This window comes from Oncorhynchus nerka, linkage group LG3 (assembly GCF_034236695.1).
Source record: "Oncorhynchus nerka isolate Pitt River linkage group LG3, Oner_Uvic_2.0, whole genome shotgun sequence".
In the NCBI taxonomy this organism is placed as follows: domain Eukaryota; kingdom Metazoa; phylum Chordata; class Actinopteri; order Salmoniformes; family Salmonidae; genus Oncorhynchus; species Oncorhynchus nerka.
In genome coordinates, this window is record NC_088398.1 from 22,175,755 (window position 1) to 22,247,843 (window position 72,089).

At 43.5% G+C, this 72,089-nt stretch overlaps 3 protein-coding genes and 1 pseudogene across 3 annotated transcripts; 3 read left to right on the forward strand and 1 right to left on the reverse strand.

Annotated features, from left to right (window-relative positions):
- The first annotated feature begins 848 nt into the window (after nt 1–848).
- LOC115104786 (transmembrane protein 106B-like) lies at nt 849–9,169 on the forward strand. The gene is made up of 8 exons (XM_029626129.2): nt 849–984; nt 3,125–3,341; nt 3,623–3,686; nt 3,812–3,971; nt 5,412–5,552; nt 5,930–5,979; nt 6,080–6,133; nt 7,885–9,169. Exons 2-8 carry the CDS (start codon nt 3,137–3,139, stop codon nt 8,003–8,005), a joined length of 795 nt encoding a protein of 264 aa, XP_029481989.1. The 5' UTR covers nt 849–984; nt 3,125–3,136; the 3' UTR covers nt 8,006–9,169.
- Nucleotides 9,170–21,018: 11,849 nt separating this feature from the next.
- LOC115104807 (von Willebrand factor D and EGF domain-containing protein-like) lies at nt 21,019–23,369 on the forward strand. Its single transcript, XM_029626140.2, has 5 exons — nt 21,019–21,381; nt 21,554–21,649; nt 21,902–22,006; nt 22,295–22,390; nt 23,034–23,369. Exons 1-5 carry the CDS (start codon nt 21,141–21,143, stop codon nt 23,144–23,146), a joined length of 651 nt encoding a protein of 216 aa, XP_029482000.1. The 5' UTR covers nt 21,019–21,140; the 3' UTR covers nt 23,147–23,369.
- Nucleotides 23,370–23,545: 176 nt separating this feature from the next.
- Nucleotides 23,546–48,490, reverse strand: LOC115104796 (von Willebrand factor D and EGF domain-containing protein). Its single transcript, XM_029626135.2, has 31 exons — nt 48,169–48,490; nt 43,031–43,221; nt 40,949–41,180; nt 40,287–40,352; nt 39,327–39,559; nt 38,804–38,893; nt 38,467–38,617; nt 38,024–38,241; nt 37,279–37,352; nt 36,866–37,139; nt 34,236–34,438; nt 32,999–33,864; nt 32,639–32,775; nt 32,320–32,484; nt 31,921–32,025; nt 29,952–30,066; nt 29,145–29,407; nt 28,553–28,772; nt 28,095–28,229; nt 27,673–27,852; nt 26,980–27,399; nt 26,749–26,844; nt 26,490–26,585; nt 26,147–26,242; nt 25,900–25,995; nt 25,691–25,786; nt 25,424–25,519; nt 25,133–25,228; nt 24,897–24,992; nt 24,682–24,779; nt 23,546–24,593 (listed from the first exon to the last, which is right to left on the reverse strand). The coding sequence occupies exons 1-31, from the start codon at nt 48,242–48,244 to the stop codon at nt 24,579–24,581; spliced, it is 5,295 nt and encodes a 1,764-aa protein (XP_029481995.2). The 5' UTR covers nt 48,245–48,490; the 3' UTR covers nt 23,546–24,578.
- Nucleotides 48,491–63,738: 15,248 nt separating this feature from the next.
- LOC115114652 (ADP-ribosylation factor-like protein 4A) lies at nt 63,739–66,158 on the forward strand (annotated as a pseudogene).
- The last annotated feature ends 5,931 nt before the right edge of the window (nt 66,159–72,089 follow it).

Genomic DNA, 72,089 nt, shown 5'->3' on the forward strand with positions numbered 1-72,089 from the left:
TGTGCATGATGCTTCTCCCTTTGCAATCATTTGCTTGAAAAGAATATCAAGCGTGCCTTTTATGTTTGGAAGGGAAATGCTAAACATTGAAGTTTCTAATAAGGAGAGATGTGCTGTGATCCATGGATCAGTCCAAAACCCAAGTCCAAGAAACCAACCTTTGGATTGGTTGTGACCGAGATGGGTTTAAGAAAATTATTGGAAGGCTATGGATAATCGTGGTAATATAAACCTATAGCAACATGATTTTACTTGGATACAACCTAAAAAATGTATTTGTCAGGCCAAGCGATTGAGCTGATGCATTAACCATTAGGTTAATCTAGGTCGTTAACAGGTATGCCAGTCCAGTATTATTTACACTGTGTCTTTGTCTTTGTTTACATTTGATTTCACACTGGAAGCAAACAAGGCAGTTTTTTCTCTACAAGTACATATGTATACCATGTACAGTCTATTACAGTGTATTACATTGGGGGCTATGGTGGGGGTGGAGAACGAAGTGTTGCTGGACATGTATGACACTGTCCCCCTCCAAAACTAACCATATTTGGTTAGTAGAGACCCTACTGAGTATTTTTCACTACACTTTAGCTGAGACAGGTAGAAACGTGTTCTCTTTACAGCCCAATATTCTCAACATAATATAGTGTCAACAATTATACTTTCATTATTGGTCTTAGAAAAAAAAAAAAAAAAATTCATTTGTTTTCAGAAATGACATTGCAATTTCTTGTTTGCTGAATAAAAGTGTCCATTGATTAAAATTCAATATAATTTGAATGAGTTATACACGTTGTCATTTTTTCAAATGCGGGCTTTTATTTTGAATGTTTCTTACTTTGCCATAAGAAAGTGACGTCATCGTCTGAGCTTCTGGCAAAAATACTAGTGCGTGTACTAATGTCAATACTATATTGACATAAACAGCGGCTGTTCGTGACCAAGCATATGTAAAGAAATTCTGCGTGAATATACGCAAAGGTAAGCAGTTGAATCCAATATCGAATGTTGCCAGTTTGATAATATCCGTCGTGCGTGTGTAATGCCGCACAGTGGTGCTTTGATGTTGTCAAAGGATCCGGGCAACATTTTGCAATATGGAAACATTTTGTCCATGCCAATGCCCTATGCAAGTATTCTACACAATGATTTACATCAATAACTTAACACAAAATAAAAAATACAACAGAATATCGGAGCAAATACGCAACAATGTATTCGTGAGTTTTGGATTAAAATGGCAGGCGTAACATTGTGTACCATGTAGCATAATGGTCGTCTGCACATCAGCACAGTATCTCGACCATAGGCGCAGCGCACAATGTATAGCAGGAACAGAAGACACGGTGCGATGTGTTTTTCTGGCTAGGCTACATATATATGTAGCCTAAATATTTGGGCCAGATCAAACTTTGGTCAGAACAAGTGTAGTTTAAAAAATATATGTATTTTTATTTTTATTAAGAAATATCAACAAACAAAAGAGGAATAGTCACATGAAAACAAGCTTACATACTATTTACATTGCCAGGAATCCTAAACAATATTCATATTCATTAATAATACAACACGTTTTAATTGCCTTTTTGTTTTTCATTTTAGTTAAAAGTAGTGCCATATTGTTTAAATTCATTTATAAAGTGGGAAAAAGTTAGGTTTTGAATTAAACAATTTGCATTTGTGAATTTGAAATTTACCTAGTATTATTAGCAGTTGAAATAAATATACTACATCTTTATCTATGTCAGAATTTATTTATTGGTATTTTAAACTTTTCCAGAAATTCCCCATATATGAGTAGATATCCATCCTCATTCAGTAACTGACCAACCAAAATAATGTTATTCTCAAACCAGTTACGAAAAAAAGAGACTTATTTTTAAATCGTATATCTTTGTTGTTCCATAGGCAGTATCTGAGGGGGAAAATTGTGTTTATACGCTAACATCTAAGCTAAAATTGCCTGCTTATGGAATTTGGCCAATTTTACTGGGATTTTATCAACATCAACATTATATTGAAGCAAAAAATCTAAACCACCAACAGAGTCAAATAAATACTTAGGGAAGACATTCCAAATTCTGTTCTGGTTCTTAAACTTCAGAATCCAATTTATTTTAAAAGTATTATTTAGAGTATTGAAATCTAAAACCTCAAGACCTCCTTGTATTAGTGAGAATATCTTTCCGTAGACAGTGAGGCTTGTTCCTCCAAATGAAATGATAAAGAATCTTATCTAAGTCCTTTACAATTTTAGGGGATAAGTCAAGTGATAACGAGACATAAACCGATCTGGATAACCCTTCAGCTTTGGACAATAAAAGCCGACCGTATAACAAAATATCTCTTAGCAACCAGAGGTTCAATTTCTTCTTTGTTTTCTCAATAATGGGGTTAAAGTTTAGTTCACTCCTTTGTTTTTCATCCTTGCGTATAAACATTCCAAGATAAGTAACCTTATCTTTAATTGGAATACCATATACTTCCTGTAAAACACAATCCTTGAGTGGAAATAAGACTGACTTTTTGATATAAATGTTCAAACCCGAAACGAAGGAAAAGTCTTCAATACAGGAAACTGCTTTAGAAACCTCATTCCTGTCTCTCAAAAATATGGTGGTATCATCAGCCAGTTGACATAGTTTAAATTCATTGCCAAGTGCTGAAACACCTTGAAAATTCCCTTTCTTGATATGGAAAACCATACTTTGAGTAACCAATACAAATAGAAATGGACTAATTGGGCAGCCCTGCCAAATGCCACAGCCTGAACAAGTGTCTTTTGTTTGACAGTAATTGTTTCAAACACGCATGAATTACATAAACGGTGCACACTTGATAAGAGTTTTTGGGGAGTTGGTGTAAACTGGTCTAAACAAAACAAAATAATCTATGCAAAAATGGAATAGGAGAATGGTATCCTTTATACAATCTAAAATGGCTTTAAACCTGTCATGACATGGTCATGACATAGGCAGGTACATTGTTATAGTACAGAAGTAGTATAAAGCAATTTGTGTAAACTGACCATAACTACCATGTAAATATCAAATGAATATGTGGCATAAGTTTTCACTACCAACCACACCTACTTATTAGATCTTACATGTTTTATTCACAGAAAGCTCTAGTGATGGGGAAGTCACACTCCCACTTGTCGAAGGGGAAAGACGACCGTGGCAGTCAGAGTGGCCTGACGACTGGTCCAGAGTACATAGATACACAGAGTGAAGAGGATGGAAAGAATGGAGATGTGTCTCAGTTCCCCTATGTGGAATTTACTGGCAGAGACAGTGTCACATGCCCCACATGCCAGGGCACTGGCAGAATACCACGGGGTAAGGGGATAAACACGAAACAAATACATTCCTACACAGTAATAAACATGAACCCTCACTCACTGACACAATACACATCTGTAGTAAAACTGTCCCTCGTGAGCTGCTAATAATTTAGCCTCATTGGCATTTTGACTTGATATTCAAACAAGAATGCAAAACCAGAAACGAGGCTACCTAGAAACACTGACTTCCAACTTCAATTGAAAATGGAAAAGACATAAGTTGAACCAATATCAGTTTCCTCTGTAAATGGCTTTGTCATCACGTCTCTAATGCAGGCCAAGAGAACCAGCTTGTGGCTCTGATTCCATACAGTGACCAGAGGCTCCAGCCAAGGAGAACGTAAGTCTCATCTCACTCAGCCAGACGTCTCGTTATTGAAAGCTGTGCAATTGAATGATTCAACTGTGGTTGACTGTGGTCTATATCCAAATCTTTTAATGGCGCTTCCTCCCCTTTTCTTGCAGAAAGCTTTATGTCACTGTGTCCGTGTCTCTTTGCCTTCTGCTGTCTGGCCTGGCGGTGTTTTTCCTGTTCCCTCGTTCTATCGACGTCTCCTATGTGGGCGTGAAGTCTGCATTCGTCTCCTATGACCAGGACAAACGGATTGTCTATCTCAATATCACGGTAAGCTCCTCGCTCTGGTGTTAGTTGTCCTTCTTGTGTTTCCATCTCAGGGTTGACATGGATTCAAATCAAATTGTATTTTGTCACGTGCTTCGTAAACAATGGGTAGACTAACAGTGAAATGCGTACATGCCGGCCGTTCCCAACAAAGCAGAGAGAAAAATAGAAAAATAATAAAACAACAATAACACGAGGAATAAATACACCGTGAGTAACAATAACTTGGCTATATACACGGGGTACCAGTACTGAGTGAATGTACAGAGGTATGAGGTCATTGAGGTAGATATGTACATATAGTTAGGGGTAAAGTGACTAGGATAGATAATAAACAGTAGCAGCAGCGTATGTGATGAGTCAAAAGAGAGTCCTGGTTATTATTTGATTAACAATGTAGCAGTCTCAAGGCTTGGGGGGTAGAAGCTGTTCGGGGTCCTGTTGGTTCCAGACTTGGTGCATCGGTACCGCCTGCCGTGTGGTAGCAGAGAAAACAGTCTATGACTTGGGTGGCTGGAGTCTTTTACCATTTTTATGGCCTTCTCTTACACCGCCTGGTTCGGAGGTTCTGGATGGCAGGGAGCTTGGCCCCAGTGATGTACTGGGCCGTATGCACACTACCCTCTGTAGCACCTTGCGGTCGTATGCCAAGCAGTTGCCAGACCAAGTGGTGATGCAGCCAGTCAAGATGCTTTCAATGGTACACCTGGATAACTTTTTGAGGATCTGAGGGCCCATGCCAAATCTTTCCAGCCTACTGGGGGAGAGGTGTTGTCGTGCCTTTTTCACAACTGTGTTGGTGTGTGTGGACCATGTTAATTCTTTACTGATGTGGACACAGAGGAACTTGAAGCTCTCGACCCGCTCCACTACAGCCCTGTCAATATGGATGTGGGCGTGCTCGGCACTCCGTTTCCTGTAGTCCACAATCAGCTCCTTTGTCTTGCTGACGTTGAGAGAGAGGTTGTTGTCACTTGAGGAGGAGGTGATCAGGCCTACCACCGTTGTGTTGTTAGCAAACTCAATGATGGTGTTGAGTACAGGAGGGAAATAAGCACGCAGCCCCGAGGGGCCCCGTGTTGAGGGTCAACGTGGTGGATGTGTTGTTGTCTACCCTCACCACCTGGGAAATACTTCTTTTTTTTAAACCTGGGGGTGGCCCGTCAGGAAGTCCAGGATCCAGTTACAAAGGGAGGTGTTCAGTCCCAAGGTCTTGAGCTTAGTGATGAGCTTGGAGGGCACTATGGTGTTGAACGCTGAGCTGTAGCCGATGAACAGTATTCTCGCATAGGTGTTCTTCTTGTCCAGGTGGGAGAGGGCAGTGTGGAGTGCAATAGAGATTCCGTCATCTGTGGATCTGTTGGGGCGGTATGCAAATTGAAGTGGGTTCAACGTAATGACACCCTTTCCAACAACTGTTGTGCCGTATGGCTTTTCTTCTAGAACACTCTGAACATCACCAATAACAACTACTACGCTGTATCCCTGACCAACATCACAGCCCAAGTGCAGTTCTCTAAGACGGTGATTGGGAAGGCCCGTATTAGCAATGTGATGACCATCATACCACTGGATAAGCAGCAGGTGGGTCTTTACCATGTGTATTTTAGAGTAACATGCCTTGGTGTAACGGCTTGTTATAAACATATTACAGTGTATGACGTGTGCATCAAAGTTGTGCTTTTCTATCCCTCGACACAGCAGCTCATTGTTCCACCCGCTTTGCTGCAAAATCTAGCAACAAAATCAGGCAACATTGATAATGAACCTTGTTGTTGTTGTTGAATCCACTAGAACACCTGTCCCTGTTCTGAGGGCATCAGTAGAAGCAAGGATGGAATAAGGATGGAATTTTTGGACTGTTGCCCTCAAAAGTGACTCATTACTTAGTTAGCACTCAACTGCCCTGTTCAATATGGGAGATGGATAACTTCTGCATTACAACATATTGCTTATTTCAGATTGACTACACGGTTCCCACAGTCATTGCTGATGAGATGAGTTATATGTTGTAAGTATTTATTGTGAGTGTTTCACAGCTAACTACATTTTATTGTGTGGTTGACAGTACAAATCCTGACATTTCTTTAATACATGTTTTGTGTTTGCAGCGACTATTGCACCCTGAAGTCCATAAAGGTTCACAACATTGTGGTCATGATGCAGTAAGTACAGGGTGCATTCGGAAACTATTCAGACCACTTCCCTTTTTCAACGTTTTGTTACGTTACAGCCTTATTCTGAAATGTGTCCTTACATTTTTTTTACTCATCAATCTACACACAATACCCCATAATAACAAAGTAAAAAGAAGGCTTTTAGAAATTTTCGGAAATGTATTTTAAAAAACAGCAACTGAAAAACCTTATTTACATAAGTATTCATACCCTTTGCTATGAGACTCAAAATTGAGCTCAGGTGCATCCTGTTTCCAGTGATCATCCTTGAGATGTTTCTACAACTTGATTGGAGTCTACCTGTGGTAAAAAACAATATAATTGGACATGATTTGTATAGGCACACACCTGTCTATATAAGGTTCCACAGTTGACAGTGCATGGCAGAGCAAAAACCAAGCCATGAGGTCGAAGGAATTGTCCGTAGAGCTCAAAGACAGGATTGTGTCGAGGCACAGATCTGGGAAGGATACCAAAACATTTCTGCAGCATTGACGTTCCCCAAGAACAGTTCATTCTTCAATGGAAAAAGTTTGGAACCACCAACACTCTTCCTAGAGCTTTCCACCCGGCCAAACTGAACAATCGGGGGAGATGGGCCTTGTTCAGGAAGGTGACCAAGAACCGATGGTCACTCTGACAAAGTTCCAGAGTTCCTCTGTGGAGATGGGAGAACCTTCCAAAAGGACAACCATCTCTGCAGCACTCCACCAATCAGGCCTTTATGGTAGAGTGGTCAGATTGAAGCCACTCCTCATTAAAAGGCACATGAAAGCCCACTTAGAGTTTGCCAAAAGGCACCTAAAGACTCTCAGACCATGAGAAACAAGATTCTCTGGTCTGATGAAACCCAGATTGAACTCTTTAGCCTGAATGTCAAGCGTCACATCTGGAAGAAACCTGGCACCGTCTCTACGTAAAGCATGGTGGTGGCAGCATCATGCTGTGGGGATGTTTTTCAGCAGCAGGGACTGGGAGACTAGTCAGGATCAAGGGAAAGAGAAACGGAGCAAAGTACAGAGAGATCCTTGAACGTAACCTGCTTCAGAGCGCTCAGGAACTCAGACTGGGGCAAAGATTCAACGTCCAACAGGACAATGACCCTAAGCACACAGCCAAGACAATGCACGAGTGGCTTCGGGACAAGTCTTTGAATGTCCTTGAGTGGCTCAGCCAGAGTCCGGACTTGAACCTAATCGAACATCTCTGAAGAGACCTGAAAATAGCTCTGCAGCGATGCTCCACATCCAACCTGACAAAGCTTGAGAGGATCTGCAGACAAGAATGGGAAAAACTCCCTAAATACAGGTGTGCATCATTGTAGCATCATACCCAAGAAGACTCAAGTCTGTAATCACTGACAAAGGTGCTCAAACAAAGTACTGAGTAAAGGGTCTGAATACTTATGTAAATATGATATTTCATTAGTATTATATATATATATTTGCAGAAATGTCTAAAAGCCTGTTTTTGCTTTGTCATTATGGGGAATTGTGTGTAGATTGATGAGGGGAAAAAATATTTTATACATTTTTATACGGCTGTAATGTAACAAAATGTGGAAAAAGTCAAGGGGTCTGAACATTTTCTGTATGCATTGTACCTTTTCAAATATTTCTACTAATACATTGAGTTTACACATGTTACTGTACCAACTCTATTTATTGTGTCCAACCTCACACACCCATGTGGGCAGCCATTTTGGGGAAACTGACTACTGTCTATTGACTGGTTTTCAGGGTGACTGTGACCACATCCTACTTCGGGCACTCGGAGCAGGTCTCCCAGGAGATGTACCAGTATGTGGACTGTGGGGGCAACACCACCTCGCTGCATGGACATGTGAAGATGTATCAGTAAGGCAGTAAAAACACAGACATAATGGAAGCCCGTCCATCTGAAGGTCGACAAAAGGGTTTTTACGGAGTTCCTTTGGGCACACGTCTACTGTAGAATAGGAGGAACCATGTCTCAGAGAAAGTGATGTTAGCAAGGTGCCAATATACAGTTTCATGAGGGTTTGATAATGTCGCCGGTAGAAAACCTCTCGTGGGAATTCTTCCTAATAGAATGATCCAATCCTATGTGTACAGGCATTTGAGATAAAGATGCACTCAAGCTTTGTATGGGAAATGTAATCATCAGAAAGTATTTATATGGCAGAGGTGTTGATGTAATTTAGTCTACCACTAACCATCCCAGACCACTAGGTATGGGACATGCAATACAAATAATAGGACAGCATCCATTTTGATTATTTTGATTATCAGCACCACTAATCACCCCAAACCACTTTTTGATGGCCTTTTTTTTCTCCATTCTTTTTTATACCAGCCATTTTGTTTTCTTCAAGGATTGTTTTGTACATAATGGTACTTACTTCCTGATGTGTGTCGTTACTCTTACATTTTCATTGTAATGATAGTTAGATATACATCTAATTCTGAGGTGACATATCATGTCGGGGTGATGTCAGAGTAATTATGATGACTACGGACCTTAATTAGATTGCAACATTTAGGTGTTTTAATGAGAGGAATCTTGTATTTTTATATAATTCAAATACAGTACCTATAACTATTAGATGTGTTGTTTATGATGTGAATTGCTCTTTAATTGTAAACCTCTAGGAATTGTTTGTTTTATTGGGAATGTTACGTGTTTTTTTCTAACTTGAGTAGTAGACGACTACCTATTTCGAAATATGATATTACATAAATACCCTCAATGGTGTTGTAAAATTAGGTTTTTATTTTATCTTTGAAAATTGATTTTAAGAGGTTATTTTATCTTTACATTTTTTGTTTGATGCCCTTTGCCGCTTTTAATTCGTCATAGTTTATCACTGAAATTTGCAAGTAAATTGTGATTTTTGAGTTTGTGTTAATTTCTGAGATTATTAAATGCCAGGATACTGTAAGTATCCATTTGTTATATTCCTTGAATATTTGTTATAGCTTTAAAGTATTTTGTGCATGTACAGAAGACTGAACTGAGGACAATAAAAATGGCCAATATAAAATATCAGATGCTTACATTGTTTAAATGATCTGATATACTCTATGGAGGAATTACTCTGTGGAGGAACAATCACACTATATACTGTTGGATATGTCAAAGTGACATATTATGTCCCAAATCATCCAAGAAGAAAACTTTCATCAGTTTAAAGTCCGTTCTGAATCCTCACTGAGGTACGTTGACTGTGTACTACTGTGTAATTGTGGATACTGTCCATGTAAGCCACTGCCAGTCATACAGTACATGTAACAATGTTTTTTCCTTGCATGAAACTGGGAATATTTTGAGGTTTTTGTTTGGTGCATTTATTGATAGTTTGTAGTTGGGGGAGAATTCAAAGGTTGGAGAAATGTGCAATACCAATCACTATCACAGGGTGGCGCCTAATTTAACGAAATTAAATGTAGAAATTAGTAAATGTTGGATGAAAATATAGTTTCTGTAATGACCAATGACCATATGCACAGGTTGCATAAAAACCTTACCGTACTCACTATTGAAGTCCAAGTAATTAACAACACAATGCATGGCATTCATGTGTAAAACACACCAAGTCCAATATTTAGCATCTTAAAAATAGCATGACGTTACATTTAAAGTCAAACAGAATAGACAGGTTTAGGTATGTTTGACAGGGTGCTCTAGTGAACAAATGTACTTTTATTCTAAATGGACAGTATACAGCATGTGTTTGCTGTCATACAGTATTGTGTCAATGTGGTTCTCTGTTCTACAAGATCCTAAACAGGTTTGTTTGCTGTATTGTAATGCATCTACTAATCCTGTATGACCTTGGAATTTAATTGTCGACTGTTCTGGATGTGTGTCAGTGTGTTACTTTGTTTGCTTCCAGATGCTCACCGGTGCTTGAGGTCTCCAGTGTGTACCGGTATGCTTACCTCACATCTGTTGCTGTCGTTAAAACGGCAGTTGACTTCCTCTATCCACCATTCAGGTCAGGGACTTGGATCGGTTCCTAATTAACCAGGGCCCAGTTTCCCAAAAACAGCGATACTTCACCCAAATTACACATTGGTTTCTTTACCCTGTAAGCAGTCTATGGAAAAGGTATGACAGCAATCCATGATTTAGTTTAGTTTCCCTGGCACTGTCTCCATATGCTAACGTTCTAGCATCTGTGGCACAAGTCCCATTCAAGTCATGGGACCAACATTAGCATTTTTCACGCACCATGTCCAAATCATCTGAAAGTATCTGAAATTGATTGTAAAGCTCAACAAAGTCAATTATAGATGTTTTGAACATGATGCGCAAAAATGCTAATGTCGTTCCATTGACTTCAATGGGATTTCGTGCATTAATGGTTTACCAAAACCATTGTTACTAAAGTTTCACCTGAAAACACGTTAGTTACCGACTGCCTCAGACCACTCGTAGAAAGCTAAGTGAGTCGTTAGATGCTTTTTTGCTCTTCCGCGTCACTTTATACACAGAAGATCTCCACTAAACATACAATGAGGATGTTTGTACACCTCTGTGACCACAAAGTTCAACAGAAATGCTAAATTGCCAATGGCTTTGCAATTGTTACAAGAAGCAGAGGATAAAAATATTCTTCAAATGAAAACCGAGATGACTGCATTAAATGTAAATACAGTATAGGCTTCATAGGCCTGTGTATTTCAATCATATTGAAATCAAGTTCATGTTCAATCAATTGAGTTCTATTTTGATAATCGAAGGCTACTGCCTCAATTTTGTTTTGCCTCAATATATCTGATGATGTGTAACATGTTCGTAACTCGTCAGCTTAAGTTCCATCCATAACGGGAAACCGGGTCCAGACACAGACAAAATGCAGTCACGTGCTGTGCTCACTGGCACCATTTATGACCACCAACTCTGAGGGAGATTGAGTTTTACTGTATTCAGAGTGTATTGAAACTATTGGCCAAGATTCTGAGCTATTTGTAATGGTGTGCACGCTACTGTGCTTCCTCAGCATGATACAAGACATCTGGAAAATAAAGTAGACTGTGTGAGGATGTGAATCTGGTTTCAGACTTCTGGGTTAAGCAGTTCATGCAATGTTCACAAAATTGAGTTTGTGCGGAAATATGGTTGTTCTTCAGGGAGAAAATGTGCAAATGGTGAAAGTAACATGATGCTTTTACAGCTATTGAGGAAGTACATTAACCCAGGGATGTATGGATGCCAGGGCATGGGTTCATGTTTCAGGGATGTATGGATGCCAGTGTATGGGTTCATGTTTCAGGGATGTAGCCTAGACAAACAACAAGTGTGTGAAATAATTATCTAAATACAATTGTGTTTCTACAAACAACCCTAAATATCATAGCACACCGAAAAGGACATGTAGATATCAGTGTAAGGTAGGCTAGGAAGTTAGAAAGGGGAGCAGACTAGACTAGGGTTGGTTGTGTAAATGTCATCTTAACCCCATAGATCATATATACTTTCCCTTTTCCAGATGTAAGGGAAATGACTTTTCCAGGTGCGCTGTCGATGGAATCCAACAAAACATTTATGTTCTATCTCTAGCCTATTCTCCCTTCCATGATCAAATCAAATGTTATTTGTCACATGTGCCGGATACAACAGTGTCGAGGTAAATGGTGTCGAGGTAATTGAGGTAAAATGTACATGTAGGTAGAGTTATTAAACTGACTATGTATAGATAACAGAGAGTAGCAGCAGCGTAGAATTGGGGGAGGGGGGGGGGGGTGCATGCAAATAGTCTGGGTAGCCATTTGATTAGCTGTACAGGAGTCTTATGGCTTGGGGTTAGAAGCTGTTTAGAAGCCTCTTGGATCTAGACTTGGCGCTCCGGTTCCGCTTGCCATGCGGTAGTAGAGAGAACAGTCTGACTAGGGTGGCTGGAGTCTTTGACAATTTTTAGGGCCTTCCTCTGACACCGCCTGGTATAGAGGTCCTGGATGGCAGGAAGCTTGGCCCCGGTGATGTACTAGGCCATACGCACTACCCTCTGTAGTGTCTTGCGGTCAGAGGCCGAACAGTTGCCATACCAGGCCATGATGCAGACCCGTCAGGATGCTCTCGATGGTGCAGCTGTAAAACCTTTTGAGGATCTGAGGACCCATGCCAAATATTTTCAGTCTCCAGAGGGGGAATAGGTATTGTTGTGCCCTCTTCACAACTGTCTTGTTGTGCTTGGACCATGTTAGTTTGTTGGTGATGTAGACACAAAGGAACTTGAAGCTCTCAACCTGCTCCACTACAGCCCCGTCGATGAGAATGGGGACGTGCTCGGTCCTCCTTTTCCTGTAGTCCACAATCATCTCCTTTGTCTTGATCACGTTGAGGGAGAAGTTGTTGTCCTTGCACCACACGGTCAGGTCTCTGACCTCCTCCCTATAGGCTGTCTTATCGTTGTTGTGATCAGGCCTATCACTGTTGTGTGCATCAGCGTGGCGGATGTGTTGTTACCTACCCTTACCACCTGGGGTTGGCCCGTCAGGAAGTCCAGGATCCAGTTGCAGAGGGAGGTGTTTAGTTTCAGGGTACTTAGCTTAGTGATGAGCTTTGAGGGCACTATGGTGTTGAACGCTGAGCTGTAATCAATGAATAGCATTCTCACATAGGTGTTCCTTTTGTCCAGATGTGAGAGGGCAGTGTGGAGTGCAATAGAGATTTCATCATCTGTGGATCTGTTGGTGCGGTATGCAAATTGGAGTGGGTCTAGGGTTTCTGGGATAATGGTGTTGATATGAGCCATAATCTGCCTTTCAAAGCATTTCATGGCTACAGATGTGAGTGCTACAGGTCGGTAGTCATTTAGGTAGGCTACCTTAGTGTTCTTGGACACAGGGACTATGGTGGTCTGCTTGAAACATGTTGGTATTACAGACTCAGATAGGGAGAGGTTGAATATGTCAGTGAAGACACTTGTCAGCTGGTCAGCGCATGGAGAAATATAGTTACCTAGTACAACCTAAAAGGGTTCTTCGGCTCTTTGAATAACCCTTTTTGGTTCCAGGTATAACCCTATTGCGTTCCATGTAGAACCCTTTTACCAGAGGGTACTAAATTTGAACCAAAAGAGTTCTACTTGGAACTAAAAAGGGTTCTTCCTGGAACCAAAAGTGTTCTCCTATGGGGAACCGATTTTTCTAAGAGTGTACCTACCATTGTGAATTAGGTCTACTTCAAGCTCAGCAGACTATAGCCTACATTAGGCCTACATTCTGACTAATAACTATCACATCATGCATAGAACATAATAATGAAGCATTGATAACTTGTATTTTTTCAATTGATTTTTTATTTCACCTTTATTTATCCAGGTAGGCTAGTTGAGAACAAGTTCTCATTTACAACTTGTCAGGATTTGGCCAGGGTTGTTCCGGTTTTGGTCACTAGATGCCTCCATTGTGCTTTTTGACCCTTTTGTTTTCCCTTGTTCCCAGTTATTATTTGCACCTGTGCCTCGTTTCCCTTGATTGTATTTAACCCCTTAGTTTTCCTCAGTTCTTTGCTCTGTGTTTGAATGTTAGCACCCAGCCCCAGCGATGCTGTGAACATTTGTTGCTCCAGTTGGACTCTCTTGTGGTACTCTGTTTTTGTTCTTGTTTATTTATTTTTGATTATCTTTTGAGGCTTTTTCTGCTGTACCTACCACCTTGTGGATTTACCCTTTTGACTTGGAGGATTACCTTTGTTCTCTTGGAATTACTTTTGCCGACTATTCGTGGCTCAGTTTGCTAAGTGACTGTTTCTCACATCAGAGACCCAGGTTCGTAACCGGGTCCTGACAGAAACACAGAGCCAAAATGAACCCAGAGGCAGCCAGTTCCCAGGACTGTCCAATTTTTGCCACGCTGTCCCACCACGAGGGGACTGTCCAATGCCACAAAGCCACTCTGGTTCAGCAAGAGGCCTTAATGGCTAGACATTCTCATCTTCTGTCGGAGATGCTGACTTCCATAAAGCAGATATCTGATCGACTTCCCCCGGCAACAGCTCCCGCCCCAGTACCTCAGATTCACGTGCCCCTGGCAGTTAACCCCCTGGCTGAACCTCGTCTTCCACCTCCCCAACGGTTCTCAGGTGATCCGAGTGCTTATAAGGGGTTTTTCACCCAATGTTCTCTCTCCTTCGAGCTGCAACCCTCGCTGTTTCCCACCGACCGGTCCAAGATCGCATATATCATCATCCTGCTGTCGGAAAAAGCCCTGGCTTGGGCTACTGCTGTGTGGGATACCCAAAGTCCCTGCTGTGCCAGCTACTCTGCCTTTGCTGAGGAATTCAAGCGAGTGTTTCAAGGCCCTACCAGCGGCCCTCACTCAGCCAAACAGCTCCTGACTCTCCACCAAGGTCGACGCAGCGTGACGGACTATGCTATCCAGTTCCGCGCGGTGACACCAGCGAGTGGCTGGAATGACGAGGCGCTCACGGTGTGCTTTCTGAAGGGTCTTTCCGACACTATCCAAGATGAACTGGCCACTCGGGAACCACCGGACAATCTCGAGTCCCTGATCAAGTTGGCCTTGCGCATTGACCAGCGTCTGAGAGAGAGAACTCAACCGTAGACCTCTCGCCCTAGCCCCTATCAGTCCCAGCTCAGAGTCCCCACCTTTATCCTCGCTGGCTCCACCGGAACCCATGCAGATTGGACGCATCTCCCAGGCTGAAAGAGACCGCCGGATGAGGGAGCGATGCTGTCTATATTGCGGCAAACCGGGCCATTTCCGCTCCACGTGTCCCGGGCTCCAGGGAAACGCTCTGTCCCGTGCAGACCTAGGGGGACTGTAACGGGAGACATAACCTCCTCCTTCAATCAGTGTAGATGAAGAGGCGGAGACAGTTTTTTTTATGAAGGATTTTTATGCCTTGAGACAATTGAGGCATTGATTGTGTATGTGTGCAATTCAGAGGGTGAATGGGCAAGACAAAAGATGTAAGTGCCTTTGAAAGCGGTATGGTAATAGGTGCCAGGCCAACCGGTTTGAGTGTGTCAAGAACTGCAATGCTGCTGGGTCAACAGTTTCGCATGTGTATCAAGAATGGTCCACCACCCAACAGACATCCATCCAACTTGACACAACTGTGGGAAGCATTGGAGTCAACATGGGCCAGCATCCCCGTGGAACGCTTTCGACATCTTGTACAGTCCACGCCCCGACTAATTGAGGCTGTTCTGCGGGCATAAGTGGATGCAACTCAACATTATGAAGGTGTTCCTAATGTTTTGTACACTCAGCGTATTGGGACACACATTGGGCTAGACTACTGGTTCAAGAGTTATAAGAGGAATAGAGAGAGGATGGATGTAAGAGAGGCCAGTGGAGATGCCAGCGGAGATGCATGAATTGCACAATAATATTTTTGGCTGGCACACGTTTTGTGCCAATGAACTGAAGTTGAACATCACCAAATGCGTTAGTTTAATTAAATGTGCAATAAAAAAAGTATAATGCCTAGGCCTATTTAATTAAACCCTGGCTGTTTATGTAGGAACCTGACAGGAGTGTCAAGGAGTGGAATGTAAGCTAAAAAGACTGGTAGCCAGACTATGAGCACGTGACATAGTAGCTATAAGTATTCAAATGTTTGTGTGAACTGGAAAAGGACCGCTACTGGGTTTCTCTAACATCAAGGAAGTCCCTTGTTGACCTTTCACATTAGCTGGAAAAGTCCAGACAGAGTTCAGAGACAGCTGTCAATAAATCACTTCAAAACAGTGAGTGACTTCTGTGCAATGGTAATTTCGGTTAACCCAGAACTAAAGTCTCAAGTAATTTGTCAGCTGCCCACCCACGAGAGATTAGTGCAATGGTAAATCATTTGTAAATGTTCAGTGATCAGGCTATCTCAATTCTCTAAATCAACAAGTCTTCACTTTGAATGGCAGGCATTCCTCTCTGCAGAACGACTTAGCCCAGAGAGACTGGGAGGAAATTGAGGCCACCTTCAAACTCCCCAATCCCATCCTGCCCTCACCAATGTGAAGCTTGCCACAATAACTATTAGCCACAATGATGGAATTTGCAAGTTGCCTTCAAAAGAAAAGTCCCGCATTGAAAGTGACGCAAACGGATACAAAGAGTGGAACTATGCCATATTTGGACTAGATAATGCTAAACAAGCATGGCTTGTGGTAATATAATATATATATATTTTTATAATAATTCAATACATTTTTATATAAATACTAAAACAAATATGAAATCCCACTGTGGATGTGTTAGACTGCATAATTGCATTTGGGGCATACATACAATATATGTACAGCATTACCTATGGAGTGTGCACTGTCTGTGGAATGGAGTCTCAGCCTATTCAGTGACACCCACAGATTACAACTCGGTACAGTTTACACAAACATTAGCGTCAGAGCTCTTATTGTCATTGGTGATCAGTCCTTCCAACGTTTGTCGTCAGCAAACTTGATGATGGTGTTGGAGTCAAAAATATTAGCGTCTTATTGCGGGACTTTGACTGTGGCAAATGACCTCCTCAGTCAAACCATTGTGCGTATTGAACATTCATTCATATTGGACTGTACAGCCTTAACTGAATTTGGATATCAGCCTACTCAGTGACACCCACAGATCACAACTGTAGCGTTGACACACATATTCAAAATCGAATCAAATGTTATTTGTCACATGCTTCGTAAACAACAGCTGTAGACTAACAGTGAAATGCAGAGTTAAAGATAAAAGACAAAATAAAAAAATAGTGACGTGAGGTATAAATACAGAGTGAATAACAATGACAAGTAAAAATAACAGGGCTGTATACAGGAAGTACCAGTACCGAGTCGGTGTGCAGGGGTACAAGGTAATTGAGGTTGCTATTTATATATAAGTAGGGTTACTGTAAAGGGACTAGGCAACAGTATAGAATAACAGACAGTAGAAGCCATTTGATCAGCTACAGTGTCAAGAAAAAGTATGTGAACCCTTTGGAATTACCTGGATTTCTGCATAAATTGGTCATAAAATGTGTTCTGATCTTCGTCTAAGACAACATTTAAGCTTTCACAGTGTGGGTCGGAAAAAGTGTGTGAACCCCTAGACTAATGACATCACTAATTGGAGTCAGGAGTCAGCTAACCTGGAGTCCAATCAATGAGACGAGATTGGAGATGTTGGTTAGAGCTGCCCTGCCCTATAAAAAACGCTCGCACAATTTGAGTTTGCTATTCACAAGAAGCATTGTCTGATCTGAACCATGCCTTGAACAAAAGAGATCTCAAAAAACCTAAGATTAAGATTTGTTGACTTGCATAAAGCTGGAAATGGTTATAAAAGTATCTCTAAAAGCCTTGATGTCCACGGTAAGACAAATGGTCTATAAATGGAGAAAGTTCAGCACTGTTGCTACTCTCCCTATGAGTGGCTGTCCTGCAAAAATGACTGCAAGAGCACAGCGCAGAATGCTCAATGAGGTTAAGAAGAATCCTAGAGTGTCAGCTAAAGACTTACAGAAATCTCTGGAACATGCTATCATCTCTGTTGACGAGATTACGATACGTAAAATCACTAAACAAGAATGGTGTTCATGGGAGGTCACCACGGAAGAAGCCACTGCTGTCCAAAAAAACATTGCTGCACATCTGAAGTTCGCAAAAGAGCACCTGGATGTTCCACAGCGCTACTGGCAAAATATTCTGTGGACAGATGAAACTAAAGTTGAGTTGTTTGGAAGGAACACACAACACGATGTGTGGAGAAAAAAAGGTACAGCACACCAACATCAAAACCTCATCCCCACTGTAAAGTATGGTGGAGGCAGCATCATGGTTTGGGGCTGCTTTGCGGCCTGTGGGCCTGGACAGCTTGCTATCATCGACAGAAAAATGAATTCCCAAGTTTATCAAGAAATTTTGCAGGAAAATGAAAGGCTATCTGATGAAGCAAATTGAAGGTCAACAGAAGTTGGGTGATGCAACAGCACAACGACAAAAAACACAGAAGTAAATCAACAGTGAATGGCTTCAACAGAAGAAAATACACCTTCTGGAGTGGCCCAGTCAGAGTCCTGACCTCAACCCGATTGAGATGCTGTGGCATGACCTCAAGAGAGTGGTTCATACCAGACATCCCAAGAATATTGTTGAACTTATACAGTTTTGTAAAGAGGAACGGTCCAAAATTCCTCCTGACCATTGTACAGGTCTGATCCGCAACCACAGAAAAGGTTTGGTTGAGGTTATTGCTGCAAAAAGGAGGGCCAACCAGTTATTAAAACCAAGGGTTCACATACTTTGCCCACCCTGCACTGTGAATGTTTACACAGTGTGTTCAATAAAGACATGACAACGTATAATTGTTTGCGTGTTATTAGTTTATGCAGACTGTGCTTGTCTATTGTTGTGACTTAGATGAAGATCAGATCCAATTTTATGACAAATATAAGGTAATTATAATGGATTCACATGCTTTATCTTGCCACTCTATTTAGTAGTCTTGTTTAGCAGGCATATGGCTTGAGGGTAGAAGCTGTTCAGGGTCCTCCTCTCCACCCTCTCAAGGCTGGGCATCTCAGGTCTGCACACTTTTGAATTACATCCTACCTAGCAGGATGCTCCTACTAGGTGAAGTGGAGAGGATCTGTTACTGCACCATGTACTCTCACTAGTGGTGTCCTCCAGGTCTCGGTTCTAGGACCTCTCCTCTTCTCTCTATACACCAAGTCACTCAGTTCTGTCATGTCCTCAGATGCTCTCTCCTATCATTTCTATGCGGATGACACAACTATCTCTCTCCTGACCCCCAGGTGGCAACATGCATCTTTGCGTGCCTGGCAGATATCTCAGCTTGGAATGTCGGCCCACCACCTCAAGCTCTTCCTCCAGGGGAAGATCTGCCCGCTCCAAGACTTCTCCATCATGGTTGACAACTCCATGGTGTCCCCCTCCTAGAGCTCAAAGAGCCTTGGTGTGACATAGGACAACACCCTGTCCATCTCTGCAAACATCAAAGCAGTGACACACTCCTGCAGGATCATGCTCAACAACATCCGTAGAGTATGATCCTACCTCACACAGGAAGCGGCGCAGGTCCTAATCCAGGCATTTGTCGTCTCCCTTCTGGACTACTGCAACTCGCTGTTGGCTGGGCCCTCCGTTTTTGCCATGAAACCTCTGCAACTTATCCAGAACACTGCAGCCCACCTGGTGTTCAACCTTCTCAAGTCCACCATGTCACCTTGCTCCTCTGCACACCCCACTGGCTTCCAGCTGAAGCTTGCATCCACTACAAGACCATGGTACTTGCCTACGTAGCAGCAAGAGGAACTGCTCCTCCCTACCTTCAGGCTATGCTCAACTCCTACACCCCAACCGAGTACTCCGTTTTGCCACCTCTAGTCTCTTGGCCCTCTCATTCCTACAGGAGGGCAGCTCCCGCTCCCGCTCACCCCATTCCAAGCTCTTCTCTGTGCTGGCACCCCAATGGTGGAATCAGCTTCACCCTGAAGCTAGGATAGCAGAGTCCCTGCCCATCTCCCAAAAACATCTGAAATCCTACCTATTCGAAGAGTTTATTAAATAATCCCACAGCACCCCCTCCTCACCCCCACAACACAAAAACCCTTTGTGAACTAACACTTGCACTTGACTTTCTTCCCCCTTACTAGCTCTGACTTTCCCGATAGTTACTTTATTGAGGAAAAATGTACTTACTAAATTACTAAAATGTCAAATGTTTCAGACTTACTGCTTGCAGTGCGGTGTCAGAGAGAACAATCTATGGCTTTAGTGGCTGGAGTCTTTGGCAGTTCTTTGGGCCTTCTCCTGACACCTCCTGGTATAGAGGTCCTAGATGGCAGGGAGCTCGGCCCCAGGGATGCACAGGGCCGTACTCACCCCCCTCTGTTGTGCCTTGCGTTTGGGTGCATTGCAGTTGACGTTCCAAGCGGCGATGCAGCCAGTCAAGATTCTCTCGATGGTGCAGCCGAACAACCTTTTGAGGATCTGAGGAACCATACCAAATCTTTTCAGCCTCCTGTGTGTGGATCCATGTTAATTCATTACTGATGTGGATGCAGAGGAACTTGAAACTCTTGACCCGCTCCACTACAGCCCCATTGATGTGGATGGGCGTGTGCTCGCACCTCTGTTTCCTGTATCAGCTCCTTTGTCTCACTGACGGTGAGGGAGAGGTTGTTGTCTCTGATTTCGTCCCTATAGGCTGCTTCATTGTCGTCGGTGATCAGTCCTACCACCGTCGTGACATCAGCAAACTTGATGATAGTGTTGGAGTCAAAAATATTAGCGTCATAGCTCATATTGCAGGACTTTGACCATGGCAAATCCCCCCCCCCAGCCAATATATTGTGTGTATTGAACATTCATATTGAACTGTATAGTCTTACCTATGAAGTGTGCACCCATGAAATGAGGAGGGGATTTGCCACCATTGGACTCTGGAGCAGTGGAAATGCGTTCTCTGGAGTGATGAATCATGCTTCACTATCTGGCAGTCTGAGGACGAATCTGTTTCGTCCATTGGAATCGTCCGTCTATAGCAGCAAAAGGGGCACCAACTCCATATTAATGGCCATGATTTTGGAATGAGATGTTCGGATAGGTGTCCACATACTTTTTGCCATGTAGTGTACGTAATGCAATCATGCTGCCTAATAGATCCACAGTCAGATTTCAACAGTTTTTTTTACTGCATATTGTCAAATAATTAAATACATTTTATAATCAAACTTTTTATTTTTAGCATTTCCTAGTCCAATATGTCATGAAAACCACTATTTTTTATCCATTTGCGTTACTTTCAAATAGGGACTTTTATTTGAAAGCCGAACAGCAATATCTACTGCTGTTGTTAATCGATATTGTGGCTAGCTTCACATAGGTCCCGTCCTCTCCCTACCCTTTCTCTCGACTGACTAACATCTGCTGTAGTTTCTCTGTTCATCAGTGGGGGCGACGTGGAGAGAAGCCTTGCGGTGTCATTGCTCGAAGGACTTGGTTTCAACCCCAGTTCCCGTTGTCCACCAAGTGAAGAGGATGGTGCTCACTCGCAGCTGCTTTACCGCGTGGATAAAGGTAAACCTCGCGCTGCTGGCCTGCTCGGTTGCGCTTGTGGGCATCTGCTTAGCGCGCTCGGACGCTCCGCGAGGGGTGGCGGTGCCCTTTGTTTTTGACCTCAAAGCGACGTGCGACCCTCCGTGCCAACATGCTGGCATCTGCATCCGAAACAACACCTGCTTCTGTTCTCGCGGCTATGAGGGAGAGACCTGCCAGTATGGTGATGTTACTTTATATTTGCCTAGAAAGGAAACAGTAAACAAAATAGCCAAACTACAAAAGACAAGTGATGCTGTATGAAATATGTATATCATATATTTTTTAATCACAACATGTATGGAAAATATGCACTATTTTACCGAATGAGTGCTGATGCCTCTTGTTTTGAACAGCTAACTGCTATCCCAAATGTAAGAATGGAGGAGAGTGTCTTCGCCCTGGAAAATGCAGATGTCCTTCTGGATTTGGAGGAAAATATTGTCATAAAGGTACTTAACTAATTCTGTTAACCTTCTAGATATACAGTATGTTGGTGCTTGGTTAATGTTACACATCTGATTAAATATTGTAATAATATCTATTTATTGGTAACTACAGTAAGCTAGTACAAGTAACCTAATGTTTTATTTGGAGAGAGTGTGGTTTTAAAAGGGTAGGGAGTTAAGTCTTAGTCCTATACTACAGTTTAGGAACATGGAGAGGTAATTGGATGATTTGATTGTACGTCTTGTCTTTTCCAGTGAAATGTGATAGTGGATGCTGGAACGGTGGCGACTGCATCGCTGTGAACGGAGTGGCCAAGTGCATCTGTCCCTCCAGCTGGACTGGCTCCAAATGCCAAGAGGGTTTGTTTACCTCCTAATTAGCCTAATTCATACAGAGGTGAAACCAGCAGTGAGACTGGTTGCTCAGCTGGCCTATTAGTCAACAGTAGCTTATTAATCCTCTCCGGAACCCTCTGACAACTTAATTGAAATGCCAAGATACCTTCACACGTACTAAAACAATAAAAAAAATAGTTGATTTAATTACTATCGAATGGGACAAAGAAAACACTTCACATGGCCAAAGGTATAATGGCGATTTATTGGTTCCCGGAGTGTTGAGAATGCGTTGTTGCGATGTTTCCCCAGCGATCTGTCCCCAGGGGTGCAGGAATGGGGGCAGCTGTGTGGCCCCAGGAATCTGCAGCTGTCCAGAGGGCTGGCTGGGTGGAGCCTGCCACACTGGTGAGTGAGATCTTAAGATAAATGCACTAACTGTACGTCGCTCTGGATAAGAACGTTTGCTAAATGACTAAAATGTAATGTAAAATCTCACAGATTTGGCACACACACACAACCAACAAACTATACGCATTTTCAGGTATGCACTTTTTTACTCTCACCGCAACAGACTCACAAACACGGTAAATAATGCACACACTTGCAGACACACTTACACAGATACAGGCAACAGGCCAAATAAATGTATAACCCATAACTGGAGCCTAATCACTGATCTGTTCTGGATGTGTGTCAAGTGTGTTAATTTGTAACACACTGACACACTTGGGTCAAACGATAGATAGCAGAGAAGTTAATCAGGCATGCTAAAGAATAACAAATATAAATCAGACTGTCAGAAAATTAAAGAATTGTTAACAGAAGTGTTTTTTTTATCCTGAAAGAATCTACTGAGTGAGAATCCTGTCAATGTGAGATATCTGTTGAAAATGACTGTTTTGAGATTTTGTTCTGTTGAGCAGTTTCCCCAGATGTGAAGAGGCCACCAGACTACATAATGAGTCCTCCTTCCTCTCTTTCTTAATGTAACATCTCTCTTTCTCATTTCCCCCTCCCTCTGTCTCTTTCCCCTCTCTCTATCTTGCAGCTGTGTGTCACCGGCCCTGTCTGAATGGAGGCAAGTGTTTGTCTCCCGATTCGTGCCGCTGTCGCCCTCCTTACTCTGGACCACGCTGTGAGGAGAGGAAAAAGGTGTTTTAACCCTTTAGGGGTCAGAGGTCAAAGAGGGCCAGTCAGAGGCCATGTAGAACTGTATTCATTCCAAATCTGGTGCTTTAGATATCGTCTCTGCCTTTTGTAAAAATGTTTTTTTTTAAAGAACCACAGATTTTTGTGTTAACAATAACATTTGGCTGTTAACTTAATATCTACTATACAATTTTGGGTTTGTGCTATATAATGAATAAAATGTGGATAAAATGTTTATTGTTATTTTCTTATCATGCAGTCAGATGATTTACAGTAAAACAACACTTAGCGAACTGCTTTTACTAACAATATACTGTAGCCAATTAATAGTATAACTAAACTGTTACAAAAGTGTTCGTCCATCTCTTACCGTATTGTATTTCAACCATTCAACGTGTTACTTAAAGCAAGTTACACAATAACTTTTTATTTTGTTTCCATATGCGTGATTTACAACAATGCGGTGTAAATGTTAAAATAACAAATGTTTTGACCTATGTACAGTATAATGTACCAAAGTGATCAAGTATATCTGAATTGATACTTACATCAGATCTCGTCAACAGTCACAAAACAATTGCAGGCAAGTGGCCCTAAAAAATCAAACAAGCTAATAACATTTCCAAGGCAGGTGTGACGTAAAAATAAGAATATTATTATTTCTCCATACATATTAAGTATGAAACAACAGTGCACAATAGTTTAGGAAAAAAACAAACACTTTCAGTACCACAATAAACCAGAGTGGAAAAAACTTAGGTCAAATCAATAACAAGGAACAAAACAAATAGAAAAGTGGGTATTAATATCATATAAAGCCAGATTGTTCTTCAATAAACCATCAACTAGTTTTTCATCTGATTCTCTTCTCTTACTCCAACATAATACTGTGTGCAGTAACGCTTTTGTATAAAAGCCTAGGATAAGGATTATAAAACACATTTGTATGCATTAAAATACATGAATGAATGTCTATGTTAGATTACATAGTTTGGCTGCGTTTTACAGGCAGAACATTTCTGATCTTTTGCCCAATTACTGTCAAAAGAGCAGATCTGATTGGTCAAAAGATCAATTAGTGGAAAAAGATCAGACTTGGACTGCCTGTGTAAACGTAGCTTTTGAGACATCAACACGATTGGCATAAACATTTCTGAATGAATATGCAGTGTTTTAGACAGTATTATGCATTGTTTATGAATATGTTATGCATTTCTTATGCAAGGGCATACATCAATGTGCTACCTTGAGCATTGAGGTAGTAACAAAACAGGGACAATTAGATACGTGCAATATATCCAGTCCCCCTGTTCATGTACAAAGACACACACACACACACACACACACACACACACAGGCACACACTCCACGATCACATACTGCCTAATAAGACTCCATTTGCGCTGTGTATTTTGTAAAACTTCTGCATCTTCCGTAATTTCCCTTATGCAAGCGGGGCCTACAAAAGAGCAAAGAGATTTTACAGTATATAATCTCTCAACAATAAAAAAAAAAACTTAACATCCAAACTGTGACCCAATGCTCACCTTTAACCCACAGGTGACGCCAGTGTACCCGTTGCGGCAGTGGCAGAAGTTGGGCAGGACACACCTTCCCCCGTTGAGGCATCTCTGCTTACAGATGGCTGTCCGTCAGGCAGGAGGAGGTAATAGTATAGAACCCAATATAAGTACAGGATAAAAGTATATAGCTATGTATTGAAACTTGGTAATATATCATATTGAATGTGAGAAGGACTCACCGGACTGACACTGTAGGCCTTCCCATCCTGTGGGACAGTGGCAGGTGTTGGGTCCCACACACTCACCACCGTTCTTACACTTCTGCAGGCACACGGCTAAACACACACACACACACACACACACACACACACACACACACACACACACACACACAGAGTTGCTTAGCATTGTAAAGGAATCTTTACATGGTGACAGGTTCAGGTTAACAGTGGTTGTACATTATGTTGACACTCACGAATGTTACACCTCTTCCCCCTCCACCCAGAGGCACAGGAGCAGGAGTTGGGCCCCACACACTTCCCCTTGTTCATGCACATGGGGTCGCACACACCTGAAAGACACAATGCAACATGCATTTTTGGCTCAATTAACATAACTGCATGTACATACTAGCTTGCTGCAGGGTTATTACAATTAGGTCCATTCAAGTGCATTTATGTTGGTATAGGGCCTATAACTATTTAATACTGCATGCATAGACAGTGATGTGGGGTGTTTGGTTGTGTTGGGTGGCAGTGGCTCTTACTCTTCTGACACCGCTTCCCTGTGTAACCCCCGGGGCAGGAGCAGACGTTGTTCCTCATACACTGACCTCCGTTCTTACAGGGAGGGCTGCACACAGCTGGAGGGCACGGCGCACAGTGACACAGCTACAGTTATACCTCACTAAACCACATTACCACCATGCAATAGACTTCTGTGCAAATTGCCAGATCACTCACTAATAGGGGAACAGTAGAATGTGTCATAATCAATTGAGGTTATTGATTGTCAGTGTGATGCCTATTCTTACCAATCTGACATCGGGAGCCATAGAAGCCACCGGGACAGGCACAGATGTTGGGTTTGATACAAGTCCCACCGTTCAAACACACTGGATTGCAGACAGCTGGAGGTGAAGACAATGGAATATTGAGCCCATAGCTAAACATACTGTTGTCGAAAAGAGATACGTTCGTCATGGGCTTCTAAGTAGGAACAAGTGGTGTTGATTGGCGTTACCTGAGTTACATGTTGGTCCGTACCAGCCAGACTTGCACTTACACACATCGGGAGAAATACACTCCCCTCCGTTTTCACAGTGCCTGTTGCACACCACTGAACAGAGACACACACAGACACAGTTACACACGACAACTCCTAACCCCTATACACACATTCCATTTTTTTTAGGCAAGCAGACACTGGTTTAGATAATTGTAGGGAAACATGATATACGCAAGAAAGGATCAAATGGATTATCTCTCACTGATTTCACATCTTGGCCCCACGTAACCGTAGGGACAGGTGCAGAGATTCCTGACCAGACAGGTTCCTCCATGCTGGCAAGATGGCTCACAGTTAGCTACAAACACAGCAACCAAGGGGTGTACAGAGCGTCCAGTAAGACAAGGAGAATATATACAATATATACAATGGAGAACATATAGCCTGTACCCAGATCTGTTTGTGCCATCTTGCCAACTCGTATTACATCATTGTCAAGCCACACAATGAGTGACAATGAGTTGGCAAGTTAGCGCAAACAGATTTGGGGCCAGGATATAGAGTACATAGTTCGAGTTCAAATATGTGTGTGATGATATGTTTACCTTCCTCACATGTTGGTCCGCTGTAGCCCACGGGACAGACACACACATCTGGGCTGACACACTTCCCCTGGTTCTTGCAGTCCGGTCGGCAGACAGCTGAGAAGGTAGGAGGTTAATATAATCTACAACTTCTATGTGTAACTGAAAACAACTTATTCTAATTGACAGACATTTTTGCAGAAGTTATTTTGTAACTCTCATAAAGAGCCATAAGAATATAAACTCATCTGTCTCGTCCAACCCTGACTGTTGTTCCCACCTATGTGGCAGTTATATCCGGTATAACCTTCTTTACAAGTGCAGGTGTTGGGTAGAGAGCACTCCATATTCCTTCCACATGGATACCGGCACACAGCTGGAAAACACCACACACTGTTTCATAGGAACCTACAGTATACGTCCATGTAAGGATTTGAAAGTTAAAAACGAATGAAAAAAGAACAAAGACCATACGAATGAAAAACAGACAACAAGAGTGCTAACCGCTAACCTTTGCAGGTGAACCCATCTCCAGTGTAACCATATGGGCAGCGGCCACACTTGAAGGAGCCTGAGACTGTGGGCTCACAGGGAACACCGGAGAAGCAGGGCGAGTCCGCACAGGTCACTATGGGAGACAATGACCCCCACCTAAGGTCAGGGGTCAGGTCCACCTTGCTGCTCTGACCTCGGTTGTGATTGGTGGGGGTGGAGACTCTGGTGATAGTTTGGTCCTGGGGGCTAATAGGTGTCTTTCTCTCCACGGAGGAGACTCTCTTGCTACCCGATGACGGCCCCTCAGTTATCCTCCTGTACTGGGAGGAGGTGGTGGAGGAAGAAGAGGAGGAGGTGGTGCCAGTAATTTCCCTACTGGAGTCTTCTGTCACTTGGGAACGTCCATCTTCTCTGTTGGTGGTAACTGGCCTCTGTCCTGTAAAACACTGGAAGTTAGAGGACAGAGCTTGAAAAGGAACTAAAATGGGATTTGTATAGAGCTAGTATAACTCAAGTCACCTCTATCAACTAACCCTGATGACCTAGCTAAATAATACTGGCATAACAGTTAGCTTTACTAGAAGCCAGCTATGAGCCATCAATAAAACAATGGACTAATCCCATATAAGCCCAGATATTTAATAACACCGTTCTTACGGTGATTGAACCCTGTCAATCATCAGCTAAGTGATCAGGTGACCCTTCTCACCTGTTGTGGTGCTTCTACTACAGGTGTGTCCGTTTCCATGGAGCCCAGGTGGACAGGGTCCACAGATGTACCCTACGGATATGTGTGTGCTCTCGAAGCACTGCACCCCTGGGTAGCATGGTTGTCTGGAGCAGGGGGCCTGGCTTGATGGTTTAACCGTGTCAGAACCCTGGTGACCTCCTGTGGGTACAGCGGGTACAGGCACGGTCAATCTATGAATAAGCTTATAGTCATCACCCTTACCACTGGACGGCTCCAATTTAACTACAGGAGAGGAGGAGGTAGAATATAATTATTCACAGTCAATAGAAATATATTGATAAAAGAATGAGGGTTGGGGGTGAGAGGATAGGGGTAGAGAAAGAGAGAGATACAGAAGGAGGGAGAGAAACAGACAGGGAGAGAGGGAGAGTGGGACCCACTGCAACTCTTCCCGTCCCCGGTGTAACCCTCTGGACAGGAGCCACAGGTGAATGAGCCCAGTGTGTTGTTGCAGCCCACCCCAGGGAAGCACGGCTCTGCGGCACATTCATCCACATCCTCTCTACAGGTATGACCTGGAACACAAAAACAACATCAATGAAATCTCAGCCTTCCACACACACACACACAGGATGTAATCCACTAACAAAACATCAACATCTAAATTCAATGAACCAGAAAAGGAAATCTGGCACTGCTTGTAACCAAACACTGAAAGAGTGGTCATAAGGAGTACGGTTCCTATAATGGAGTGTCAGCTTTCTAATTGAATGATTAAAAGTAAGCTCTCAAGAGTCATAAAAGCATCCGAGACCCACAAATGAGCTGCAGTATTAGCATGGACAGCATGTACAACGTACAGTGTGTGTTGTAATTCTATTTCTGTCATGTACAGTACCGGTCATTCCGGGGGGACAGATGCAGGAGAAAGAGTTGGGTCCGTCTATACACTTCACCAGACGGCAGGGGTTGGGTTTACAGTCGTCTATGTCCTCCTCACACCTGTCCCCTGTGAAGCCAGCGGGACAGACACACAGGTACTCCCCGCTGCCAGGGGGGAGGTTAATGTTTGTAACACAGGAAGCTCCGTTCAGACAGTCACAGGGCCGCAGAGAGACCTGGACACACACAAGTGGGAAGTGTTAGTAGAGCTTAAGTTTAATTCACAAACAGTTTGAAATGAACATATAAGTATGAGTAACAATGATTGACAATCCGTGAGTAATTAGTGCATTTTAGTTTTGAATGTCCTGCTAACAGACATACAAAGGAACAGACGCAGAAAGACTAGTGCAGCGGCAGGCTGGACAATAAGGATTGTACATCTAGAGCTCCCTCTCGCGGTAGACAGAAAAGCTGACAATCAAGAGAAATCTCCAAGAATCCCCATTCACAAAGAGTCAACAGAATCAGTCGAGGAATTCGCATCCAAAGTTTCTTATTTTTGGGAATATCCTTATTGAACAGTGTTCTCCTCTTTTGAAACCTACCTGTACAGAGGCAAGTGTCTCAGCACTACAATCGTCTGTGATAGTGAACTGAAAGGTCTGCGTGGAGGAGGAGGCAGTAGTGTCAGTAGCCTTCCAGATGAGCAGGCCAGCGGGGGAGAGGGAGGAGTCACTGGGGCCTGACTCCAGAGTGAACAGCACCACGGAGCCTTCTGGATCCTGAGCCTGCAGCTGGTACACAAAGTTTTCCCCCTGGAATGCCTGCAGACGCCCCTGGGCTGACTGAAACACTGGTGGCTCATTCTCTTCCAGGAGCAGAATAGTCATATTTAGTAATAACGTTAATCATTTCATCATTAATGTCCATATCATTATCTGAGGTACATAATATACAATTATTTTTCCTTTATTTCAACTTGTTTTATTTATATGTTTATCTATCTTTGTAAAAATGTTCTGTTCCTAGTTTGAACCAGTTGTATTCATTTCTATTATCTACTCTGATTGATCTGGAGTGATTTGACCTCATTTTGTATGAACACTCAAAACACAGCCCAAGGAACACATTGAGCCAACCACAATTACAATACCCAGAGGCCTGAAGTTACTATAATGTCTCTGACCCAAATAACACCTTGTTCCCTATAGAACTATAGACATACTGTAGACATATTGCAGAGACCATGCAGCCATGTGTGATCTCTGTGACTGTGTGCTGTCGTCAGTAGTGGGTGGCAGCAAATACCTTTCAGTTCGCGTGGTATGGATTTGTTTCGAGATGCTGTTGTATAATGTAAACAGCAGTTGTAGAGTAAAAGTACGTTATAGGTAAGAGGACATTGTACTTACTCTCAGCGATGGACCATGTGTATTTGGAGGAGTCTGGTCGGCATATCAGGCAAGGGCTGCTGGGATTGAGGTCTCCCTCTCCATAACACACACTGTCAATGTTGCATGTTTTCTCCTGGGGATTGATACACAGTAACAAAATGTGCATGTACACTACCGTTCAAAAGTTTGGGGTCACTTAGAAATGTCCTTGTTTTTGAAAGAAAAACCTTTTTTTTCTGTCCATTAAAATAACATCAAATTGATCATAAACAGTGTAGACATTGTTAATGTTGTAAATGACTATTGTAGCTGGAAATGGCAGATTTTTTATGGAATATCTACATAGGCGTACAGATGCTCATTATCAGCAACCATCATTCCTGTGTTCCAATGGCACGTTGTGTTAGCTAATCCAAGTTCATCATTTTAAAAGGCTAATTGATCATTAGAAAACCCTTTTGCGATTATGTTAGCATAGCTGAAAACTGTTGTTCTGATTTAAATAAGCAATACAACTGGCCTTCTTTAGACTAGTTGAGGATCTGGAGCATCAGCATTTGTGGGTTCAATTACAGGCTCAAAATGGCCAGAACAAAGAAAAGATTAAGAAAAGAGCAAAGACACTGGACAGAGGAACTCTACCTAGAAAGGTCATCATCCTGGAGACGCCTCTTCACTGTTGTCACGCCCTGACCTTATTTATCTTTGTTTTCTTTAGTATTTTGGTTAGGTCAGGGTGTGACGGAGGTTTGTTAGTTTTTGTACTGTCTAGCTTTTTTTGTATGTCTAGCTTTTTTTTGTAAGTCTAGGTGTTTATATGTCTATGGTTGCCTGAATTGGTTCTCAATCCGTGGCAGCTGTTTATCGTTGTCTCTGATTGGGGACCATATTTAGGTAGCCATATTCCTTGGGTATTTTGTGGGTTCTTATTCTATGTGTAGTTGCCTGTCTGCACAACTCATATTTGCGTCACGTTTTGTTCAGTGTTCTTTCAATAAAGAAGTATGTACGCTTACCACGCTGTGCCTTGGTCTCCTCCATATGACGACCGTGACAACTGTTGAGACTGGTGTTTCGCGGTTACTGTTTAATGAATCTGCCAGTTGAGGACTTGTGAGGCGTCTGTTTCTCAAACTAGACACTCTAATCTACTTGTCCTCTTGCTCAGTGGTGCACTGGGGCCTCCCACTCCTCTTTCTATTCTGGTTAGAGACAGTTTGCTCTGTTCTGTGAAGGGAGTAGTACACAGCGTTGTACGAGATCTTCAGTTTCTTGGCAGAGAACGCCAAGAGTGTGCAAAGCTGTCATCAAGGCAAAGGGTAGCTATTTGAAGAATCTCAAATATAAAATATATTTTGATTTGTTTAACAATTCTTAGGTTACTACATGATTCCAGTGTTATTTCATAGTTTCATAGTTTCTACAATGTAGAAAATAGTAAATATAAAGAAAAACCCTTGAATGAGTAGGTGTTCTAAAACTTTTGACCGGTAGTGTACATTAAATTACAAACAGAGCATTGGTCTCTACTTGCGCCACGTAGCTAGCTTTTTGTGTGGCGCCGATTGGTAAGACACTTCAGGCTGAGGAGTATGTTACACAGATCCCCATGTGCTACACTCACAGTTTTAAGAGGGTCCGGGCCCATGTGCTGTTTTTTCCTGGTGGGAAAGGGGCCTGAAATTTGAGATAGCCTGAACATCTGTTGAATGTTCCACAACATAATGTACAGTATCTGTTGAATGTTAGTGGCTGAAAAAGAACCCAAACTACGAAAATCTGATTCATGCATCCTCGGGCTGAGAATATGTTCTCAATCAACTTGGAAAACAAAGGACATGAAAAAAAGGGGGATTGTTACCTTGTTACAAGTATTGAATCATTTAAAGTCAGATTCGAAATCACTAAACAACACATTCTGATCATGCTATCAGAAACATTGTGATTCCATTGAAACCCAGAGGAAAAAAGCACAAGAGAAACCCACCCTGGATGTACAGAGAACGTCAGCGTTGAGCGTGCAGATCTGACAGGCTCCATCGAACAGGGTCAGGATCTTGGCGTTGCTGTAACCGTAGCCGTCGTTGGACACCTGCCAAGACAACGTTAATGACTTACCTATCAGTGACTACTGGTAATAAATATTTACAGAAGCTCCTACTATAAGTAAGGGTCTCTTGTCCAAGTTGCACCATCTTGAAAACATCTGGTAGGTGTGCAAACAAACCATATTACAACACTAGGCCAGAACCCTGCCCTGCTGCAAACAGTACTCTTGTTTAGATCTCTGATATCCAGCTGTATTTTATGGGTGATTTGCCCTTTCCCAAATGAGTCTGGACCCAAAACATTACTGAGATGTGCTGCATAGCGTTGTTCCACTGACTTTGATCTGCCAGCGTGCCAGGGGTCTGTCGGTGGGCGTATCCAGGTCCAGTCCTGCACTGGGTTGTCTGTACTCCAGGGGGAGCTGACACTCCAAACCTGACACATGCAGGAAGGTAGCCAGGGAAAACTGAGGTTCGTCCAGGGTCCACTCACCATCCACAAACTGGACACACGCAGACAGAGACAGGCGGGGACACTTGGGTCAGAAGTACTGTGCTACAGAAAAAAATAATATCACAGGTATGGAGGTGTGTGTGTGTGTGTGTGTGTGTGCGGTTGTGTATGTGTGTGTTTCTGTGTGTGGTGTAATATGGTACCTTTTCCTTCAAAAATTCACACTTGAGTTCATAGGAGTCTTTGAAGCCTTGTCCAAAGACCTGTACAGTGGAGCAGTCACTCTGTCTGACATCACACAGTCCCTCATTCTCCAGCTCTGTGATCTCTGGAGTCTGGTCTTCACCATCCCAAACGACACCAGAAACAGACACAAATGAGAAGCAAAATAAATGTCAGCAGGTTTTTAACAAATCGCTTCACTAGGATTAGCAAATGACTGTGATATGTCTTTCATTTTGATGAACTATGAGCCAAACCCTGGCCTAGTGTTGACTTACAATATGTATGATTGATTTAGAATATAGATGTGTGTTACAGATCCAACCCTCCCCTCTTCTCACCAGAGATAACGCTGCAGTCGTAGGAGCCGAACCCAGGGAAGCACACACACCCCCACTCGGAGCACTGGCCATTCCCATTACATAGATTAGGACACTTGAGGAAGGACAGCATCTCCTGGTGCTCTCCCTCTCTCCCCCTCTCCTCCACTAGCCTCCTCTCACACTCATTCTCAAGCAGAGGAAGAGTAGCACCCACCCAGGCCTGGTCGTCCTTTAGCTGGAGGTCGCTGACACACATAGCCACCGCCTGGCTCACTATGGCCGGGCCTAACAGCCGGCCGCAGCCCAGGGCCACGCTGGAATTAGCCACCGCCCGCTGGCACTGCACCCTGGCCTGGTGCTGTGTTAGCCCAGACGGGGTGGGCCAGGTGGGGGCAGGGGAGGACTCGGGCCGGGCAGTCAGCTCGTGGTCCTCAGGGAAGAAGTAGGTGAAGTCCTCCAGGTCGGACTGGCTCAGGCCCTGGTACGGCGTGTTGGGCAGGAACTGGTAGGACTGGCGCCTTCCACGGCTCCTCTGGTTGTTGGCTCCATGGCTGGAGCCTGTTAGGGTAGAGCCTCTCTCTACAGGCTGGGGGCCGGTGTCCTCGGCCCGGCCGTGCTGGTTGGAGTTCCATGAGGGGTGATCGTGGTGGCCTTTGAACAGCTCTACTGAGTTGTATTCGGCGGTGACATCCAGAGTGGGGATGATACTGTGGAGTCTCACGTTGCCGTGGTGAGAACAGGAGGAGTCGAAGCCAGGGATTGCCTGAGACCTGGTTCGCGGGGACGTGGGGCGGGACTCTTCTTCACAGTTACAGTACCTGTGAGGGTTTGGGGCGCTCTGATAGGACGTCACGGTGTCAAACAAGCTGCTACCAGGAGGGAGTCTGCCAGAAGAGAAATAAATACTTAAATAAATAAATACTATCAAATAGGATCTCTATGGAAATACATTCAACAAGTAATAATGTAACATAACCACAGCTGAAAGAGCTCATGTAAAATGTTCAAAATGATTCATATCCATCGTTTGAAAGAACAGTCTCAGGTCCGGACTTTGTCATTGCACTTGGGACAATGGGACAAAGCTCCCGCTTTGCAGATCTAAAGAAACTGTACAGAAATAGGAATTACAATGAAAGCTGCAGTGCAATCATTGATAGGCTGGTTAGAACCATCACCACATATCTTCTTCAGATCTGCAAACTCCATAGCGTTAGGGGCTAGAGGTTGATTTGAGACTTGGCATCAGACTAACTTCCATTCAGAGATGAAGGCTGCTACGTCTTCGTTGTCCAGCGCTGTGCCCCCTGCTGTGTGGAGGTCATTGTGGGTCTGTCCGTCATACGTCCCACACAGGCCCTGGGTCTGGCTCCAGTCTGAGCTGGGGGCCCTCAGGGTCAGACTCATGCCCCAGTCAGACACATCGGCACGCACAAATGCCCCAGACGAGAAGGTCATCTACAGCACAGACAGAAATGGGATTAAATCCTATTCTATTCTGTTGTATTTAATTTGATTTTGCTCTATTCTATTACAACTAAATTATTTTCTGCTTTCCAGTGCGTCGCCATATCATCAAAGTCTGTATCATATCATAATTAGCATAAACAATTGAGTACCGACTTTGCACTGTGAGTGTACACTGCCTTTCTCAACACCCTATTGGCTAATGACTACTTCCTGTGGGCGTGGGCTTCAACTCAGGGACCTTTTATTTTTCCTGCCACCACCAACTCATCGGAGGACAACTTAAAAAAAAAAAAATTGTAATGTTTTTTAGTTTATTTTATTTTATTTTTACAGGGACAGTGCACATTAATCAACGTTTCAGTAAAAGTGCCGGTTTTAGCCAGCCGGCTAATTTTCAACCGCAGTCCCTGGGCAGGTTATTAAAAACAAATACAATATAGACAATAGCACCATAGAACAAGCAAGACATAGCAACATAGGACAAGCAAGACATAGCATACAGACAGAGCAACATAGAACAAAAAGCAGCAAAACAAAATTCATAAAAGCAACAAAGTGTTTCCACACCTCACAAGCTACAGACAACAGACAACATGGAAAGCGGCAACACACAGCTAGTGACCATGTTCACAAATCTGATTGACCTTTAGCCAGGTCTTCAAGCATTTTGTGAAAGTGTGATATGTGGTGCAGTTATGTGTGTCTGATGGCAGTGTATTCCAGACATGGGAAGCTCTCACAGAGAATGCAGATTTACTAAAGGTGCTTTTCCTTAGGGGAACTATACAGTCACCTCTCATGGCAGACCTTGTGGATCTGCTGCCATATGTCTGGGTTTTCTGTTTAACAAAAATATTGAGTGGAGGGGGAGCCAGGCCATTAAGGATCTTGAATACAAGACATGCGTCGGTGTATTGCACAAGATTTTCCCAACTCATGAGCTCATGCTTTCTAAGGATGTGACAATGATGATGGCTATTGGGCTTCCTATCAAGCACTTTGAGAGCCTGTTTGTAGACAGACTGAATAGGTTTTAATGTTGTACAGCAAGCTTGGGCCCAACTAGTCAAGCAGTATGTTAAGTGGGGGAGTATCATAGAATTGAAGTACAGTTTTGCCACCTCTGTAGTCAAACAATTAGCTAGGTTGAATTTGGTTATTTGAATTACCTTTTTCACATGCTTTTTAAAAGAGAGGTTGGAATCAAGTATGATGCCAAGGTACTTAAAATCGGATACCACCTGGAGCTTCTCCCCTGACACATAGACATCTAAGAGCGTCTGCTAAATGACTTAAATGTAAATGTAAATGTACATCTGGCTCAGTAGCATCTGTTGCCCTCTTTGTGAAGAACATGCAAACAGTTTTTTTCACATTGAGATGCAAACACGAGTCACTGAGCCACTTTGTAACCTGGACCATTACAGTAGTGAGTTCTTGTGCAGCTTGTTGTTTGCTCTTTGCATGCACATATATCACTGTATCATCTGCATACATTTGAACTTCAGACCCAGTACAGACAGAAGGCAGATCATTAATGTACAGGCTGAACAGGAGGGGCCCCAGTATTGACCCTTGGGGCACGCCCACATCATAGCTACGAGTGGGCGACAGCTCATTGCTCACTCTGACACACTGAGTTCTGCCTTCAAGGTATGATTTCATCCATCTCAAGGCATCAGGGGAAAAGTTGAACTTGGACAATTTTGTGATGAGAATCTCATGGTTAACAGTATCAAAAGCCTTCCTTAGGTCCAGAAACACAGCCCCAACAGCACCCCCTTTGTCCATCTTGGACTTCACATTTTCCAGAAGAAAGCAGTTGGCCGTTTCTGTGGAGTGTTTCGCTCTGAAGCCAAACTGCATGGAGTGTAATGTGAAGGGGCTGTTGTTGAGGTGGGCAATCAGTTGTTCTGCTACACACTTTTCAACAACCTTTGACACCACAGGTAGTATACTAATGGGCCTGTAGTTACTCACGTCAGCAGGGTCGCCTGATTTAAAGATGGCCGTTATTATGGCCGACTTCCATACCCTTGGAAACACACCGAGACCAATAGATGTGTTGGTGACCTTAGTAATGGGGCCAATGAGTGACTCTTTGTAGTTTTTAAGAAAGGTAGAGTCCATCCCAAACACATCTTTGGCTTTAGAGTTCTTTAGTGAGCTAATCACCTTGTTCACCTTTGACTCAGAAACCTCCCTTATGATGAAGACAGGTTGAGTGTCATTCACTAGCACTGAGCCCAATAAATCAGTGGAGGGGTTCTGTGTCAGTAACCTGACAGAGTCAATAAAGTAGGAATTGAAGGCTGTTGCTATTTCAACTGCATCCTGTGTTAGATTGTTATTCACCATGATTTCTAGTCTTTTTGCAGTGTTACTATGTTACACTTGATTTATTTATTCACTCACTGTGACTTTGCGTCCTTGGTAAGACTCAGTGATGCGGATGCCGCTCTTGCCCACGTCCCTGTTCTTCACCGACAGGTGCGGCCTGGTGTCCCCCAGCTCTCCATTGCACATGTCGAAGGCTATGACGTCACCGCCGTCTCTTGCCACGAAACCGCACGTGCACGAGGCGTGGTGGACAACGCTCCCACACTCCCATTGGCGCACATGGACCTCGAACGGCTGCCTCGTGCTCTTGTACAACACAAACGTTCCGATCTGGTAGTTGTCATACTGCCTGGAAGGAAATGCATGAAATACATAACAGTATCAGCTACTTTAATGGGTATTCATGTGATTGTTATCATATTTGCAGGCTAACATTGCCTTGACTGCATCGATCATTACGGCTGACTATAAAGGAGTGACTGAAGTACCTGCCATCAAACGTGATGATGTGAGGATCAGTGAAAGAGTAGCAGTATGCAGAGGGAACATCCGTCACTGTGATCTGAAAACACAGAGCAGATATCACATATCAAATATCATTTATTTCATTTTCACATTCAGCTATCTAGATGAGAAAATAAAGTGAAAACAGTACATGCTTAGATGAGTAGGTTGGCAACTTACAGTTTGTGTATGGGCACTGTGGCAGTGAGAAAATGTACATTATACAGTATATACAGCATCATAGCATATTCTGCATTGAGTGAGTTAAGTGTAACAACCTAGACTGGTCCCAGATCTGTTAACAACCTAGACTGGTCCCAGATCTGTTAACAACCTAGACTGGTCCCAGATCTGTTAACAACCTAGACTGGTCCCAGATCTGTTAGCAACCTAGACCGGTCCCAGATCTGTTAACAACCTAGACTGGTCCCAGATCTGTTAACAACCTAGACCGGTCCCAGATCTGTTAACAACCTAGACCGGTCCCAGATCTGTTAACAACCTAGACTGGTCCCAGATCTGTTAACAACCCAGACTGGTCCCAGATCTGTTAACAACCTAGACTGGTCCCAGATCTGTTTATGCTGTCTTGCAAAGTTTTATGCCAAACAGTGTGACAATGACCATCGGAGTTGGCAAGACAGCACAAACAGATCTGGGACCAGGCTAATAACAACCGCCACTCTCCTCCCAACCCATCACAAGGGTGTTTTTTTCCAGTTCCAGTACCTGGACACTCTGTGGTGTGTAGCCGCTCCAGAGGAAGTTGGATGTGACGATGGGGTTGACAGAGATCTGTGTCGTCCTGTCCCCATCCCTGAGGAAGTCTGTGACCGCGCTGAGGTGAACCAGGGCCTGGCTACACACCCCGTTACGACACCCCAGGCTCTGGGAGAGATCCACCCGGCACGACGACAACACCACGTCTGGACCCAGCAGATCGTCTCCTACGCAGGAACAAATAGATCATTTAATGGTTGTTGTCATTGGCTTTGTTTTTGTCTATTTTGTAGGGATACCAACATGTCAATATGCGTTGTCACTGGAGAATCAAGACACTATGTAAATAACACGTATTGCCGAAATCAGTTATAAAAAATACAACGTTTTGAACAATCTAACTTTACTGTGGTGATACTGTGAGTACGCAGGATTACTTACGAAGCATTTACCTTGATTGTTTGTACTCAGGTGTAAGGAGAGAGTACACTCCTCTGTGGTGGAGGAGGAGGCATCGCCAGGACAGGGGACAGGGATGGTACTCTCCACAGTCAACTCATAGTCCTTCCCATCCTCAGACACAGTAGTCACCTCGGGTCTCAACTGCAGAGACAAGTCACAAGAGAAATTCTGACTAACCAGTGACTATTTAAAACAAAGAGGAGACACACAAACCCAGACCCAGAGAGAGAGAGACAGACAGGCATGCACGCACATACAACTTACACACTTTTACACACACTCAAACACCAAATCCTTGAAATAGTGTTCTCTATCTCTTTGACTTACCCTGATCCCGGCGAAGAACTCTCCGCTCTCCACTGGGGCTCCCTGGATGTCCGGCGAGTCCAGGAAAAAACTGGAGCAACTGCAGTAAATCTGCCAGAGAGGGAAGGACAACCACAGCCGTTCAGGAGGAAGAGAGAGGCTACAGTTCAGGATGTAGAAAAGCCTTTATAGTTGAAGACAGGTGATAGACATGATACCACAGTAAAGAAAAAAAAGCAACATGTATGACAAGAGATAAAAGGATGACATGACAATATACTGCAAAACTTTGATGACCGGTGGCAGTCTAGGTTTTCAACACGGCCAGCTCTATTGCTCCATAACCTCACTTGTAAAACATATTCACTTCAGTTTTGAGAGAGAGCTCGGAAGCGAGCATCATTTTTTGCGTTTGACTGTTTTACAAGCGAGGTAGAAGCTACCCGTAACCACAAATTACACTACCCTCGATCTTAACTTTAACCATTAGAGAGAGGAAAAATATCTGACCCTGCGTCAGTGGTTAGGGGTAACTTCTACCCACCTTGTCCCCCAGTCGGAGGTTGATCCCATCCAGCTCAATGAAGGCAACGGTTTGGACAGTAGTCTCCTGTTTCAGTTCCTCTTTGATGCCTTGGGGGGAAAGGCGAGACCAGGCAACCACATAGCCTAGGGAGCTGTTCAGGCTATGGCCCTCGAAGCTGCACTTCAGGTAGACGATGCTCCCAGAGAGCTCTGCTACTATCACAGGTACCGCTGGGGAAGGAGGCTGTTTGGCTGGAAGGGATAATGGAGTCGTGTTCAGTAGTGTACCCCGAAGCAAAATGTTTAGCAACATATTTTATTGGACAAAATTAGACAAAATGGGTAGTTTCACTCAGTTTTCTTCCTACTGAGCATGTAACTGGTATTTACATGGATATAGCAGGTAACAATGTATATTAGTATTTGGGTGACATGAGATGGTTGTGTATAATAGAAGCTTGGCTGAATGTTTTTGTCCGTGACCCACCAAGTAATCAAAATCTATATTTCAGGCAAAGATCCAGTGATCAGCCACTGCCTTCCAGTGAGTCCCGACATGTTGGTATATTTCTGCAACTCTAATCAGGGAAAGGGGCCAAACATAACAAACCAAAACAGTAGGTACCTAAATGGTAGGTACCTTCTCCTATTCATAGTATCGCTTCCAACTTGATAACTAGTTAGTTCATTGAACTAAAAGTTCATTAAACCATCCACCTATGTCCCCAGCCCCCCTCCTCCTTCGCCCTAAAACCGGCAGAGGGATCATTCACGACCTCGCCGAGAGATGTCGTCATGGAGACAGGGCGAGGGAGGCAGGACACACATGCTTAGCTCATTAAGAGGACCTGAGAAGGGCCTGTTGCTGCATTCCACACCGCATGGCAATTCTGACGTGGATTGTTGTGGTGCCTGACTTTAACAAGGGCCTCCTATAGAGCCAGACAACACACAGCCAGGAGGCAGAGAGCTCACTCACCTTTACACGCTCCGTCAACCTCCACCTCGTCAGGACCACACCCCCCCGCCGCAGAGTCTGACACCTCTACATGGTGAAAGACAGCAGGACAATTAACAACGGTGGTCTTAGCAGTTAAGTCACAAGCACAAGCACATAAATAACAGTTTAATGAGTTACATGCAGTGAGTGCTAATTCTTTAAAGTTTTTACAGGTGTATCATGTCACCTTTATATACACTATTACCACTATAATAATAATAACATTTGTTATATTCTATTTTAGGAGCATGTACAGCATTTATCAAACCTAAAGTAATGTCATGTTTACATTGACACATACAGTAAGAGATCAAAGCATAGAGCATTGGCAATACACTATAAAAGTGATGCACCACTACATTGGACTGCACTTCTGGGGTCAGCCCTAATCTTTTGAATGGGCTTGACGATTATATCATCAAATTCATGAAAACACGTTTGTTTATACAATTATATTTGTGTTTGTGGATGAATGAACTTTAATGACATTTTGGCGCTGAAGACCATAGCGCTCCGTTTTTGCCCATTGAAGAAAGAAAAAACTACAAGGCTACTTCCTGGGAAATGCAGTCTCACTTTCATAGCGTACGGAGCTCCTCATTGCCTCCACCTAAACAGACTATCGTAAACAGCTGCTGTACCCTGTGCGCAGTAGCCCATGCAACCCTGGGTGGGCTGGAGCAGGTAGACGTAGAAGTCTCCACAGTTGCGCACGGTGACAGGGATGCGGAACAGGCAGCAGTCCTTACTGCTGCTGAGGAAGAACTGCCAGGTGGCACAGGCCGTCAGCTGTGTCACCTCCAGGGGCCGCGGAAGGCTCTCGCCCTCCCCCAGAGACAGCCAGACTGGGGCCTGGGTCCCACAGTGGTTCACCTGGTGGACACAGATGAAGACAATAGAGAACAGAATAAGACTACTTTAGCCTGGTTCTAGATCTGTTTGCACTGTCTTGCAAATTTCTAGCCACTCATTGTGATAATAAGTAAAACAGCACAAATATGTCTGGGACCAGGCTAGTTTATACTGGATGGTAATAAAACAAGCACATTGGTTATGATTTGTAGAGCGAAATTTTGCAGGTAACAATGGCAATATGACACATGATAATGCCCTGTGAAGAAGAGGAAGCTGACACCTCTGATGGATCCTTCAGTCTGAAGCACAGCAGGCAGCCCAGAGAAAATGAGGAACATTTTTCTCTTGCTCTCTGTCTAACCATGTCTCTCTCTAACCCTGTCTCTCCCTCTCTAACCCTGTCTCCTAGTCTCTCTCGTTTCTCTCCTGTCACTCCTGTGTCTCTAATATCTCTTTCCTGTCTCTCGCTCTCTTTGGTCCTGTGCTTAATGCTGATACCATCCCAGTCTCCTTGGAACAAAGAGCCTATGTTCACTTCAAAGGGCAAGACTAGCACTCATGTTACCACTGCAATGACTTGGCTACTCACTGAAAAGTACTCAAGTGCAAGAAGAGCTTAAGAAAAGAAAGAAAATATTTACTAAATAAACTAAAGTAAAAAATTTAAATAAATTAACACAATAAAATAACAATAACGAGGCTATATACATGGGGTACTGGTACCGAGTCAATGTGCAGGGATACAGGTTAGTCAAGGTCATTTGTACATAGGGGTAGGTAGGGGTTAAGTGACTACGCATGACCAGAGCCGGTGTAGTAGGATTCAATCTTAGTCCTGTATTGACACGTTGCCTGTTTGATGGTTCGTCTGAGGGCATCGCGGGATTAGTGCCCCGCTCCTTGAAAGCGGCAGCTCTAGACTTTAGCTTGGTGTGGATGTTGCCTGTAATCCGTGGTTTCTGGTTGGGATATGTACGTACGTTCAGCGGGGATGACGTCTTCGATGCACTTATTGATGAAGCCGGTGATTGAGGTGGTATACTCCTCAATGCCATTGGATGAATCCCGTAACATATTCTAGTCTGTGCTAGCAAAACAGTCTTGTAGCGTAGAATCCAGGGCCTCTGACCACTTCCATATTGAGCGAGTCACTGGTACTTCTTGCTTAAGTTTTTATTTGTAAGCAGGAATCAGGAGGATAGAATTATGGTCAGATTTGCCATATGGAGGGCGGGGGAGAGCTTTGTATACATCTCTGTGTGTGGAGTAAAGGTGGTCTAGAGTTTTTTCCCCTCTGGTTGCACATATGACATGCTGGTAGAAATGAGGTAAAACAGGGCACCCCGATCTCCGCCCCCTGTATTTCCATATTCACTTCACGCGAACGACGGCATTTGGTCCTGGTCTCGGAGAAGCAATATATCCTTCACGTCGGTCTCATTAAATAAAAAGTCTTCGCTAAGTTTGAGGTGAGTAATCGCTGTTCTGATATCCAGCAGCAATATTATGTACAAAATAAGTTACAAACAATGCAAAAAAAATAAAATAATAGTTACAATAGGTTAGGAGCCTGTAAAACTGCAGCCCCTCCGGCGCCATTGTAAGATCTTATATTATGGGGACAATATTTTTCTGTACTGTTCTGACTGAGGCATGGCATTTCCTATGAAAGACCACCTAAACCAGGGGTGTCAAACACATTTTTCTCTGGGGGCCACATTTCGGTGATTATTAGTGAGCTGGACACAGTCAAGAAATGGGTGTTAGTCGACACGGAGGGGGATGGGTTGACCTCCATACATTGTAACATCGTTTGAGACCTAGAGAGAAAAAGTACTATGAAATAAAAATGTATCCTCTGTATTTACCTCCACACATTGTGTGGGCATGCTGGCGGGCTTGTCAAAGATCTGGAACTGGTACCAGCCTGGTATGAGGGAATGGTCACAGATGAAGTCCTGGAGGGCTGACTGCTGCAGGCTGCGGGAGCTGAAACTGGTGCTGCGGTATGGGTTCTGGAGCAGAGAGTGACCCCCCGGAGCACATTCTGGGGGCAGCACTGAGGATAGACACAAGCAGCCAAACATGCAGCACCACGAACATGAGTGAATAAGGTGCTGCTGTGTTTTCCACTCAAAGCATGTACACACGCAAGTATATGCACATAATTTGATTTGAAGTTACCGATCCCAAATCCCAACCCCCCCCCCCCCCCCCCCAACACACACAATCAACTGAGTTAGCAATGAAACACTGTCAATACTAAGTTGCAGCCATGTAATAACTAGGCCTGACCTAATCATTATGGGAGTTATGGGATTATGAGACAAATTAATGTTGAAAATATGCTGATCTTGGTGATCTTGTTTGTACTTTTGTGCATAAAAACAACATTTATTTGGAGAAATTAACAAAACAACAATTTTCTGGAGTTGGAACGTCGAGGAGTTGTGACTAGAGGGAGTACAACTACGGCCGGAAGTTACTTTTCGCAGGTTAGGAGAGCATTTTAGCTAAACCTAACCTTTTTCTAACCTTAACATAAGTCTCCTAACCGGCCACATTAAGTTTCCTAACCCGCTACGAAAAAGTCACTTCCTGCCGTAGCTGTACTCCCACTAGTTAGAACCAAAAATGGCGACACTGACATTCTAGGTGCATCAATCAAACAATTACTTAACTAAACAACAAAGTACTGTACTTTCAAAAAATAGTGTTTAAAATAGTTAAAATAACTGTTTATAACTATGGAGGATCATAACCCTTTCCAGAGTAACGCCTTCACACCTGACTCAACACAAGGTAAGCATTTTTTGTTCAATTACTATTCCAACCTCTCAAAATTGTCTGTTAGCTTTTCAGCTCTCTAACTATCTATGGTTTATGCTTTATTCTAAAGTTAGCATGAAATTCTCATTTTGGATGACAGAAATTGACAAGGCAAATGCATAATGACTTTAAAAATGCATTTATTCATAATATACTGTACAAAATATTTTGTGAATCAAAAAATGATCTTCGGGTTTCCTTTCAGGAAACAGCTGGCTGGCAGGACAGGTAACTCTGGTCATAGATCACAGCACAAACACTACGGTTGTAACAGCCTACGGTTTCCAGCAGCCGCCTAATCATCCCAATCTCCTTCATTACCATCTTTATCATCACCATCAACCCCTTCTTTCTCATCCTCAAACCCATCAACATGCTATCTATGGCACATTGTTGTCTACCAAAGATCAGCCCCCTCAGCCACCACCAGTGCCACAAACATGGGCAGTATGCCCCCGCACCAGGGTACATCTGTGTTGCTGCACCAGCACCTGCAACCAACATTACCATGGCACCTATTGACACAACACTGAACACTGGCAATCCAGCTGTCCCATTGGAGGATGCTACAGGAAGCCCTGTGATGGATGCTACTGAAAAGAAAGCGGAGGAAGCAGAGCAGGGAAGAGGGGAGACAACAAAGAAGACAGCCATCATTGGAGAGGTTGGTGACTGGTGATGGCGTGAACAGTGCAAAGAGGGAGGTGAAAAGAGTGTAGGTGAGAGTAACCCTAGTCCTGTGACGTGTGCTGTGAAGGAGCTGGTCCAATGTGCAAGGAGCGGCGCCGCAGATGGAGGTGGGGACAGAACCGGTCCAGACATTTCCTCATCCAGGAAGCAGAAAGGTAGCGTTAAGGGGGGTACGTTTGGGGCGGGGCCTACCCCAAAGACTCCCCAACCGCCAAGGAGCCATCTGGGTCATCAGATGATGCAGTCTGTACAGGTCTTTCACAAACTTGGGGTAAAAGCACAGACATCCAATAAGTCCAACCAGTCCATTCCCAATGAACAAATGACAGAAGACAATCTGCTAGACTTTTATTTGCTAGGCTTTGATCTGCTAGACTTTGATCTGCTAGACTTTGAGACGATTCATGTTACCGTAGCAAACAGTAACTCCTCAGTGGTGTAAGTAAGAATACAAGATGATGTAAATACTATTGGGGCATCCCAAGCTGAACATCCTCCGTCTGCAAAACCAACTGTCTTTGACAACCCAATAACACTTGACAACCTATCACAGACGTCTGCTAGCTCCACAACCAAGTCCGTCTCCCCATCCTGTCAAGAGTAGGCAACCAACTTAACCACGGGGAACAATATACTCCCAACCCTTCGCGCCACCCACTACCCAAAACTACACCCTGTTCAAAGCCCCCAACCCTCACCCAAGGAGAAGGTACCGTGGTTCTCGCCATCAGTTTCCCTCGTTACCCAACACGTGCCATCACCCAACCCGGATCACCAAACAGGGCTGGGACTACAACGTGTTCATCAACAGGGACCAGTACACTCTGGAGAAATACCTGAGTATTCCCACAGTACCCATGCTGAAGGGCACCATGAGCGCCAGGTAAAAAAAACTCATGGATCTGGAATAACTGAATGGCATTTTTGGTTTGGTTTGAACATGTACTTTGTGTATCTTTTCGTAAACTATAGTGGTGCACGGGGTATACTACAAAATATGGTAAAGATGGTTCACGTCTATGTTTTCTACATTGACTGTCACTGTACTGCATGCAAGTCACGGGCAGTCATGTTCCACTAATTCATTGATTTACAGGGAAGTGTTATTGTCAAATCCACTATGCAGAGTGAGGAGATCCACTTTGAACGTGATTGTCTTCTACTTCCCCTACATCTATGTTGTAATTTAATGTATCCAATGACAGTCCCAGCTGGGATCAGTCAGAGTGGAAGTGTCTAGTATGAAAGGATCCGTTACCACACATGGCGTCTCCAATATTGATCAGGAACTAAGTCGTAGCCAAAGCTAACAGCCTTATTATTTATAGGCTTCCAAGTCAAGTAGAGACACTTCAGCTCTGGCAGGATGTGACTGCTAATGTCCATATGCTCCGCTTTAATATATGCCATCACATGAGAGGTATCATAAAAGGGGGAAGCAATATGAGGTACTTGCTATTCAATGGCATGTGGTAAAAAACTGCTGTGGTGATCAGAATTTTGCTTACGATAAGCATGTTTAAAGCAGCTTCAAAGACAGTCTGACTTCTCGGTTTAGGGTGAAATGTGAAATTGAAACAGGAGGGAAAGTATTTATTTGGAGCATACCGAAGCAAGACCCTCGGGTGTTGGACAGAATCTAAATGAAAGACATTCTCTTGAAACTTTGCTGAGAGGGAAAGTAGGGCCTACTGCAAATACAGCTGTTCTGAAGCAGGAATGTTTGGTAGTTGCCACAGTAACACCAGCTGTGTTCACCTGAGTAACAATTCTGACACCACAGTCAGGTAATGGTGGAGGAACATTGTAAAAAAAATCAAAAATGTGCTACTGATGCTCTTGATTTGATGTAGGTGTGCCCTTTACAATGTATCTGGCATAAGAGCAGAGGATAAAAATGAACATTCAGTACAATTACCAACAACACTTCTTACAACAAGATCATGGTAAGCGTGTTGTTTGAACGTCTTTTAGAAGCATAACCACAAAACAAAAAATGATGAAACAATCAGAAATTGCTTAACAAGGAAAAAGTGTACTTAGGTAATCAAATATGATTACTATTAATTGCAAGCCTAACAAAAATATAATGTCATGATTTCTCAAATATTTAATATCAAACTAATTCGATTGTCTTCAATATACAGCGCAAAAATATGGGCCTAGATTCTGCTTCTCTTCCAAACATTTCCACAGAGGCCTACACCTCTGGAGGTTCTATCCAGCCATCTACTCCATTGATTGATTATGTCTCCACTCCACACCCTCAGCCCTTTTCGATGTTGCCTATTGGACCGGCCTGGCCCTCACAGCCATACTGTGTTCCATTCATGGTGGGTGCTGCTACACCTCCCGTGTCAGTGGTTGATCCCAGCATCCCCACTACGGCGATGAAAATAGTGGAGGATAAAAGGCAACCAGCTGTTAGGTCGAGGGCAAAAAGAGAGACCCTAACAGTTTCCCTCGGAAATATAGGAGACTGATGACGGTGATGGGCAAGACTGGAACCAAAATTGACGACACCTCTTGTACAAACTATCAGAGATGGGACGGTTATGTGGTGAATCTTCCAAGTCAGGCAACAGAGACGTATATATGCTGATCGTTAATGAAGAGCAGAACAGCATGAGGGAAAATAAAGACGAAGACCAAATTAATCGAGGGAAAAAGAGAAAACTCTAAAAGTGAGAGCTGTGGGACTTAAAGGCCAAAATGAGATGAGTGAGAGTATTCGCAGCCAAGTGAAAAGTCATAGCCCAACTAACTATGACATAGTGACGACAGTCTGACAAGCCGTTGCAGGTGACGACAGGAGCTTTCAGAGCTACCCTATCATCGTTCACTGTCAGCAGCGCCTGGTCAGTCCGTCTCTCTTCGGCCAAGACGGGAACTCTCATAGTCAGTGTCCTGGGATACCCTTCAGCACCATATCCCTGTGAGGGCCAGGCCGGTCCAATAGGCGGCCCTCGTGGACACTGTGTCTCTTCCCACCTTGGCCACAGGGTTCAAAGGCTTGTGTGGTTGGAGAAGGAACAGACAGGCTTGGCCCCTGCTGCCTCCAATGACAGGTCAATAGACTGCCATAGCAATGAGAGTCGTAGGTATGTGCCCTTAGATGACAGCACCTCGATTGAGGTATGCATGCCACAGATTTACACCATTCTTACCAGATGGACAAGACTAAGGAATTGAGAGAGCAGGTACAAAAAATTCAACCGAGACTTTATCTGGCTGAAATAAATTATATATTTTCAGCATTAAAAACAGTATTGCCACATTTTCTTCCATAGCTATGCTACATTTATCCCCCAGTTCATAAAGTAGGCCTACTGTTTTCATAATATTAATCGTAAACCATGTCCGTTGAAAAAATAAGCTTGAAACCCATTGGTAGGCTACAGGTCATTTTAGCACTTCATTTTACGGTCTACATACAATTTAGTCCCAATTTGGCATGATCAATTAATTACATTGGCATATCACTTACCTGTTTGACAAAACGTTGTATTGGGGAGTAAAATTATGAGGAAATACAAAAGATCCAAAACTATTTTAAGTTTCATCGCTCACGACCCAATGTGAAGCCTTCCAAAATGACCACTGACAGACCACGGTTTTACAAAGGTCCTTGGCTCCTCAACGGGTATGCTCAATTCAGCTGTTTTCGGTTTTCCAATAGCCTACAAAAAAAAGAGTAGGGATATGCAGAAATAAACGACAATCAAAGACACAACCGAGAGTTAAAGAAAGTCAGTTTATAAGAGGTGAGCTGATAAAAGCGCTTTCCCCGGCACACCGGACTGCGGCGCGTGACCACAAACTCCCAAGAGGAATAGCAGCATCATATTAGGAGGAGCGTCCACGAACCTTATCTCCACCGAATCTACAGCCGCGACTGTTTGGACAAGGACAAGCGATGACAGGATTAAAGTCGGGGACTATTCAACTGCATCAGCAGGAAAGTGGTTAAATCGTCATCATGATTGTGGTCATTCATTCACTGAGAACGGATGCAGCTTTCCATTTTGAGCAAATGTAAAAATGGTAGGCTTATATTAATGAAATAAAAGTAGAATGTGTGGCTTTTTTGTTGTTGAAAATAATGGACAGTTATTACAATGTTTGTTCTTGGTACAGTGCTATTAGTCATTCATGATTTTTCCTATGGACTGTAATTACCACTCAACAAATTGAACTCTAGCCAAAACACATAATTTTGTCACGGCTGTTACTACTGAGTCGATGACATTGTTGTACACTATCACATTTACAAATGCATAATAAACAAAAACAACTATGGAAATGAATATAAGCACTAAAATGTATGACAATACCATGAGTTGATTGAACGTGACCGAGCTCATTATTCTGCAGTAAACAATAATCCATCCACTATGCAGTCATGGGATGTTTAGTCACTAAACCAGATGGTCATACTGTATCTTTCAGGAAAATGACTCGGCCAGATATCACTTAGGCAAATATAGCTCACTCTAAACGGTATATTGTGCAACCATACCTTCGTGCATTCCAAGATCTCTTTCAGTGTTTGGATTTGACCCGACAATGATCGCTCAATTTGAATTGTTTATACACAGATGTAGGATCTTAATTTGAGCCAATTTGCTACAGCAGGAAAATAATCATGCAGCAACATGTGGATTGTAATATGGAAATGTTTTATAGGGGCTGATATGTTTCTTTGTTATGGCAAATCAAGTCTGAAATTTTGTGGAAATTAGTGGAAATTGCTAATGTGGAAATTACTAATGTTAGAAGAAAAAAAAATCTCACATACACTACATGTTTGATTTTCCTGATGTATGGAGAGATTCTCAACAACAACAGTGATCAAATTAAGATCCTATATTGTGAAAAATGGGAAATGCTATTCATTGTTGAGCCCCAGCTTAACCTATGATATAAAGGCAAATCTGTTCAGTGATGTGTGCGAGACAAAAAGGAGTCAGACCACCAGAAACCAGCTGTTGAATTGTGTTTATAAAGACTGACATTTTAACATAGCTGTGGACATAATTCAATAACACACTGAAATCCCACACTGACATTTGTTTGAGAACTGTTGAAATGACATAACACAGAATTACACTATAAAGACAGGACTGATTGGCTCAAAGAGCTTTTTGAAAAACAGACAAACCAATCAGATGGGTGATATTTTTGTTCTGAAAGTCATAGAATGGTTTTCACATGATGACCTTTATATTCTGCTGGAGAAAGATTCCCTAACCATCTTGTCCGAGGCTTTCTCCTTTTGACTCTCAGGCAGAGGGAGAAACCCCCATCAACCTGTGAGAGTCTGGAAAATCTATCAGGTAAAACACAGCTACTCCCCTCATGAAGTTTCTCTCCCATAACAAGTAATTAGGTCATATCTCTATCGTGCATTCCTAATCACTTAGTTTTTCAACCATGTAAACATTATATATAATCATGTATAAATCTAATCTTGGGAAAGAATACGTGATCTGACCCATTAACAAATACAGGTAATTGACAATTTGATAGTTTAATCTAAACACAACCTCATTTTGGGCAATTTTCCCCATTACAATCAGTTCTGCATGCATGGGGGGAGGAGGAAATGACACTACTTCCTATACCTGCTGTGGGAAATCTGATAGCTAATGGAACACTGGTGTGTAATTACCTCGACCTCCACTTCCAAACCCTGATTGCACAACTTCATGTACACACAACATGGTTTTGGTATTTATACTTTTAGCACCTAATTTGTGCGACACAAAACGCGGCCCTCTCACAAACAATATTTTCAAAAACAGTGTAAAGCCTACTACTAAAGCACACACAGTTTAAACTATAATCACCGACGGAACAAAACAAAGGAAGCAAAATACTAAAGATAAAGACAGAACAGGCTCCATGATTCATGGCAGTAGGAAAAGTAACGGATAGCTCTAGTGACAGGCCTTATAGGACCATTACCGGACTGAACTTGTCCATGTAGCCCAGTGAAGTTGCAACAGGGAACCACTCCAGAGGCCAAAGCCACACACACATCCAGACATGGGCTCACATGCCCAGCCCACTTCTGATTATTGATAGAAAGATGGCACTATAGAGAAATGGAGAAAGTGATGCTCATTATAATCAGTTGCCAAGGAGGAGGTACTGCTGAGCAGATTTTCAATTGTTATACAGACAAATAGGATGGAAGGCTATTAGATAACATGGTGAAAACTATGGAAATAGTTCCATTATTTCACTAGACACTATTCAGTATTAAATCTGTCGATATACATCTTTCTTCTGGTGCCCTAGCTATACAGGAAATAGAAAATAACCCACACACGGCTTGTGCTCCAGAAACAACCTAAAATATGTCTTAATCAGGTCTCATGTCAGTTGCTGACCTCTGACCTTTTTAAATATGCATACAGTGTTCCACCCTTTCTGACATGACATCTAAATATGACATTGACCCAGCACCCTGATTTACACTGAAATCTGTTTACTGAATTGAAGGAGAAAAAGTGCTTACTTAAACCCAATGCACTGGGGAAATGAACCTCCCCTTGACCCTTTGATCACCACGGAGAACTATTTCCAGACATTGAGCACTTCATCATACTGCTACTTCACTTTAGGTCTTGTATAATAATTATGTTAATTTTTAAAATTTAACCAGGTAGGCCAGTTGAGAACAAGTTCTCATTTACAACTGCAATCTGGCCAAGATAGAGCAAAGCAGTGCGACACAAACAACAGAGTTACACATGGGATAAATAAACGTACAGTCAATAACACAATAGAAAAGTATATATACAGTGTGTGCAAATGTAGTGAGATTAGGGAGGTAAGGCAATAAATAGGCCATAGAGGCAAAATAATGACAATTTAGCAATTAAACACTGGAGTGATAGATGTGCAGAAGATGAATGTGCAAGTAGAGATACTGAGGTGCAAAGGAGCAAAATAAATAAATAATAACAATATGGGGATGAGGTAGTTGGGTGGGCTATTTACAGATGGACTATGTACAGGTGCAATAATCAGTAAGCTGCTCTGACAGCTGATGCTTAAAGTTAGTGAAGGAGATATAAGTCTCCAGCTTCAGTGATCTTTGCAATTAGTTCCAGTCATTGGCAGCAGAGATCTGGAAGGAAAGGCGGCCAAAGGAGAAGTTGGCTTTGGGGGTGACCAATGAAATATACCTGCTGGAGGGCGTGCTAAAGGTGGGTGTTGCTATGATGACCAGTGAGGTGAGATAAGGTGGGGCTTTACCTAGCAAAGACTTATAGATGACCTGGAGCCAGTGGGTTTGGCAACGAATATGAAGCGAGGGCCAGCCAACGAGAGCATACAGGTCGCAGTGGTTGGTCGTATATGGGGCTTGGGTGACAAAACGGATGGCACTGTGATAGACTACATCTAATTTGCTGAGTAGAGTGTTGAAGGTTATTTTGTAAATGACTTCGCCGAAGTCAAGGATCGGTAGGATAGTCAGTTTTACGAGGGTGTTTGGCAGCATGAGTGAAGGATGCTTTGTTGCGAAATAGGAAGCCGATTCTAGATTTAATTTTGGATTGGAGATGCTTAATGTGAGTCTGGAAGGAGATTTTACAGTCTAACCAGACACCTATGTATTTGTAGTTGTCCACATATTCTAAGTCAGAACCGTCCAGAGTAGTGATGTTAGACGGGTGGGCACGGGCAGCAATCAGTTGAAGAGCATGCATTTAGTTTTGCTTGCATTTAAGAGCAGTTGGAGGCCACGGAAGTAGTTTTGTATGGCATTGAAGCTCGTCTGGAGGTTAGTTAACACAGTGTCCAAAGAAGGGCCAGAAGTATACAGAATGGTGTCGTCTGTGTAGAGGTGGATCAGAGAATCACCAGCAGCAAGAGCGACATCATTAATGTATACAGATAAAAGAGTCGGCCCGAGAATTGAATCCTGTGGCACCCCCATAGAGACTGCCAGAGGTCCGGACAACAGGCCCTCTGATTTGACACACTAAACTCTATCTGAGAAGTAGTTGGTGAACCAGGCGAGGCAGTCATTTGAGAAACCAAGGCTGTTGAGTCTGCAGATAAGAATGCGGTGATTGACAGTCGAAAGCCTTGGCCAGGTCAATGAATACGGCTGCACGGTAATGTCTAAATTAACTACGCAACCAATCCCAGTCGATGCGAGCGATGGCTTCTCCACTGTTGCATGTGTTGCTTCTTTTATTTCTAAGACCAAACATCCTGTTTCCAGACAAAGATAAAAGTAGACCTACTTAAGGGAGGAGGGGTGAGAGGGTAGACAGTTGAAGGGATGGGGGGGAATGGCTGGATCTAGGACCCAGACGCTTTCGTGACCAAGCTTAAACAACTTTAAAAACAGACGGCGGGACCTGGAACGCGGTCAGAGATGGGCTGTGGCCCAAGCAGACAGGCGGGAGTTGAGCTGGAGGAGAATGGCAGGGGAGGAAATAGGAGACAGCTTAGTAATGAACCCAAGCAGTTAATGGGAGAACCATTTCCACAGCCCACCTCCACAGTCCACACATATACCATCGGATGTCAGTTGTTCTTTGTATTCTCCATCTGTATTTAGCTTTGGATGTTTTTCTTTCTTTCAGTACACCTACAGCTACCAGAGATATCTCTCGGTTTCACCGCATGATTGGTCTGGGCTATTCACTTGTTTGTGTTCAGACAATATAGCAATTAGGCACCGTTGACAGTTCTCTGCTTTGGCACTTTCCACTACACTTACTGTGGGGTTAAGTGGGATATGTTTAAGTGCACTTAAACAGAGGGTCAACAGTGGTCTCTCAGCTTGACAGCTTTAACAAAAACCCACAATAATTTGATACAACCGAACCTTGAGGGCTTGGTAGCTGTAAATGACACTGGATACAATGGCGAGCACTACTCTAAGACACAGCTGAAAAGGCAAAGGTTGAACATAGTGCTCTATCTCAGCTTTATAGGGGCATTCGGGTCAACTCCTTTACAGGGGCTGTATGGCCTGGATCAGGTTTCCTGTTGCCTTTAGCCTCCCCTGTCAGCTGTCCTGATGGGCCCAAATAAAAAGGCCACCACAACAACTGCGTGGGTAAACTCTCCCACATGCAGATAAATATTTGTGTAAGGGGATACCCTCCACTTTACGTCTGACCCCAATAAATTGCAGCTGTGACCTCTGACCTCCTCTGTCTGTGTCAAGACCTGAGGTTCCATCCTCCTTCGACCACAGGATATTGGGAATCTACCAGGGGGAAAAAATAGAAAGGTTTCTTTCAGAATATCCCAAAATGTTTTACTCACAACACAATTGACCATTATAGATGGCTGACTTAGCATGGCACAATGGCAACTGAATACAATGATGAATGCAGTTCATAAAGCTGACAAAACACTGAGATGCGACCAGTTCCATTTCACAATGACCACAAAATGTTGATGAGGGGGCTACTCATTTCACTATTGGGACGGTTGTTACAAAGACATAATTAAAGATGGAAATGTATTGTGCAGGGCAGAACATGCTGCTGACAGTCTGACTGGTCTGGGAAGTTTAGTCTGTAAAAGTATCTCCATGTAGCTATAATAGACATAAAACAGCTGTCTGATTCAGAGAATGATACTGTAGCAAGTCAGGGTCTGGAAGAGGCATAATCTCTGCATGCCCTGGCATGTCTCTACGGGGTTTCTGATGAAGCATTCATTATAAACTCTTTGCTTACCAAGTAGGCTACACTATGTCTTACTGATGGAAATACGCCTCGGAATTTAACTGAAATAGTGGGAACTGCTGAAATATATATATTACATATAACAAGAGACATTCACTCTCTACACCTATGCAGATGCCTCTTTCTCTCTCTCGCTCGCACGCACACACACACGCACACACACACACGCACGCACACACACACATGCACACACACACACACACACACAGAGCCTCCTCAACTGATGTTATCAACACACACTACATACTTTTCACTTAGAGTATGTAGTGCCATCTAGTGGTTTCTTATTTACCTCACCCCACCTGACAAGAGGTAGACTATTGGAAAACAAATTAATAATTCAGAAATAATTAGAAATGCCCTCTGTCAACCTGGACTCAAGGGTAGACATAACATAGTAAAGGTAAATCAGGGATACTCCAATTAGTATGATATGTTAGGTTTCGTATGGTATGTATACATTTGTGGATGTCCATCATCAATTTTGTATGATATGTTACGAATTACAATTCGTACAATATGTTACGAATGTGGACACCCCTTCAAATTAGTGGATTAGACTATTTCAGCCACACCCATTGCTGACAAGTGTATAAGACACACAGCCATGCAATCTCCATAGACAAACATTGGCAGTAGAACAGCCCTACTGAAGAGCTCAGTGACTTTCAACGTGGCACCGTCATAGGATTGCACCTTTCCAACAAGTCAGTTCGTGTTTGGACCATGATAGTTCGTTGGTGATGTGGACTGGCGACCCTCTCCACTACAGCCCCATCGATATTAATGGGGGCCTGTTCAGCAAGCCTTTTCCTGTAGTCCACAATCAAATCCTTTGTCTTGCTCACATTGGGTGAGAGTTTGATGTCCTGGCACTACACTGCCAGGTCTCTGACCTCCTCCCTATAGGTCATCTCATCAATTTTGGTAATCAGGTCAACCACTGTTGTGTAGTCAGCAAACTTAATAATGGTGTTGGTGTCGTGTTTGGCCACGCAGTCGTGGGTGAACAGGGAGTATATATAGGAAGGGACTAAGAGCACACCCCTGAGGGGCCCCAGTGTTGAGGATCAGTGTGGCAGACGTGTTGTTGCCTACCCTCACCACCTGGGGGCAGCCCGTCAGGAAGTCCAGGATCCAGTTACAGAAGGAGGTGTTTAGTCCCAGGGTCCTTAGCTTAGTGATGAGTTTTGTGGGCAGTATTTTGAACGCTGAGCTGTAGTCAATGAACAGCATTCTCACATAGGTGTTATTTTTGTCCAGGTGGGAAAGGGCAGTGTGGAGTGTGATTGAGATTGCGTCATCTGTGGATCTGTTGGGGTGGTATGCGAATTGGAGTTGGTCTAGGGTATCCGGGATGATGGTGTTGATGTGAGCCATGACCAACCTTTCAACTACCGACAAAGTGCTACGGGGTGGTAATCATTTAGGCAGGTTACCTTCGCTTCCTTGGGCACAGGGACTATGGTGGTTTGCTTGAAAAATGTACTGTAGGTATTACAGACTCTGTCAGAGAGAGGTTGAAAATGTCAGTAAAGACACTTGCCATCATTTTCAATTACGAAAATAATCATGGCCTCTAAACTTTCCAGCTGCATACTGGACCCTATTCCAACTAAACTACTGAAAGAGCTGCTTCCTGTGCTTGGCCCTCCTATGTTGAACATAATAAACGGCTCTCTATCCACCAGATGTGTACCAAACTCGCTAAAAGAAGCATTAATAAGGCCTCTTGAAAAAGCCAAACCTTTACCCAGAAAATGTAAAAAACTATCGGCCTATATCAAATCTTCCATTCCTCTCAAAATTTTTAGAAAAGCGGTTGCGCAGCAACTCACAGCTTTCCGGAAGACAAACAATGTATACGAAATGCTTCAGTCTCGTTTTAGACCCCATCATAGCACTGAGACTGCACTTGTGAAGGTGGTAAAATGACCTTTTAATGGCATCAGACCGAGGCTCTGCATCTGCCCTCGTGCTCCTAGACCTTAGTGCTGCTTTTGATACCAAGTTCTGCCAGCCTGAACTTGGCCACCATAAGAAGCAAAGGTTTTATCCGTCCTCATTATTCACATCAGGTTGACCCATGGAACTTGAAGCTGCCTGCTTTCTCTCATAAACTCTACACATCTCTGAGTGTCAAAAGACAAAAAAATACACACCAACCTTTCCTGACACTTGCCTCCAGTGAGACAGCCTTCAGAGTGGACAGATTTACCCCAAACATTCTAATTCCTGAGATTGACCAGAATTTAAAAAAAGCACTGCCACATCATACAGACGTCCTGGCTCTTCAGAATCCAAGCTGATGTTCGTTAAAACAGGAAAATATTCTCCTGTGGCCTACAAGAACCCCAAACCACATAACTTTAGACCGGTATGGTGCTGGAACATAACTTAACACCTTCCTTACATGTTCTTTGTGATTTACATGATTTGTGCAAAATACTGGTACTAACACAAGATGGCGACAAATATGATTAAAAACGTTTTGCCCTGAAACATTTCCTTTCAGCTTGCTGATGACATGCCAAATATAGTTACTGCAGCTGAAAGGGATTCTGGTCACTTGAACTTCAAATCTCAGCACCTGAGTATAAGTAAGTCAGCTTTCCTGAATATTGGTGCGTAGCCACCGCTCTATTACTGTAATCAGACAATTTCCTAAGCATCAACCATTTTGTGCTTACTCATGACATAAGCAGTCCATGGCCTTTCATCAAAACTATGCCTACATTACACAGCAAACTCAGCAATATCCGGCCAACTGTGACACTGGTTTCCATTCTACTCCAGTTAGGCTGACCAGATCGGACACAGACACTTATAAGGGAACCTTCGGGGAAGATGGACACCTAGATGGGAGGCCAGGCTCACACTCCCTAAATTGCCCTGACCCCCAAAACCTGCCTCCTACACTGTGAGAGGGCTGGTTTATGCCCAGCCACACCATTTTAATTCAATGCTTTCATGCTACTTTAGGCCAGTAGCGTGAGTGTTGAATTGGTGAGTTACCAAGTTATTATGCTGTTTAACCCAAAAGTGCTAAAACAAAACCATTTCCCCACCCGCCACTGTTTTGGTAAAAAGCTTAGGGCTGGAGAAATGTAACCACTCAAATTCATAGGCAGAGATATTGACGCAAAGATTGACCACCCATGATATCAAAATTATTGTTTTAACTACATGTTAAGGCTATACAGTTTAGGATCATCTTTCCACCATTAAAAAGCCTAGAGCATAAGGCAAACCCATAATAAATATAGTATCTTCTGCTTCAAGTTTAAATATACATTTTCTGAAATATTGTCTTCTTCTCAGAGACACAAGCACATAAGCGCGGAGTGTACAGTGCTTTCATGGACAGAGTAGAGGAATAGATCTCCAGCTCTTGGAAAATCTGGCTGACACTTTGACCTCCTAAATCGTCTATGGAGTCCACAGCTGTGCAGTGATATGTGCATCGGCTCCCCTAAAATTTCCAGTGTTAAGCCAGACAATATGTTCTAATCTGGGTGTGTGAAAGACGTGGCTGAAATATGAAATACTTGCATTCACAGAAAGAAATCATGTAGGCTATAGCCTAATGAAAATACTTCAAGGTATCATGAAAATACAATAGTTCATTGCAAAACAATTGCCCTTGCCATGACTCTTTTTGAAATATGTCCGTTTTTTTGATATAGGCCTAATAAACCATTGTGTGTGTATAAATCTATTCTCTCAGACAATAGGCAACAAAGATAATCCCAGTAACTGAAAAATGTAAACAAAGTGTGTCATTACAATGCCATTGAAACTCGTTTCTAAAATGTCGGCCTATATGCAATTAAAGTTCACAATTGGAGAGTAGCTAATCTCAGTTAATCCAGAACAAAAATCATGAGTAATTGGTCAGAGGCTCGATTAAATTCTGAGTCCATACATGAGGGAGGGAGGGAGAAGGGAACAAAGAGCTCCACCCTCTCTCATTTCAAATTAGGGGCAAGTCTATGGGCCAAATGCTCCCTCCCCTTTTCAAAATTCTGAAGCACCAGAATTAATGCTGCTCATTATCTCACACTTCCCGTTGTATCATGACAAATTAGTGTACCATTTATGTTAACGTAGTCTGTCCACGAGAGATTAGAGAGCAGCCACACTAATTTCAGAAACTGGAACCAAATTATTGCAAATGTTTGTTCATGTTACTAGCGATTACAAGCACATTCCTATTGCTAAACATGCCCCACATTTGTAGGCTATATAAACGTTTACATTCGAGAAAAAGGTTATGTATATTTAGAAGTTGTAGCCTACACATTGTATTCCTGACCTGGGGGTGTCAGATCTCGCCAAGGATATGTGGGTGTGGAGTCAGAGAAGGGTAGCGTGTGGGCCCACCTGATCAATCTATCACGAACACCAAGTGGGACATACCTCCGACCCGCTGGACACTGAGGTGGAGGAAGTTCTAACCGAGACGCCCGCTCGATGTCCGCGTCCACCTCCCACCCCACCGGTGCCACCAGACAAGAGGCCGGAAGTCTGGGTGTGGGATCAATGGGCCGCTCCTCGGTATCTAGACGGGACAGAGCGTCGGCCTTCACGTTACGGGAACCTGATCTGTAGGAGACAGTGAAGCCAAATCTGGTAAAAAACATCGCCCACCTTGCCTGACGAGGATTAAGTCTCCTCGCCGCCCAGATGTACTCCCGGTTACGGTGGTCAGTCCAGATGAGAAAGGAGTGTTTCACCCCCTCAAGCCAATGTCTCCACACTTTCAGAGCTTTGACCCCAGCCAGCAACTCCCGATCCCCCACATCATAGTTTCGCTCCGCCGGACTGAGCTTCCTCGAAAAGAAAGCGTAGGGGCAAAGCTTCGGGGTCGTGCCGGAGCGCTGTGATAGCACGGCTCCAACACCAGCCTCGGACGTGTCCACCTCCACTATGAATGGCAAAGAGGGGTCCGGATGGGCCAATACGGGAGCGTCGGTAAACAACGCCTTCAGACGACTAAAAGCTCTGTCCGCCCCCGCTGACCACCGCAAACGCACCGTCGTCCCCCCCTTCAGCAGTGAGGTAATGGGAGCAGCTACCTGCCCGCATTGCTGCCCGGATAAACCTCCGGTAGTAATTGGCAAACCCTAACAACCTCTGCACCTCCTTTACCGTGGTCGGAGTCGGCCAATTACGCACGGCAGCAATGCGGTCACACTCCATCACCACCCCAGATGTGGAAATGCGATACCCCAGGAAAGAGACGACTTGTTTGGAGAACACGCATTTCGCGGCCTTGACGTACAGGTCACGCTCCAAGAGTCGCCCAAGTACCTGCACTAGAGACACATGCGCGGCGCGTGTAGCGGAATAGATCAGTATGTCATCGATGTAAACCACTACACCCTGCCCGTGCAGGTCCCTGAGAATCTCGTCAACAAAGGATCGGAAGACGGCTGGAGCATTCTTTAACCCATACGGCATAACAAGGTACTCATAATGGCCAGATGTGGTACTAAACGTGGTTTTCCACTCATCTCCATCCCGGATTTGCACCAAGTTATAAGCGCTCCTAAAATCCAGTTTTGTGAAGAACCGTGCTCCGTGGAATGACTCCACCGCCTTAGCGATGAGAGGTAGCGGGTAACTGAACCCCACTGTGATGGAATTTAGACCTCTATAGTCAATGCACGGACGCAGACCTCCCTCCTTTTTCACAAAAAAGAAACTTGAGGAGACAGGTGATATGGAGGGCCGAATGTACCCCTGTCCCAGAGATTCGGTAACGTATGCCTCCATAGCCACCATCTTCTCCAGTGACAAGGGATGCACATGACTCCTGGGAAGTGCTGCGTTTACCTGGAGGTCTATCGCGCAATCCCCTCGTCGATGTGGTGGTAATAGGGTCGTTCTCTTTTTACAGAAGGCGATTGCCAAAACGGCATATTGGGGGGGGGGGGGATGCACACGGTGGAGACCTGGTCTGGACTCTCCACCGTCGTTGCACCGATGGAAACTCCCACACACCTACCTGAGCACTCCTCTGACCACCCCTTAAGAGCCCCCTGTTTCCATGAAATTTTAGGATTGTGATAAGCCAACCAGGGAATACCCAGCACCACTGGAAACGCAGGAGAATCAATGAGGAAGAGACTAATCCGCTCCTCATGACCCCCCTGCGTCACCATGTCCAGCGGAACCGTGGCCTCCCTGATCAACCCTGACCTATCTAGGGCGTGCACGGGGAAGGGTTGGTCTATCTGCACCAAGGGAATCCCTAATTTACGCGCAAAACCGCGGTCCATAAAACTCCCCGCTGCGCCTGAATCGACTAGCGCCTTATGCTGGGAATGAGGGGAAAACACAGGAAAGGAAATCAACACAAAATATGACCAACAGGGGGCTCTGGGTGAGCCGGGTGCTGACTCACCTGAGGTGTTCGAGTCATGCTCTGCCTGCCCTCTCGACTCCCAAATGAGCTCCTCCAGCACCGGTCAGCAGGGTGTCCTCTCCGACCACAGCTGGTGCAGGAGGAGACTCCTCCTCCGGTGGCCCTACCAGCAGCACCCCCTAACTCCATGGGTGTCGGAGCAGGAGAGCTGGGAGGTGGAACGAACAGACCCTGATCAGGACTCCCACGAGCAGCCAACAGGTTGCCCAGCCTGATGGACATGTCGATTAGCTGGTCCAGTGAAAGAGTGGTGTCCCAACAGGCTAGCTCCCTGCGGACGTCCTCCTGTAGGCTACACCTATAATGGTCCATCAGGGCCCTATCATTCCACGCCGGCGGCCAGGGTCCGGAACTCCAGCGCGAAATCTTGTGCGCTCCTCGTCTCCTGCCTTATGTGAAACAGCTGTTCACCCGCCGCTCTACCTTCTGGTGGGTGATCAAACACCACCCGGAATTGGCGGGTGAACTCTGGGTAATGGCTCCTCGCCGAGTCCTGGCCCTCCCGGACCGCGTTGGCCCACTCCAGGGCTTTACCCTAAAGACAGGAGACGAGGAGGTTAACACTCTCCTCTCCTCGTTAACACTCTCCTCGCCAGGTAAAGCTCCAGCTGGAGCAGGAACCCCTTACACCCGGCAGCCGTTCCATCGTAGTCCCTCGGGAGAGCGAGCCGAATCCCGCTGGGGCCAGACACCGTCGGAGAAGGTGGTGGTGCAGGCTGGAGAGTGGCTGAAGACGAGGTAGGGAGGCCGCTCCTTTCCCGTCTCTCCATTCTCGCCAGCACCTGATCCATCGCTGTCCCCAAACGGTGTAATACCGCAGTTTGCTGTTGCACCCGCTCTTCCGGGATGGGCGTGTCCGCTGCTGCTGACTCATTTCATTGGTGCTGGATTCTGTCAGATCACCCCAAGGAGATGTGGGTGTGGAGTCAGGCTCAGGAGAACTGAGTTCCAAAGAAAGGGCGTTTGATTTTAACAAGCTCAAAAGAAAAACCAACAGGACTCAGGGCTATAGAAGATACACTGGAAAAATGCCCACTCAGACAGAGTCCAGGGAAAATCCCCCGGTAGAACAAGAGCAAAAAAAAAACGCACCCCAACCTCACTGACAGTGAAAAATAATCTTGCACAAAACCCCAAAGGAAATGTCGAATTAAATCCCCCCCCTAATTAACCAAAGTGAAACCAGGTGAACACAAAACAGACATAACCAAAAGGAAAGGAAAGGGGATCGGTGGCAGCTAGTAGGCTGTTGTTACTGTTGTAATTATGTTGGTAACCAGTTTATAAAAGCAATAAGGCACCTTGTGGTATATGGCCAATATATCACGGCTAATGGCTGAATCAAGGCACTCCGCAGGCCAGTAAACAAAAGGTCACTGGTTTGAATCCCCAAGCTGACTGGGTAAAATATCAATGTACCCTTGAACTAGGCACTTAACCCTAATTGCTCCTGTAAGTTGCTCTGGATAAGAGTGTCTACTAAAATGTACAAATGTAAGACGTTGTGCTTTAGAACAGCCCTTAGTTGTGGTATATTGGCCATATACCCCTCTGCACCAGACTATGGATATACTGACAAGATACATGTCCCTTTGCCCTAACAAAACAGTTGTCCACAAAGCAGCACGGAGGGCTGTCTAACTCCAACCTATCCTTTCTTTGAATTGGTGGAGACATCTCATAATTGTAATATCTTATTGTAATATTTGATTAGGGTCGTTGATGTCAACCGCCTGTAATCTAATGGAGAGAGATGCAATGCTTACTATCCTCATCATTGAGTATGCATAGCCATCTCGAGACAACTCCAATATAAAAAGTGTTTGTTTTTTCAAAGTTGCCGGGATGTCACGTGTCCTACTAATATCAGTACACTCATGACAACTTAAGCACTACAAAACTTCTATTTGATCAAATAAACCTCATAGCAAATAACCTCGTACCAAATAAATCTTACATTTTTTGTTGTTGACTAAATTCGACACTCATTTACCTCCATACAAAAACTCCTCGCTTGGTGAGCGAAACAACGAAAAAACGCCACCTGCTGTATGTAGGGAGGCAGATTTTCCGCGGAGTTGGGCCTCTCTTTCTCTTCCTGTACTCACCAACATATCTTTCTGCGTTGAATATGTATGTGATATTATGTCCTGATGTGTTGAAATGTATTATGTATTTGCTAGTGATATTGAAACGAGTGAAGTATTGATTAGGCTATTGAGTGAGATATTTATTTAAATTGAGGAAATACCTGTGTATGTGCATTTTAGTTTATCCCAGTGTTAAGGGTTGTGCTATGCTTTTAACTTTATTAGCCTCAGGTGGCTCATTTTCGTGAAAACTTAGGCTGGAGTGGCATGTTGTCCCAGTTGGAGCTCTGCTAAACTCAGCTGTGTGAGGAATTGTCGGCACTCTGCCTGCCTAAAATGAAGCTAACCTTCTGCACCTGTACATACATTCCACCATTTTCGGCATTTTGCCCGATTCCGTCCGACTCCTTCTTCGTAGCCCCCTGACAAGACGGTCAGTGCTATCGGGGATCCCTGAGACGTCCCTAACCCATACCTTCACAATTTTAAATGTTAAACTCCAATGAGTCGCTATTCATAAAAACTTGGGCTACCGTATTTATTATTAAATAAAATAACTATAACATGTATCATATATTATGAACATTATTTCAATAGATACCGGCGCAGGATTATAATTTATACAATTCATTCTGTGATTATTCTCATTATAAAATCAGTATGCGTGGGATACATTTTGTACTATTGACCAATCATTTTGAAAGTAAACAGATAAGGACGCATCATGGGGCGGCGCTGTTTAGCGTGCAGTAAAATCCAAACCAAAGCACATGCGACACGAACACAGCAACAAAAAAAACGGTAAGTTAGGATTTTTTTATAGTTCAATAAGTTGTTCATTTTAATACATTCGTATCACTAACTATTTTGTGATTTTTCTTTTACTATTTGTTTCTTTTACTTCGACTTTTTACGAATATAGGCTTACATAATGCTTGGCTTGCTATGTTATGTTAATAACCATTTGTATTATGTTTAGACTTTGACCTAGCCTACTATCAGATACGTTTTATTTTAGGCATTGTTCATGTTGCATTGTAATTGTGTAACGATAGTATAATAACTCTATTGGCTAGAATAATGACGTTACAGCAACAGGTGATGGGCGTGGTTTGAATGGATACATTATTGATGGACTTCTCCTTAAACCAATCGGTTGCTAGAACATGAGTGGAGTTTTCCACAAATTGCACTGCAGTATTCTTCTATGGGAATGAAACCGTATAGTAAAATAATAGAAAGCTGCTGACCGCGCGACAGTCATCGGAAGCCCTGGATTGTGAGCATTGGAAAACATGTTACTGGACCTCGTGAACAGAGATCCGCATATTCAGAGTGGATAGATGTAAGTGATGCCCTTGCACGAAAATGTCTGGCTGAACGGAACGGTTGTAGCCTATGATAAAGATTCATGCCCCAATTTGAGAGCCTGGTTTCACGTCAAGTGGCGTTACTGGCTGTCAGCATCTGTATGCTTATTGACTTTATATTCATTTACGCGCCTATCCTTGGAAATAGGTTTGTGCATTGCTGCCGCCTAAAATTCAAGTGTGTAGTTTACCTTGACAAACGTCCGGTATTTCTGCATGGTATTTTTCATTTGAGCCTATATAATTCGGGGTGTCTAGTGAATGTCATATGCCCTCAATAAGTGAATAACACATGGATAACTGATTTGATCACTTTTATGTCATCTATAGGTTTTCTGTGTCAATTTTAAGTTTGTGGTAGACTTATATTTGTCTGATTTTTGCTTGGCTAAAGTAATATTTGTTTTGTTTTTAGGTCACTGCTGCAATCCAATTTGAATATAATCAGTGCCAATCATCGTTGTTGGAGAAGTGGACCATCCCTTTTATTCCACCTGTTGTTCCCCACATGAGAAAAGATGGGGAATAGATTATCTGAACCACAGACCTTCCTCTCGAGAATCCCCTTCTTTCAGTCGTTCCATATCGCCATTTTGGGACTGGACTCTGCAGGTAAAACGACTGTCCTGTACAGGTTGCAGTTCAATGAGTTTGTCAACACAGTGCCTACCAAAGGCTTCAACGCAGAAAAGGTCAATGTGTCTTTGGGCGGCCACAGGACGGTGACCTTCCATTTCTGGGACGTGGGTGGTCAAGAGAAGTTGCGTCCATTGTGGAAGTCCTACACACGCTGTACCGATGGAATTGTATTCGTGGTGGACTCTGTAGATGCCGAACGCATGGAGGAGGCTAAAACGGAGCTCCATAAGATCGCCAAGACCGGAGACAACCAGGGAGTGCCACTGCTGGTGGTGGCTAACAAGCAAGACCTGAGGCACTCTCTGAGCCTGGCGGAGATTGAAAAGGCACTAGCGTTGAAGGAACTGGGCCCTGGCACGCCTTGGCACCTGCAGCCCACCTGTGCCATCATAGGAGACGGACTGAAAGACGGCATGGAGAGACTCCATGACATGATCCTTAAACGAGAAAGATGCTCCGCCAACAGACGAGAAAGAGATGATCAAGCAGTGAACTGAATCTCTTGTTTTTAAATGAAGGACAAAATGAGATGTTCTCGCACCTGGGTGGATATAGGAATTCTCCCATAGGCTCGGCACACTGAGTTTTATCAGTCAATGTTAAACTGTAGGTTCTCGTGTCTCAGACAGCAAACTCTCTTGCTTCATCTTCAGTATTTGTTCCTTTTTAGTGGTTGAGAAAGCACTATGAAGGTAAAGGATTTGTGGTTTATGATTTTATATAGGAATTTAAGTTGTCGTTACAAAGAAGGGTTTTGATCCTTGGTAGTAGACCATTAGTAATGGCTACTTCAGAATTGAACACCAAAAATGACAAGTTTGATGAACAGAAAAAATAAGTCACTTTTCTTTACAAAGGTTAGTGGAAGGATAACAAACGTGGTCTTCCTCAAAGGGAACTTTTTAACCTTGTAAGCTATTTTTTAATGTTGTACCTTTTTTTTTTTTTTTTTTTTTTACAGTTTTCTTTCTTTCTCAAAAGGAAGGTACGGTCTTGCGCTTCTTGTCTGTCTAGTGTACCTCTGTCTGTTTGTTAATGCACTTTCAATTACTTTTTTGATGATGGAGTTTACAGCCTCGAGGTTTCCCAATAGAGCTTTTTACACAAAGAGTTTAGTTGCTTCAAAAGAAGCCAACTGTACTGGGTCCCTATTGACCACATGGACAATAGATGGGATTTGTGTTTCATCTTTTAATCTTTAATAAAGCCTCTTTACAGCACTGCTTTTGTTTTGTATGAAGGATATTGCTATTTTGATTATTTGTCATTCTAATATTTTTTGAGAAGTTCTGCAGATCTGATAAACCTGATGTGATGTGTAAAACGTACAGTTGAAGTCGGAGGTTTACATACACTTAAGTTGGAGTCACTAAAACTCGTTTTTCAACCACTCCACAAATGCTTTGTTAACAAACTATAGTTTTGGCAAGTCCGTTAGGACATTTAATTTATGCATGACAAAAGTATTTTTTTCAACAATTGTTTACATACAGTTTGTTTCACTTCATAATTCACTGTATCACAATTCTAGTGGGTCAAACGTTTACATACACTAAGTTGACTGTGCCTTTAAACAGCTTGGACATTTTCAGAAAATTATGTCATGGCTTTAGATGCTTCTGATAGGCTAATTGACATCATTTGACTCAATTGAAGGTGTACATGTGGATGTATTTCATGGGCTACCTTCAAACTCAGTGCCTCTTTGCTTGAGATCATGGGAAAATCTAAATAAATCAGCCAAGACCTCAGAAAACAATTGTAGACCTCCACAAGTCTGGTTCATCCTTGGGAGCAATTTCCAAATGCCTGAAGGTACCATGTTCATCTGTACAAACAATAGTATGCAATTATTAACATCATTGGACCACGCAGCCATCATACCGCTCAGGAAGGAGACACGTTCCGTCTCCTAGAGATGAACGTCCTTTGGTGCGAAAAGTGCAAATCAATCCCAGAACAACAGCAAAGGACCTTGTGAAGATGCTGGAGGAAACAGGTACAAAAGTATCTATATCCACAGTAAAACGACTTCTATATCGACATAACCTGAAAGGCTGCTCAGCAAGGAAGAAGCCTCTGCTCCAAAACCGCCATAAAAATTAAACATTAATAGAACTGTTTGGCCATAATGACCATCGTTGTGTTTGGGGGAAATGGGGAGGTTTGCAAGCCGAAGAACATCCCAACCGTGAAGAACGGGGGTGGCAGTATCATGTTGTGGGGGTGCTTTGCTGCAGGAGGGACTGGTGCACTTCACAAAATAGATGACATCATGAGGAGGATAATTATGTGGATATATTGAAGCAACATCTCAAGACATCAGGAAGTTAAAGCTTGGTAGCAAATGGGTCTTCCAAATGGACAATGACCCCAAGCATTCTTCCAAAGTTGTGGCAAAATGGCTGAAGGACAACAAAGTCAAGGTATTGGAGTGGCCATCACAAAGCCCTGACCTCAATCCTATAGAGAATTTGTGGGCAGAACTGAAAAAGTGTGTGCGAGCAAGGAGGCCTACTAACCTGACTCAGTTACACAAGCTATGTCAGGAAGAATGTGCCAAAATTCATCCAATATATTGTGGGAAGCTTGTGGAAGGCTACCCAAAGCGTTTGACCCAAGTTAAACAATTTAAAGGCAATGCTACCAAATACTAATTGACTGTATGTAAACTTCTGACCCACTGGGAATGTGATGAAAGAAACAAAAGCTGAAATAAATCATTCTCTCTACTATTATTCTGACATTTCACATTCTTAAAATAAAGTGGTGATCCTAACTGACCTAAAACTGAAATTTTACTAGGATTAAATGTCAGGAATTGTGAAAAACTGTGTTTAAATGTATTTGGCTAAGGTGTATGTAAACTTCCGACTTCAACTGTATGTCTTCAGATTCTCATATTTGAAAGAAACTGAAGTAAATCAACAATCATTTTTGGTTGCTCATGCTCACTCTTTGTACTGATAGATTATGAATCTCCCTTATTTCTCTTTCTGAAAGTAAACAAGATGGATATGATTGAGGTGATGGTGAGTGTTTACTTGCTGTGTGATTATAGGGCCTGGAGTCCTTTTATGTTTTCTGGAGCCAAGAGGATCAGCGATGCAGTCAGGGCAGTCTACTCTTTGCATGCCAAGTCAGATGACATACCCTGTACAACAGGCTGGGGCTGGGGAGGCAGAGCATTTTTGTGATGGGGAGAGGCTGTTGTCACATAGCTCAGTGAAGTGAAGCCTGTTGCTCACCCATCCCTTCAGAGCAATTGTAACCTTGTGCTGTAGAGCAACAGGGGGAGCAGCAGTTGACCTACTAAATATAGTCCTATATTTGCCCCTGTTATTCTGTTCTTTCCAATGCTCCACTTCGCTTTGTTAACGTGATGTATTTGACAAAATTATTAGATCTGTTTTTGTAATGGTCCTGTATGTTATAGATGCCATTTCACTGTCCCTTTTCCCCCAATTCAAATGATATTAGTAATGTTAAACCTACACCACATTTTACAATGTCTCTCTTTGATTGATATGCATCAGGTTTTAAAGAAAGACAGTACGGCCTCAGGTCCAAGATTCATTTTGAGGTGTCACTCATCTGTGTTGAACAACATCCCAGTTTGTTTTCCAAGGAAGGAAACCCTGTTGGATGGCAACGACATATTCCTGCTATTCCCTTTTCCTGCTCTCCATTCTAGGAAAGGGAGGTAATGGGAGTGAGTGTGAGTCTGATCATGGGACTGGTCGCCCCTTATCCCTGTTTTGGCGTCCGGTCCTGACACATGCCTGGTGGCAGGGTCTCTTCCTTTCATCCTCTGATGTAATTAACTAGGGATTAGGATTGGACATAGTTTTGGAAATCCTAAAGCTGGTTTCCTTTCTCACACTTTGCTTTTGCTAACTCAATTATAAACTAACATGGAAAAGTAATATTCATGGCCTGTAATGGCCCGTCGTCACATGATATCCCTGTGCCCAACTAGTTTCCTGGACATCTACTAGGCGGTGGGTTTTATTTGACCGCTTGGCCCTGGCTGAGGTCAACTCTGTGACGATAGTAAGTCCCTCTCCTCAGTGGCAGGATCACTGTAGCAAAAGGCATTGTCTCACGTCTGCTCTGGCAACTGCGTGTCACGTTAGGAAGACAATAGTAGGAAAGGGGAAAAGCACTCCTCATTCCACTACTCTACTAGCTAACCTTGAGATTAGGAATGTCGTGGGTCAACTCACTTTCTCAAAGGGCAATCAAATGTACATCGTCTGTCTTCTGGAGCAAGTCGGAATCAAATATTTCCTCTACCTGTGTAGTAAACATATATTTTCTCTAACTGTGTATACATTTTTAAGCTGTGTACACTGTGCTCAAGGGAAGTAGCAATAATGCATACTCCTCTGCTGCTCATTGTGCAGGGTTATCATATCAGGATTCATCTGTCTTTTTCCTGTCTTAGCGAGCGAGTGGCCTATTTACATGTGAATTCTTCCATCGTCCTAGCAGCCTCTCTGAAAGTAGGGTGAACGAACGGGGCCACCTGCAGGGGGGAAGAAAAGGGGAGGGAAAGGAAGACAGAGAACTCTAGAGAAGCTTGCTCTTGCTCGTCATTGGTGTAAGGAAGCTCTCTTTCCATTAATCCTCAGAGGCATTAAAAGAGAGACTGAGAAGAAATGAACAGGACCAGATGGGCGTGTAACAGGGTTTTAACGAATTTAGCCCGGGGGTGATTTTATTTGGCCCCCCAAGTTTTCTGAGCAAAAAAAACACTAGCAAATCAGCTCCAAGTGATTTTAATTTGGAAATCTGTTCCAAAGTATTCCCACGCATAATATATATATGTGATTGTATACAAATGTAAGCAAGGATTGAAATTATTATGTTTTAGTCAAATATATCATTTGGGCTTGAAATTTGCAGTCTTCAAAATGTTTGTCATTATTTTCTGGCCTCCTGACTATTCGCTCAAGAAAAAAATCAGCCTGCGACTTAATGTAGTTTATGATCTTTGGCATATAATCTTTCATTGGTCCCATAGATTAATTCATTATCCATTCATTAGGGTTTCTAACTTTCTGAATCATTGTGAATATGTTCCTAGAAATGATCCATTTAATATTCTGGGTCTTGGAAGTCATGGGAAGTAAGACCAATAAACATTGTGTTATCCTTGCTGTTGTTGCTTGTGGTGATTATTTTTGATAAAATATCGCTCAGTTGGTTTGGATATCGTGCTGGCAACGCCATCGCTACGAGTTAGTTCATTAGCTACTCACTGAATGGGAATGTGATTTTATTATTCCTGTCTGGGCTGTTTTGCTATGCATAGAAGTCAGTGCTGCCTGCGTGTTCATGTGATGGCATCCCCTGTCTTACCCTGTGTGGAAGGCTCTGTGATGGCATCCCCTGCCTTACCCTGTGTGGAAGGCTCTGTGATGGCATCCCCTGTCTTACCCTGTGTGGAAGGCTCTGTGATGGCATCCCCTGCCTTACCCTGTGTGGAAGGCTCTGTGATGGCATCCCCTGTCTTACCCTGTGTGGAAGGCTCTGTGATGGCATCCCCTGCCTTACCCTGTGTGGAAGGCTCTGTGATGGCATCCCCTGTCTTACCCTGTGTGGAAGGCTCTGTGATGGCATCCCCTGCCTTACCCTGTGTGGAAGGCTCTGTGATGGCATCCCCTGTCTTACCCTGTGTGGAAGGCTCTGTGATGGCATCCCCTGCCTTACCCTGTGTGGAAGGCTCTGTGAAAGGCTCATTGTCAAGGTGATGATTGCTTTGTCAACTCTTGTGTGTGACTGAGAGGGCTTGAATGCTGGCAGCTGTGATCTGAATGGGAGACTGTCAATGTGAGAGAGGGGGACACAGAGAGAGAGAGAGGTAATGTGTAGATTACTTTGTCATTCTCTGCCATTCGGGCCATACACACACACACACACACACTATATATGTATGAAAAAACTCCCGCCAGTCTAGTCATTGTGAAGCACAAGCCTGTGAAATCTGGCTTTCGTTTCATTTGTGCATGAAGGATTAGGACAGGGGAAAACTGAAGTCCCCATAGCTTTGTAGTGGCTCCATTGTCTGGTGGCAAACGTCAGGGAAAGTTGTGACCTGCAAAAGCAAGGGTTCAACTCAAAGGACTGATTCTTTTGGTGAGGGGGATGCTGGAGAAAATATATTTTGATGAAGGCAGCTCAGTTGTGAAGGCAGTTGTGAAGTATTTTGTTCCACTTGTTGTCTCACCAACTTGTTTACTTTGAACTATGTTTATGAGAAATGACACATTGTTTTGTCCGGAAGGTCCCTCTCTGTTTTGCATTGATTTTCAAATCAGCCTGTCATAAGGATGTCGGGCCTAAAATGAAGTTGCAATCCACGAGAGGGTTCTTTTGAGAGGTTTGTGTAATGTGCCAATACGATACAGAAGTTAATGCAGTTGCCCCTCCTGACTTTGTTCTTGTCTTTGTCCCATTGCATTTCATTCCTGTTCCATACAGTATGTCACTAATGCCATATCTAATGGATGTGATTGTAATCACATTGGATCATAATCTAACTGTTAAACATCAGCGTGCAGAAGAAGGTTTTGGACAACTTAACACTAATTGCTAATGTAAGTCACCGTGGATAAGAGCCTCTTCTAAGTGACTAAAATGTAATTCCATTCCAGTTGTAAGGGGTAGACATCTCAGAAATGGCTTGACTGTCAAGGTTGACATTTGGCAAGCATTTTCTATGAGACACTATGGGGGCACACTAATATCTGCAAGGTAATTCAACAGCCGTGCCATAAAGACTTTATAGGAGGAGTTCATTAACTACAAAGAACATTGGGATTGAATAATGGAACCAGATGCTTTTAACAGAGTCTAGGAAGGGGTCGTATTGATGTTGCCCAGTCATTTACGCCCACCACCGACTGGCCAGGGGTCCTCAATCTGTTTCGATTTCCATGGCACTCAGGGATGGCCCTCACTGTAGGAGCCCTTTGCTTTCAGGCCGAGGCTCTCTGCTTCGGTACTCTGGTGTACGAATACGCCATCTGCCCCACAGCCACATTAAAGTCAAGATAAGAGAGCAAATGATTGGGTTCAGTGGAGTCTGTGTTTCATGGGTCTGCACTCAAGCATACCCTTTATCTTTCTCAGTGTCTCTCTTTTGT

Bases quoted from the DNA above. Each gene is read 5' to 3' on its own strand.
- LOC115104807 (XM_029626140.2), top strand. From the start codon at position 21,141: ATGGTGCTCACTCGCAGCTGCTTTACCGCGTGGATAAAGGTAAACCTC. The intron at 21,382-21,553 runs GTGATGTTACTT...TGTTTTGAACAG, and splicing joins GGGAGAGACCTGCCAGTATG to CTAACTGCTATCCCAAATGT. The intron at 22,391-23,033 runs GTGAGTGAGATC...TCTATCTTGCAG, and splicing joins GGGTGGAGCCTGCCACACTG to CTGTGTGTCACCGGCCCTGT.
- LOC115104796 (XM_029626135.2), bottom strand. From the start codon at position 48,244: ATGAAACTTAAAATAGTTTTGGATCTTTTGTATTTCCTCATAATTTTA. The intron at 39,560-40,286 runs GTGAGTGAGCTC...TATCCCTTCCAG, and splicing joins GGTTGACGGAGCGTGTAAAG to CCAAACAGCCTCCTTCCCCA. The intron at 27,400-27,672 runs GTGAGAAGGGTC...AGTGTTTTACAG, and splicing joins TAGTAGAAGCACCACAACAG to GACAGAGGCCAGTTACCACC.
- LOC115104786 (XM_029626129.2), top strand. From the start codon at position 3,137: ATGGGGAAGTCACACTCCCACTTGTCGAAGGGGAAAGACGACCGTGGC. The intron at 3,687-3,811 runs GTAAGTCTCATC...CTTTTCTTGCAG, and splicing joins AGGCTCCAGCCAAGGAGAAC to AAAGCTTTATGTCACTGTGT. The intron at 5,553-5,929 runs GTGGGTCTTTAC...TGCTTATTTCAG, and splicing joins TACCACTGGATAAGCAGCAG to ATTGACTACACGGTTCCCAC.